General features: G+C 46.8%; 1 protein-coding gene across 1 annotated transcript; it reads left to right on the forward strand.

Annotated features, from left to right (window-relative positions):
- Positions 1-20,086: 20,086 nt before the first annotated feature.
- LACTBL1 (lactamase beta like 1) lies at positions 20,087-43,284 on the forward strand. Its single transcript, XM_084821727.1, has 7 exons — positions 20,087-20,107; positions 28,403-28,544; positions 30,455-30,564; positions 30,999-31,156; positions 35,047-35,294; positions 38,484-38,589; positions 42,306-43,284. Exons 1-7 carry the CDS (start codon positions 20,087-20,089, stop codon positions 43,282-43,284), a joined length of 1,764 nt encoding a protein of 587 aa, XP_084677853.1.
- Positions 43,285-61,876: the final 18,592 nt, after the last annotated feature.

Consider the following 61,876-nt stretch of genomic DNA (forward strand, 5'->3'; position numbering starts at 1 on the left):
ATTAAAACAGTTAAAATATTAAAAGTGATCGAAACATAAACATGTAATGAAATAGCAATAAAAACCATCATAAGCGCTAATAGCAACAACAGCAGTCCTATCAAGAGAAGGCCAAAGTAAAACACTGCACTGAAAGCAACTTGATGCAATCATACGTACTATCATATCATTACTGCTTGCGGGGGGGGGGCATGTTTTATCAGTGCTCTTGTATGTGGTGGTAATGCAGAAGTTGGATAAGACATGGAGGAATGGAAGAACCTGAAAGCATTGGTTCTACTTCAGAAACAAGACCGGGTCGTTCAGAACTCTGGGGAGAAATTTTGAAGAGAATTCCAAAAGCATCTTGACGCTGAAAAAGCATTCTGCTTCACACCCTTGCTACCTTCGGACCCAACTTGATTGATATCACAACTCCTCTGACAAGCTTGCCCTCCTTCCTGTGTCACAATTATTATTTTTTTAGGGTTAGCAGGAAAGGTTGGCCCACGCTGGGGCAGAATTGAATCCGAGCAGTTTGGAAGATCCCAGTCGAAATGGGATGCAACCCTCCTAACCCCCAGACTGCCAAGTGCTCAGAATCTGAACACTCGGAAGAGGAAGCCCTGCTGCCGTACTCAAGGCCATCCCCTCCCAGTTTCCAACACACACCCTCCTTGCCTTCCCCTCCCACAACCCCTGATTCTTAAGAGGAGGGGCACCATTAGTAGCAGTGACAATAAGAGGTCAAAAATGTTTCCCTCGCTCCCTCTGCCTCTCCCTTACCCTCCCTTCCACCATCACCCACCATCAAAACTCTGGGCATGATGGATTGGGAGAGTAGTTCGTTTAAAGCAGGAGTGGGCAAAATATGCACCCTCCTCCACCCCCCACTTAGCTCTTGCTGCCTCCCACTGCCTCCCAATTTTGTAATATATATATATATATATATATATATATACACACACACACACATACATACATATATACACACACACATACATACATACATACATACATACTGTGTGTGTATATGTGTGTATATATATACATACACATACAGAGAGAGAAAGGGGGGGAGGCATCTGTAGCAGTTATGAAGGGCCAATATGGTCAAATAATAATAATAATAATAATAATAATAATAATAATAATAATAATAACAACAACAACAACAACAACATTTATATCCAACCTTTTTCTTCCTTAAGGAACCCAAAGCAGCATACACGACCCTCCTCCTCCTCTCCATTTTATCCTCACAACAACAACCCTGTACAAAGCCCTAAACAACTTGGGACCAGGATACCTGAGAGAGCGTCTCCTTCCTTACCAACCTGCCCGGTCACTGAGGTCATCAGAGGGCATGCTCCTGGTGGTTCCACATGGACCCATGGCCTGCTTGGAGTCCTCCAAGAAAGAGCCTTCAGTGTGGTGGCCCCCTTCCTGTGGAATTCCCTACCTTCAGAGGTCCGGCAGGCGCCAACATTGTGTTCCTTCCAGCGCTTCCTGAAGACGTTGTTCTTTCAAGAGGCCTTCCTTGCATGACCAGCCGTGGTTTGTTAAACTCCACTTTGTTGGAGTCTGTCTTCTTTAAAAAAATGTTTTAACTCTTTTAACCATTGTTTTATTCTTTTATCATGTTGTTCACCACTCCAAAATCTTCTGATGAGGAACAGTATATAAATATTGTAAATATATAAATCAACCAACCAACCAACCAACCCTGTGAGGTAGGTTGGGTTGAGAGTCTGTGACTGGCCCAAAGCTCACTGTGACACCCAGTGAGCTTCCATGACCAAGTGGAGACTAGAATCCGGATCTCCCAACTCCCAGTCCAACGCTCTAGCCAGACTGGTGGCAAGCTAAATTTCACCCCTTGGGTGCACTACAGACCGTGTTTTTAAATGTTTTTAATTTTCTTTTTCTTTTCTTTAACCCAGCTCCTGCGTGTGGGGGGGGGGGCAGCAACTCCGAGAGTGCAGTCCGCTACATCACATTTCTACTCTGGTTGCAAAGACTCCGCTTGGCTTGTGAACCCTTTACGGTTTCCCTATGGGTTTCGGAGAATGGGGGTGGGGGGGACTCAAAAAATGCCCAGGCCACAAGGCAAGGTCGCCGTCCATGCTGGAGCCCTCTCTGGTGCTTTGCTTCCCTGAGCAGGAAGAAGAGGCTCGGAAGGGGTTAATCCGCATTGCAGGCTTCAGTTCTCAAATGGTCTTTGTCAAGCCCGCTGTTTAGCTACAGGTCTGCAGCTACTTGGAATCAAAGGGCAATTTCCTCCTGTTACTTACTTGTGACCCATTTAACATGCGCATAAGAGGGGCTAAGCTTGGCCTGCTCGGTCTGCCATGGGGGAGGGGGACTGTTACAAGACGCTTCGGGGGTATTCTTCCATGGGGATGCATTTCGCCAAGGCTGTTTCAGTGCCCCCTTTGAGGACTAGAGTGAAAATCATCCAGCATTTTTAAGGACGTGCAGTTCCCCCTGCCCTCACCGCCACTCCCCATCCTTCTATAGCGTGTGGGTTAGAGTGCCCCACAAAGGATAAATGGAACGGCTTTGCACAGAAATTGCCTCAGCTGCTCTGGGTTGGTCTTGGCAGTGCCGAAAAAAGGGAGCGACGTTGGGGCAGGCAAGTTTGCGTTGAAGATGCTTTCACGAGCAAAAGGCTGGATGTGCCTGATCTCGTCTGCTCTTGGAAGCTAAGTAGGGTCAGCCCTGGATGGTGCTTGGATGGGAGATGCCTGGGAATCAGGCTTCCTGCATTGAGCAGGGGGTTGGACTCGACGGTCTTGTAGGCCCCTTCCCACCCTATGATTCTATGACGTTGAGCAAAGGGCTGGATGCGCCCGATCTGATCGGATCTCGTAAGCTAAGAAGAGTCAGCCCCGGTTAGTCCTTGGATGGGAGACCGCCTGGGAATCAGGATTCCTGCACTGAGCAGGGGGTTGGACTTGATGGTCTTGTAGGCCCCTTCCCACCCTATGATTCTATGAAGCTTCAGATATTACTCTGTATGCATGTGGGGTGTGCAGGATCACACCCGCTTGTGCCTGTTCAGCCCAGCTGCGCCCCTGACCCCAATTCAGCATAATGTCTGTAAGATCCTGTGTGCATGCACACAGGCCCCCGACGGCACATCCAGAACCTGCGTGCATATCATTTGTAGACAAGTTCTTTGTTAGGGGTTATAAGGCATTTCCTCTGCCCAGCATTGCCGCCACCTATCGGGGGACGGCTCCCTCACTGGGCAGTCCCACCTCTGGGGTTTCTTATTTGTAGCAAATGATTATATTTCTGGGCCTAAGGAATCTTTGCCATAGTTCCCCAAACTGAGCCTTTTCCACAGCCACCAATTTTCTTAGAATCCTTCAGAACCTCCAAATAGCTGGTATAAGAGGCTTGGATGAGAGATGGGCGCCAACACTCAAGACAAGATGAACGATTAAACAAGTCATTGATTAAAGGGATATTTTGTACATAAGGGAATACTAATATTTACTTAGGGGCTTTCACAAGACTGCTTAGTGACAATTCTGAAGGACTCAAGAGTCAATGTTGCTCCTACAAGCCTCTTAATGACTTCTTTTACCACAGGCTAAATTGGGAAGTAGTGATGGCCACCAATTTGGGTGGTTTTAAAAGGGGGTTGGACAAATTCTTGGAGGAAAAGGCTATCAATGGCTACTAGTCCTGATGGCTATGTGCTTCCTCCAGTACCAGAGGCAGTGAGCCTATGTATACCAGTTGCTGGGGAACATGGGTGGGAGGGTGCTGTTGCATTTGTGTCCTGTTTGTGGGTCCTCTAGGCAATGACACTTTAAAAGGGTCACAGTCGTACTGCGAATAGCACCTCTGGGGGAAAACGGGGGGCATGGGTGATTTGGGGCAGGAAACAGCACAGTCCCCAAATCAGATTAGGCACATGGTCCAGATGGGGATTCCACGGCTGCTTTCTCTTCAGTTTAAAAGTGGCCAGTGCAAGCTTGTGTTTGCTGCTGTTTTAGAAAAGCGTGAATAATGGGACATGTAGTTTGGCCTAGAATTGGCCACGCTGCAGAGCTCAGCCAGACTAGAAAGAAAGTTTTGCAAGGAGGGACAACACGAAAACACGCCATGGTGGAGTGGAGCACGGATGGAACCAGAGAGGAGCACATGGCAGCAGTACACACTGGAGTAGCCCGATTTCAATGACACCAGAAATTGTCGGAATGAATCTGCACATGAGCAACTGCACACATTGCAGAAGCAGATGCAGATCCAGGCAGAGCCCTGGGTCTGGACCGGCCTGCCAAAGTTAAGAGGCAAGCACAAGGGAGGAAGCCACAACACATCTGCATGCTGTATGGCAGACGGGGGTGGAATCAACCAACCACATGTTCCCAGGAGAAAGCGGATTTGGGGGAGCCGTGCAAGAGACATCAGTCTGGTATGGAGAATGTGGAGAGGGAGACTTCTTTCTCCCTCTCACATAATACTAGAACCCAATGGGGTCATCCCATGAAGCTGATTGGTGGGAGATTCAGGACAGATCAAAGGAAGGGCTTCTTCACACAGCACAGAGTTAAACTATGGAATTCGCTACCACAAGATGTGGTGATGGCCACCAGTTGAGAGGCTTTAAAAGGGGGTTAGACAAATTCCTGGGTAGGGATGTATGAAAGTCACTTACCTTTCCATGGATTATGTTGATGGTGGGGGGGAGGCGATCCGTTCCTCCCCTCCCGGAATCCTCCATGGCCGGCCGTGCTCCGCGGCAGCTCTGTGGAGCAGCCAGCCAGGCCCAGGCCAGAGCTGTCCGCAGCCGGATTTCCGGCCGTGGAGGGCTCTGGGGGGTGGGGGACCGCATACGCAAATGGTGGCGGCTACGGCCGCCGCCATTTGCGTTCCTTATTTTTGGCCGTCTTAGTCTACGTAAATATTTATGTAGCCTATCATGGCTGGGTTAAAAAAAAACACACACACACGACGTGATAGGCTACATAAAGATTTACGTAGCCTATCATGGCTGCATTTAAAAAAAAAAAACGCGTACGCAAATGGCGGCGGCCATAGCCGCCACCATTTGTGTTCCTTATTTTTGGCCGTCTTAGTCTACATAAATATTCACGTAGACTATGACGGTGAAAATAAAGGGGAACGCAAATAGCGTAGTGGGCACTATTTGCATGCTTTTTTGATTCACCGTTTTAGCCTACGTAAATATTTACGTAGCCTATCACGTTGTGTTTTTGGTTTTTTTTACAAGACTGCAAATGGCGGCGACGGCAGCCAGTCAGAAGAGCAGCCACCGCCATAGCCGCCTCCACCAAAGCCGCTGCCGCAGCCACCGCCACCCGGAAGGTCCGCCCCAGGTAAGTCTCATCCCGGGGGGGATCTGCGGGGGGGCGGGGGGGGCAGGCTGTTCCGCCATGGAGTTTGGGGGGCCGAATGCACTGGCATTCGGCCTCACCGAGATCCGTGGCAGAATTCTCTGCCATCCCTATTCCTGGGGGAGAAGGCTATCAATGGCTACTAGTCGTGATGGCTCTGTGCTACCTCCAGTACCAGAGGCAGTGAGCCTATGTACACCAGTTGCTGGGGAACATGGGTGGGAGGGTGCTGTTGCACTCATGCCCAGCTTGTGGGTTCCCAGTCGACAGCTGGTTGGCCACTGTGTGAACAGAATGCTGGACTAGATGGACCCTTGGTCTGATCCAGCAGGGCTCTTCTTACGTTCTTATGTCAGTGAGATGGTGGATCCGCTCTGTGTTTCAGTCAGAACCAGTCAAAACTCTAAAGGAGCTTCCCAAGGACTACCGCACCTTGGATAGCTCCTTTAGAGTTCTGACTAAAACATGGAGCGGATTCACCACCCCACTGAGATTGGGGCCACCAGATGCCCCTAGCTGAAGCCTGAGGATGCCATGTGGCGAGCCCGAGGCAGGGTTCTGCATCAGAAGCACGTATCTTTCAAAGCATCCTTTTGTTTCCCACAGTGTCCAAAGATTCAGGCATCACTGCAGTTCTCTCAGATGCCCAGAGTTCACCAATAACCTGCAGGTGGCAGCCAAAACTCACAGCTGGCCAGTCCAGACAGCACCAGGCGGGACTGCCAAAGAATGGCTTGGGAATGGGATGTGAAGAAACAGACCTGAGGAGGAAATCGAAGGGATGAGCATTTGCCAAGCGAGGCAGGGAATGGAAGTGCCAGGTCACCACCAGTCTCTGCCACCTGCAAATGGCAAATCTTCATAAACCTGCTTATGTTTAGATGCCACTCTGAAAGTTGTGCTGCCTAGACACACACAGGCACTCATTGGCACACACCTTTTAACGCAAGGGTCTGCACATATGGTGAGCTGCATAAGCAGAACCGTTGTGTCCAGGGCATGAGAATAAATAGGCTTGCTGTATTCTAGACCTGGAAGCAGAAGTGGAGAGGGAAAAACCACCATACATGATGGTGAAGAAGGGGGAGACACGCTCTGCTGCTCAAGAAAACTACTGGATACTTGCAAACACTACTGGATACTCAAGACTACTTGTTAAAAAAAAATACTGCTGACTGGATACTCAAAATACTGGATACTCCAAACTCCTGGATACTCAAGAAAATGACTGGATATCCAAAAAAAAAACACCAACTACTGGAGACTTGCAAACACTACTGGATACTCAAGACTACTAAAAAATAAACACTACTGGATACTCAAGACTACTAAAAAATAAACACTACTGGATACTCAAGATACTGGATAGTATCCTCAAAACTCCTGGATACTCAAAAAAACTACGGGGTATTTGCAAACACTATAGTCAAAGTCTATTGCTCTCACTCTGGCTTTGACTATAGTGTTTGCAAGTATCCAGTAGTAAGAACAGTCATGTATTTCAAAGCAAGACGTCAAACAGCTTGTATAAGCTGCTGGGAAGGAAGCATTCTGAAACATGTCGAGCACAATAAATGTTGTTTTCTCGAGCACCAGAGCTTCTCTCCCCCTTCTTCGCCATGTACTGTAGACCTGTCAGGGGGCATCTAGAGGGCTAGATACCCCTGTCTCTGGGTGCCACATTTAAGAAGGACTTTGGCAGACTTACTGGAGAATGTCCAAAGAAGGGCTGTCAGGATGGTGAGGGGTCTTGAAACCAAGTTCTAAGGGGAACAGATGAAAGAGCTGGGGATGTTTAGCCTGGAACAGAGAAGATTAAGGGGAGACATGATAGTATTTAGAGGTCTGATAGTATTTAGACAGGCTGTAACACAGAAGATGGAGCGGGGTTGTATTCTGTTGCTCCAGAGAGCAGGATTAAAAACAACAACAACAACAAACAGTGGGTGGAAACTGCAGGGAGGCAGATTTTGGCTAATCATTGGGAGACACTTCCTAACGGTACGAGTAGTTTGACTGCCTCTGGAGGTGATGGGCTGTCCTTTGCCAGCAGTATTTAAGCAGAGGGTGAATGGCGATCTTTCAGGAAAGGTGTAGCGCCATCCAACATCACACCTGCATTGCAGCTGAGTACGGGGTTAGACTAGATGCCCTCCGAGGCTCCAAGGTTCTTTCCAACTCTGTGATTCTAGGATGTTTACATGCACAAGCATGACTATGCTGAAAATAAATGTCAAAGGCTAGCACGGAGGTGGAAGTTCTGTGTGCGCTTTTTCAGCAAAAACCAGGGGCTGATTTTTCCTCAGAGGAGGAAAACACCAAAACATTTTCAGGGGGAGGGTGTTACTGGGAAAAGCAGCAGGAGCCCCCCCCCCTTTTTTTTCTTGCCACCACAAGCAGTAACTTAAATCATATTAAGAATGTAAGAAGAGCCCTGCTGCATCAGACCAAGGGTCCATCTAGTCCAGCATTCTGTTCACACAGTGGCAGACCAGCTGTTGACCAGGAACCCACTAGCAGGGCATGAGTGCAACAGCACCCTCCCACCCATGTTCCCCAGCAACTAGTGTAGAGAGTATACCAGTTGCTGGGGAACATGGGCAGGAGGGTGCTCTTGCACTCCCGTCCTGCTGGTGGGTTCCTGGTCAACAGCTGGTTGGCCACTGTGTGAACGGAATACTGGACTAGACGGGTCCTTGGTCTGATCCAGCAGGGCTTTGCTTAGGTTCTTATGTTTTGTTTTGTTTTTAAATGAAATTACTTTGATACATCTGTACAGGGATTTTCCACATCTAAATGTATATACCCAAGTTCTATGAAATTATTAAAGAATTAACATCTGTGAGGGAGCATGCTTTGTTATTCCCATAAGAAATGAAAGACTGCCAGTTTCCATTCCGTCACATTTTTATTAACTTTCTTCAACTCTTTTTAGTGGCAATGTGTTAAAAAATAGTCAGTCTATTTATTTTTCCTCCTCTCTTCCCATCATTTTTCCTTTTGTGTCCTTTTAGACTGTGAGTCTGAGAGCAGGGACTGTCTGTAAGCTGCTCTGGGAGACTTTTCAGCTGAAAGCAGGGTAAAAAAACCTCTATAAATACACAGAATATTTATGCCATTTCTTTCCCCACACTACTTTTATAGGTGTCTCCATCATTCTCCAATATTTAGCACAGAACAGAAGATCCTTGTGGCTAGGGATGTTGGAGAAATCTGCAACAGAATCAAATGAGTTCAGATTTCTATGAATCTGACCCACATATTCTGCAGAGGACCAGCTTTTCCCAAATCTCACAGATTCTGTGGACTTGCTGACCAGTTTCTTTATTTTCTGGAATTTTACACAAATTTATTTGTACAAAAATACCAGCCCCAAATGCACATTTCCCCCATAGGCTAAAGCAAAATGCACATGGGTGGCGGCGGTGGATTGGAACATTGGGGGGGGGGATTTGCACATTCTTGCAAGTCTGAATTTGAGCAAATGCAAATTCTGTCAATGAGTGGACGACAGAACAAAAGGCATCTGATAATCTGTGAAAGACAGATGAAATGGACTGTTATCATATAAACAGTACTTTGTGAAATGTTATTTATGGGTTCCCCATATGTCAATACAAATATTAAAAGTTCACATTCTCCCTTTGACTCGTAATGACATGTATAAATACAGAAAGCACTGATTCACATACAATTAGCATCAAAAGTGAGAGTCCCTGGATGCCAAGCGTAAGTGAATATGCATCCACAGAGCTTCGGCTATTGGGTGGCATAGAAATGAGATAGATAGATAGATAGATAGATAGATAGATAGATAGATAGATAGATAGATAGATAGATAGATCGATCGATCGATAGATAGATAGATAGATAGATAGATAGATAGATAGATAGATAGATAGATAGATCCACTGGAATGGGGCAGACCCCATTGCCTGAAGAACATGCCTCTGGTGCCTCAACCAAGCCAATGCAGAGCCCTGCATTGATCCAAGCCCGTTCTGAGCCATGCCTGGCAGCTCCTGCTGTGCCAGTTGTGAAGCAGCAGTTTGGGCTTTTGCTACTGCTCCCATCCACAATCAAGCCTCGTCTTTCTTTTGATTTGACAAGAACAGCTGACCTTTGCAAAAGGCAGCATGGATGGAATATGCAAGGCAGAACCCGACAGCCTGCCTGGCAGAGCAGATGCCCCATTGCAGGCCTGTCGCATCTGCTCAAATCCCTCTGCCTGCTGGTTAGATAGGATGCCAGATACACAAGCTAGTATGGCCTTTCTCACTAGCACTGGCAGGTGTGCATGGACGGGGGGAAAGGTATATATATATATTTCTATAACGCTGTTGTTTGCCTGGAGCCCTTGCAGGAGAAAAAGCCTGCCTCAGGCCTGAACCAAAGTCTCCAAGAGGCAAAAACACAGAGAATATTGTAGCGGAGTAGCTGAGAAAAAAACAAGACATGAAGAACTGGGTGAGAGGGTAGAACAAATACTCCTGCACACAGATCAAGCAGGCTCCAACTCCTATCTTGGCAATGGGTAGGCAAAAACCCATTCCCTGCTGAGCTAAGGTACTGCCCGGCAAGAGGGATTTGCAGATCATTGTGCCCCAGCTCTGTTAAGGGCTATATTCACAGTTAGGGAGCCCTGATGCATACATGAACACCCCCAGCCCTAATGTGATTGGATATAGATAACATATGTGAGCTTTAATTGGCTAAAGTCTTTCTCTTCGTATTTTTACTATGTGCTTTGTTTTCCTTTAAAAACCCATGTAACCTGTTCCCAAATTGTAGTTCCTGTGTGAGCTACCCATATATACATGTCCAGGGAATAAAGTGTGATTTCAGATACATTGACCACCAGCCTCATCCTTTGGGCGGGGGTGGTCCTCATTCCCTTTTGGTTCCCCACAGTTTCCCCCACACCCGCAGATAGGGTGGGCTATGGGTAGACATGAACATATCCACGAATGATGAGTCCTGTGCAAGGACAGCAGAAGGGCAAATTAGGCAGCTGCTTTGCTAGTTACACCATAGGAGGACCCCGTGCTGACCCCTGCCGTCTCCTGGGCCTGATGCCCTCCCGCCTTGCTCTCCCTGGCTGTTCACCTGCCATCTCCAAATGCAAGATGTGCCAAGGGCAAGGAGTGGCCATCCTCTACTTGAAGGTAATGGTTCTGCAGGTCGGGCACTGAAGGGGAGTGCACACAAATAGTGGCAGTGGCAAAGAGGAAATGGGTCCATACAAAGAAGGCCTTTGCTCAAGGATGCCACCAAATCTGGAGCCAACACGGCTCCTACAACATCTTCAAGACTTTCAAAGGCATCGCGGCATGAGCTTCTGTGGGCTAAACCCCACGTGGAAACGGCTTATGGCGTTAGTCTTTAAGGCACCATGGGATTCAGTTGTTTTTTTGCTGCAACAGAATACCACATCTGCCTCTGACATTCACCGCTGTAGACAGAGGGATAAATAAAATGTTAATCTGTAGGGCTAAAAGCCATAACAAAAATAGCATACATACAAGGATGAAATGTCCAAAATGTCCAAGCAGTGGATCAATACAAAAGGGAAATGAGAAAGTTGAAGGCACAAAGCTCATGGCTTTGCATGTAGGGATGTCGGAGAAATCCACAACAGAACTCAATGAGTTTTGATTTTTATGAATCTGAGCTGTGATTGTGCAGTGAACTGGCTTTTCCCCTGTTGGGTGGATTCCACAGACTTAGAGACCATTTTTCTAACCTTCAGGAATTTTGCTCAAATTTTGTTCTAGAAATATACACAAAATCCCCAGCTGAAAATGCACATTTCTCCCATGTGATAAATTCTCCCATGTGATTTCTCCCGTGTGAAAATGCACATGGGGGGGGGGCGGGAATCTGCACACGTTCAGAGGATTTGTGCATTTTTGCACATACGAATTTGCACAAATGTGGAAACTAAAAAAAAAAATCTGATTCCGTCAATGGGCAGACAATGGAATGGAAGTCACCTGACAACCTGAAAAATGCAGATGGAACGGAGTTTACACAATTGGTACTTCCCTGATCACAGGTAAGAGGTCCTAAGGAAAACTCCTGTCTGAAAACCTGGAGCTCATCTGGTGGGCAACCCACAGCCTGCAGGCTGCATACAACACCCGGAGGCCATCTGTGCTGCCACATCTCCCTCGGGGGCTGGGGGGAGAAAAATGAACTCCAGATCTTGGAAAGGGCTATAGAGATTGGAGATGAATATATCCCATGACAAGTTACAAGAAAGGAAAGAGCGGTACACTAGAGCTGGTTTTCTATTCTTAAATAGTATGTCTGCTCTTTCCCCCCCCCAAAAAATCCAGCTGTTTTGGGCTCAGAGCCTTGCAAGGAAGGTACGCTGTCTGATCTGAAAACCTACTCCACACTCATTTAGGAGGAAATTCCACTCTGCTCTGCTGTGGAAATTCCACATGTTTCAAGGCAATTTTTGTTCATGGTTTGCATATTGCAGAGCTGGTCCCTGGAACAGGAAGTGATTGCCACGAGGCTGCTCCAAATATAGCATGCACAACATTGTGCCGCTTCCATGCACAACATCATGCTGGCACTAGCGCCATGTCAGGCCTGCCTCACCCATTCTCTCCCTTAATTAGCTAAAAGGAAAGATGCTTTAAAATGCTTTACCCGCAGCAGGGGGTGGACTAGATGACGTTCAAGACCCCTTCCAACCCTACAATTCTGTGTGAGTGGTATTGATTGCCAGTTAGGAACTTGCAATGTGGAGTGTTAGCATCCATACCATATGCATATTCTCTGAATAATGTGCCCCTTAACGGCTGTAATTTCCAAGCATCTTGACGCTTGAGTGAACATGGAAAGCCCTTAACAGAACATGTGAAGATGGAAGGTTTTTGTCAATTGAATTAGTATGTGCCTATTTTGTCATGTGTGTGAGTGAAGCGGGGATTGTGATGTGAGCTGAGTCGTGTGTGCGTGCGTGCACATGCGCACGTGCGAGAGAGGGAGAGAGAGAGAGAGAGAGAGAATATAACTACACATATAAGCATGAGCTGTGTGTATACCCAATAACCCACCCTGCAGTGAAGAGGTGTCTGCCAAGTGTCCTTGAGGCTGCTGCACCCTGGTTCACCATTGAGCACTAATAGCCATTAAAGATCTTGTTGCCATGGGGCTGAAATGTCCAGAGGCGATATCCATTATCTGTAAATGGGCTGCAGGCAGGGAGTTAACGATAATGAAGCAACTTGGAGACCGCTGGGCTTCTGCTGCTGTTCTGAGGCATGCCTGAAAAAGATGCAAGAAGAGAACTCCCAGGGATTGGGGAGATGCTGAAGAGAGCATGGGCATATGCGTATGCACACTCACACAGAATCTCTCTCTCTCTCTCTCTCTCTCTCTCTCTCTCTCAATCTTTCTCTCTCTCTCTCTCTCTCTCTCCCTCCGTCTCGGCCTCTCTGTCTGTCTCTGTCTCTCTGTCTCTGTGTCTTTGTCTCTGTCTCTCTCTCTCTCACACACACACATACACACACAGAGAGAGTGCAGAAGGGAAATAGCTCCTGAGATCTCCCCTGAAGGCAATTCAGACAATGTCGGAGGCATCCCTGATTTACATCCAAATAGAGAGCTGCCAGTCAACCAAGGGGAGAAATGGCTTGTGACTTTAACATCCGATTGATCTGCAGATATAAGAAGGTGGACAATTTTAGGATATGGAGACCAGCAAGTCAGACCACCTTGCTTATATCTGACGATCAAGCTGCTGTTCAAGACACAGGACCAGGGGTCAGCAAAACAGTTGGCAATCCAATCACAGGAGGCTTCTGAAATCCCCCTCATGCAATTCTCTCTCTGGATTTTGGAGCTGTGAATGCATTAGACCTGCTTCCAAAGTGGAATCAACACATTAAGAAACCTCCCTTGTTCTTGATTTTTAAATTATTTAAATGTTATTTCTTTCTAAATTGTTGCATGAAATGTGGCACTCACCATTTTCAGTTCTTTCAGTCCATTTGTGACTTCCCCACCCCATATTGTCAATCTGCAACTGTGCACTTGGGCGGGGGGACCTCCACTGAAAAGTAATCTTGAGGCCAGGGCTCTCACTGAAGGCACCAATGCTGAGGTTCTGCCTCTTGGGAGTTTACATTCCCCCTCCCTGCAAAAAACCCAGCTGCTTGTCCAGGGAGCTCTGTGTCTCCCACCAGGGAATGCACACCTCTTTTTAAAAGGGACAGTACTTTCCAGGAATCCCTCAGCCACAGTGGTCTACGAGAAAGGTCTTCAGCCCAAGGAAAGCGATACTACTTGGAGATCCTTCAGCAACGCCTCTGATTCTAAGAACATCAGAAGTGCCCTGCTGGATCATAGCATCATATAATAGTAGGGTGGGAAGGGGTCTACAAGGCCATCGAGTCCAACCCCCTGCTCAGTGCAGGAATCTAAGTCAGAGCATCCCTGACAGGTGGCTGTCCAGCCTCGTCTTGAATGCTTCCAGTGTGGGAGAGCCCACCACCTCCCTAGGTCATGGGTTCCATTGTCGTATTGCTCTAACAGTCAGGAAGTTTTTCCTGATGTTCAGCCGGGATGTGGCTTCCTGTAACTTCAGCCCATTATTCCGTGTCCTGCACGGATTAGACCAAGGGTCCATCTAGTCCAGCATTCTGTTCACACAGTGGCCAACCAGCTGTCAACCAGGAACCCACAAACAGGACACAAATGCAACCGCACCCTCCCACCCATGTTCCCCAGCAACTGGTATACATAGGCTCACTGCCTCTGGTACTGGAGGTAACACAGAGCCATCAGGACTGGTAGCTGTCGATAGCCTTCTCCTCCAGGAATTTGTCTAACCGCCTTTTAAAGCCTCTCAACTGGTGGCCATCACCACATCTTGTGGTAGCGAATTCCATAGTTTAACTCTGCGCTGTGTGAAGAAGCCCTTCCTTTGATCTGTCCTGAATCTCCCACCAATCAGCTTCATGGGATGACCCCGTTGGGTTCTAGTATTATGTGAGAGGGAGAAAGAAGTCTCCCTCTCCACATTCTCCATACCAGGCATAATTTTGTAGACCTCTATCATGTCTCCCCTCACCCTCCTTTTCTCCAAGCCAAACAATCCCAACTGTTGTAACCTTCCCTCATAGGGGAGAGGCTCCAGCCCCTGGATCATTTGAGTTGCCCTTTCCTGCACTTTCCCCAGCTCTACCATATCATTTCTCAGGTGTGGTGACCTGACCAGAACTGTACACAGTAGTCCAAATATTCTCACATCACCGGAGACTGATGTCTCTTGCACGGCTCCCCCAAATCCGCTTTCTCCTGGGAACATGCGGTTGGTTGATTCCACCCACGTCCGCCATACAGCATGCAGATGTGTTGTGGCTTCCTCCCTTGTGCTTGCCTCTTAACTTTGGCAGGCCGGTCCAGACCCAGGGCTCTGCCTGGATCTGCGTCTGCTTCTGCAGTGTGTGCAGTCGCTCATGTGCAGATTCATTCCGACAGTTTCTGGTGTCATTGAAATCGGGCTACTCCAGTGTGTGTTGCTGCCGTGTGCTCCTCTCTGGCCCCAACCGTGCTCCACTCCACCATGGCGTGTTTTCGTGTTGGCCCTCCTTGCAAAACTTTCTTTCTAGTCTGGCTGAGCTCTGCAGCGTGGCCAATTCTAGGCCAAGCTACATATCCCGTTATTCACGCTTTTCTAAAACAGCAACAAACACAAGCTTGCACTGGCCACTTTTAATCTGAAGAAAAAGCAGCCGTGGAATCCCCCATCTGGACCATGTGCCTAATCTGGTTTGGGGACTGTGCTGTTTCCTGCCCCAAATCACCCATGCCCCCCGTTTCCCCCCAGAGGTGCTCTTCGGAGTATGACTGTGACCCTTTTAAAGTGTCATTGTCTAGAGGACGATGCCTCTCCCTGCCTTGACCATTTGCATAAAGTGTGTGTGCGTGGGGGGGATCAGTTCTCAAGCAGGAGATGTCAGAAGCAAATTCCCCTGTACATGATACATGCTTCAGCTTTCTGGGATAGCGGGGTTGCCAACATTTCACCCAGCCCTTGCAGCTGAGTCTTTTGCAGAAGCTTGATCTATAGCAGTGCACCCATCAAGGTGCCCTACCCCTCCCTCTTTTGTTTTTAATTGACACATTTTCTTATCGGCAGCTGGAATTGCTGTGAAATAGGTTTCTGTCGGTGCTGAAAACTGTAGGTTCGAAGGAGTCATTTAGTGTGTTGGGGCTTGGAACCCGCTTCTGCCTTGTACTCAAATCTTTGGGGCAGGTTACTTTGCTGTGCCTCCTATTGCAGCTATTTTGTGGTGGTGCCCAGGGCAGTTTCTCAAACTGTGGGAGGGATTGCAGCTGAACTTTGTGTGCAGGAGCTCCCTGGTTCAATCCCTGGCAGCATGTCCCGGTAGGGCCAAGAAAGAACCTTGCCTGAAGCCCTGGAGAGCTACTGTCCATCACTGCTGTCTGCTGATGACACTGGATGGCAGCTTCCTATGTTCTAAATGTGCCCACAGGCCAAAAAGATTGCTGCTCCTGATTTATAGTGACCAACAGGGGATGGTTATCTCCATGCTGTGAAAGGCTTCACCTGCCCGATGCTGCAGAGAAAACAGGTGTTACAGGCACACCTACAGGGCCTGGTTGAAAAGCTGACAATCCTGTTCTGGGGTTGGGGAGCAAGCTGCACAGTTTAGTTTTTTAGAGCCTTCCCAGGATACAGTTGAGGAGCACAGGTTCTTAGACAGTTCTTGCTTTCCCATGCACAGACACATGGAATTGGTTGGTTTGCTTTTCAGCTTACACATTCTGGCCAGTTTTAAACAGTGCCCAAAGTATTTGGGGAGAGGAGGAGACAAGCAGGGGATGAAAGAACTAGGATGGTTTCAAAGTGGAACAAAGAGGGAAATTGGATAGTTAGGCCCGATTCAATTATGTCTGCCTGAAATTTGTTTTTATTTCATTATTAGTTTTATATACCATCTTTCCTCCAAGGAGCTCAATGTGGTCCCACCCATGTTATCCTCTCAACAACCCTACTAGGCAGCTGAGGCCAGAATTGTGGACCAAAGTCAGTCGGTGGACTTTATGGCCAAGTGGGGCTTTGAACATGGGTCCCATTCTAACTACTAGACCGCACTGGCTCACCTAATACAAGTGGGACGTTGTTTTAGGTCTACTTGAAATGCGGAAAGATGTCAGCCCACCCCACTTTGAGTACTGGTTTGAAATTGACCTGATGGGCTTTTGTGACTGTTCTTTGTTTCACCTAGCTCATTTCATTTAAATGAATTAACGTATGCAAACAGGCAATGGGATGGGAGGAGCAGAAGGAGAGGTTGTCACCTGTGCTGTTCCTAAGCCACAGAAGCACCAGAGGGAGAAGGCGATTCATTCTACTCAGCTGCCCACGTTGAGTTCTGGACCTATTAAGCGCCTGATGTCATTGAATGTAACAGGGCCTTGAGTAGGGACTCTTTGCAAGAGATTATGTGCTGGCCACACAGCCCACCTCCAGCAGCTGGGAAGTGTGAGGACTCTACAGGGGTTGCGGGGGGAGAGAGATTTCCCAGCATGTCCCAAGCACAGGGACAGACAAATTTGTTGATTTTGGTTTATTTCCTTTTCTCATTTTTCTACTCTTAAGTTCGATTCATCTCAAACTTTCAGAATGTCTCTGGCCTTAAGCATGGTTCATCTGGGAGGATTAAAAAACACAACCCGCGCACATTTGTATGAAAATGCATAAGAATTTTTGTGCAGATTTCTCCTAGTACTTGAGTTTTGTCATCCATTTCTGCCTAATATACATATTTTTTGCAAGCAATTTTCCCAATAAAAATGCATTTTAGAACGTTTCCCCCCCCCCTAATATATGCATGTTTGAGCACTTTTTTTGAATTAGAGAAGTTCAGAAAAGTTCAACTTTCAAAAGAAAACAGAGTTACTGTTCACATACTGGCTAGAAAGTGTGTGAAATTAAGTAAGTTTGCATTAAAATTCATTCATTCATTCATTCATTTATTCATTCATTTATTACATTTATATCCCACCTTTTTTCCTCCTTAAAGAACCCAAAGGGGTGTACATAATCCTTCTCCTCCTCCATTTTATCCTCACAACAACAACCCTCTGAGGTGGGCTGGGCTGAGAGTCTGTGACCGGCCCAAAGTCACCCAGTGAGTTTCCATAGCCAAGTGGGGACTAGAACCTGGATCTCCTGACTCCCAGTCCAACATTCTCACCACTACACCACACTGCCTCTCAAACTGAATGAATTTCTCACCATCCCCTTCTCAATCAGCATGATTTTTAAACTTCTGAGCACTGGCCTCCTCCACCTTATATCCCAGCAGAAACTCACAGAACCTCATTGGTGCTTCTATAGATGACTTGCCTTCATGTTTCTGGGTGGAGGCTTTTGGCAAAAGAGTTCCTGTTCGCTCCTGAAAGCTTGACATGAATCAATCTAGCTTCCTTCCAACAATTGTCCCTCCCCAACCAGGAATGTGGCCGCTTCCTTGCCAAAACAGAGTGCAAAAGAGGACCCCGATTTGCATAAAATTTGCATAAAACTTGGATAGGACCCAGATTTGCATTTTAAAAGCTTTGGGAGGGCTTCTCCCCTTAAAGGCAGCCAAGAAATTTATTTATTTATTTATTTATTTATTTATTTATTTTCATGGTAATTAATAGGTCTGCTCCTACAATTTCCACATCAGTCTGAATTTTTTTAAAAAAAATTGCACAAAAAAGTAATTATTTTCATATGCACTTTTTCATAACGTAGTACTTTTGTACACAAGTTCCCCTAATAGGTGCATTTTTGGAACCCAACTTTCCAAAAAAAGGCATTTGTCTGGGGGGGGAAAAAACAAAAAAACGCGTACGCAAATGGTGGCGGCTACAGCCGCCGCCATTTGCGTTCCTTAATTTGGCCGTCTTAATCTATGTAAATATTTACGTAGACTATGATGGCGAAAATAAAGGGGAACGCAAATAGCGTAGCGGGTGCTATTTGCATCCCTTTTTGATTTACCGTTTTAGCCTAAGTAAATCTTTTTGTAGGCTACAATGGCGAATCAAAAAGGGACACAAATAGCGCCCGCTATGCTATTTGCGTTCCCCTTTGTTTTCGCCATCATAGTCTACGTAAATATTTACGTAGACTAAGATGGCCAAAAATAAGGAACGCAAATGGCGGCGGCCATAGCCTCCGCCATTTTTTGAGCCGAGAAGTGCATCACAACATTTGGAGAAGAGCACAGTCTGAAGGATAACTGCATTCTCATCTGCACAGTAGTCCTAGTCAGACCAAACAAAATACCCCCCACCCCCCCATCCTTCATCCCTATTCTGAAGCACCATATTCTTTCATTCTAAAGGTACGTCTTTTGCACCTGGCTCCAGTTGGTGGGTCTTGGGTTTCTAGTAAAACACAATATCTGTCCTGCAAGCTTGAAGTCTGTGCTAAGGTACCAGGCAGAGCACAGTCCCAACATTCCATACACTGCAGACATGGGGCTGTATTTCTGGAACTGCTGAGAACAGCTTGTAGAGCAATTATGTTTTTATGTTTTTCTTCTATACCTTTAACCCAAAGAACAATCACCCTCTTGACTTTTAAATCAGCGGAGTATGGGCTGTCACAAAGTTGATGACAGTGGCAGACAGAACTGAGCCTTCAGCAAAGTGCAATAATGGGGGTTCTTGTTATAGAAACAGGAGCGTCACAAGCACAGCCTCATTTAGATCTTCGAAATGTTGGACTCTATGCAGCCCTGGCAGGAAAGGGTGTCCGACTAGAGCAACTCCACAGCATTCTTCAGTCCTCTTCCTTCCTGCCCCGATGAACTCATTTTTCCTTCGGAAATAGTGTGCCACAGGTGAAAAGCCTGGTCAGATGCCTGGGCGACTCGACCCATGCATATTCTGGAAGGGCTTAAACACTCCTAAATTCCTGCCCTCTGAAGCGCCAGGTTGCGCTTGGGTTTCCTCCATCCCAGAGCAGATGTTCTACATAGAATTATAGAATAGAATAATTGAATCCTGCACATTGCCTCGGCGAGGGGAGTAATCGGTGGCAGGCGGGATTAGCGCTCTGTCCAGTCTTTTAACATCTGCAGCCAGACGCAAGCCCCTAAACTCCCAGCCAGCATTGCCTGAGCACACATAGAAGAAGCAGAAAGACTGGTGAGTCCTCCATGGCATTTCTTGCTGCATTTAGCAGCAAAGCATGGAAGTCCTGAGGAGAGGGGGGGATACAGGGGTGGTGGTGTCTGTGTCTCTCAGGAGGTGGGGGGGGTTGCAGAGGGAGGTCCTCTTTGTCAAATAGTTCCATGTTGTTTGTGAACTATACGCTCCAGCAGGAGAGAGCTGGAGAGTTAGGCAGTGCCCACAGTCATCCCAAGGGTTTCACCACCACCGTTGGGCCCTGTTGCATGCATAGCATTTTTCTTTAATTTTTGAAATACAAAGGACTCTGGAGGGGAGGACCACAGCCTAGCTGTGGTCCTAGCACAGGAAGGGAAGGTGGTGAGAGATGGAGCACCTTGATGAGGGGCTATGGAAGCCGTTTTTGTAATGTCCACCCCAACGCCATATCTCCATCCATTGGATTACCGAAGAACTCCATCACTTCTTCTAACCAGCCATACTCCTCCTGCAGGGACCATTGTCTGGACCTTTTGGAGACAGCTGTGAATGCCATGAGGGGAAAACTGTAGCAAGCTATGGATGGCCTCCAGCTTCGGGTAAGACTCAACAAGCTGTTGGGTGGTGGGGGTGGTGTTGCAGCTGCCTTCTGGATGCCGCAGTTGGAAGCCCCTTGGACAGAGCCCATCAAACAAGGTCAGGCCTGCCCCTTTCCCCATCGTTTCTCATTTGCAACAGTTCATTCATGCAAGTTAACCATTGGCTGGGGTTGAGGCTGACCTGCTGAGAATAAAAATGACAATGCCAGGAGGACCAGTCAGCCTAGGTCAGGGGGTGGGCTGACTTCAGGCTAGTTTGTTCCTAGAACCCTGTGATCCACTGTGACAGAATCGCAGCGCTTGCCAGGTGGAGTCTATATCCGTGTTTATATGTGTTTGCTGTGTTAAACGGAACCCAGGTAAGTTAAGGTTGATTGTTTGGTAGTGAGTGAGCGAGTGAAAAGGAGGAGGGCCTTGTGTGTGTGCAAAAGAGGAGACTGAGTTTATCAAAGGCAGGAGAAGACAGTTATTTGATTAGATAGGACTTGGAGATAGTAACAGAGATAGGGCCTTAAGGTTTGACGAAGCTGCATCTAGATAGTGGAGTTGTGGGAATAGGCGTTAGAAGGAGTAGAGTAGGCACGGTAACACCGAGAACTAATTAATTATGAGATATAACTAGAGCTGTGTACCTCTCAAAATTCTCCAGCCTATTTGTGGGCAGAGAAATGGGGCGGGGGGCGACAATTCCACCAAATTTCTACTAGGGGAGGCGAAATTCTGCAACAGTTTTTCACAGAGAGGGCTCACTATTGGCAGGGATTGTAGCACAGCTTCTTTATTTTTTCCTCGGGGATTTTGGTTTACTGCACTGCTTCTGTAGGTCGCAACAGCCTCAACTGTGTTGAGGCTTCCACTTTTCTGAGGCAGGATTTTGAATTTCATTTGCTTGTAACTTTGAGCTTACCCAATCGCTGCAAGGTGGCCGAGTTGTGCATTTTTTTCTCTCCCTATTACACACCTTTCCACGGCTCTGCAGCCTCCCAGGCCACCTGCACTTCCTGAATTGAAAAAGCCCCCAGGGAGGAATGGCCTCATGATGTCTTCCTCATGATGGCTTTGCCTGAAGTGCGAGAAGCCGAGGAGGCTACACACCGCTACAGAGATTATTGTACAATGACAGACAGGACACTCATGCACGCTCATGAGTAAGGTAAACCCAAGAACCCCAAACTCAACCCATGAGAATGTCTCCAAAATCTCTCCTCGTTTGAATTTCTTTTCAAAAGCAATCTCTTTTCTATCAAATTGAGTGAGAAAGGTGGAAAGAAATGTGGGAGTAATTTTCAGTACCACACTAGACGTAACATCTCTGGTATTAAATCAACTTTAATTTGTTTGTTTTTTAAATTCTAAAATCCCACGTCTTGTTCATCTTCCTGCATGCTACAATAGTGTTCCTGTTTCCTGGGTACTTGTCCTGGTTCGGTAAAGGGAACCAATTCAGCATGTTGGGTGTCTCTTTTACCTGGTGAATGCAGGGCTGAAGCCTGTAGGGCAGTGAAGACCGTTGTCCCAAAGCAGAAGCAGACAGACCTGAAGGAGGGGTACGTAACATCCACCAATGTGGTCCACCAACCTAGAATCCCATTATTCACCTATTCTATCACATACATTCTCAATTTGCCCAGAGGCAAAAACATCTACTAATAGGCCTTAAAAGAGGGGTGCAGAACCAGATCTAGAAAAGCTCAGATAGAAAACTCCCTGGAAAAGACCCTGATGCTGGGAAAGGTTGAAGGCAAAAGGAGAAGGGGACAGCAGAGGATGAGATGGCTAGATAGCATCACCGATGCAATGAATATGAACTTGAGCACGCTCCGGGAGAGAGGGGAGGACAGGAAGGCCTGGCGTGCTGTGGTCCATGGGGTCACGAAGAGTCGGATACGACTTAATGACTGAACAACAACAACAACAACCATTCCGCAGCCTTACTTCAGTTCTCATTTTGCAAACCATGCATTGGGGGGCATAGAAGGGGCTTTCAATTGATGGATCACTGGTCTAATTCTGGTGGATGACTTTGTAGCTGCTCATTATTGGGATTCTTGCAAAGAATGCTGGATGAGGTGGGCCTCAGTCTGATCCTGCACTTCTCCTATTCAGCAGATGCAAGATCACTAGAGCTGAGGTGAAGAGCCTTTCCAGACAAACCTTTTATTGTGAGCTTGTGATTCTTCACTCACAGTAGTTTGCAGGTCCTTTACATGACACTGTCATCCTCCAGGGCCTCTCCTGTGCTTTGCACACATTTGTGTGTGTTTTTTTTCTTCCCCCTAAGGAGGAAAGTTTGGTATTTTTTTTCTGAATAGCATTATAGAAATCTAGTGTAATATAATCACAGAATTCTGCTATACTGCAGTGCCACCTAGGGGTTGTGTAATGGAACATATAGAAAGGAAGAGAGAGAGAACAACACATATTAATCCCGCAAAGAATCCGGAAGCAGAAGCCTCAGTAAAGGTGTGGATTAAAAGTCCCAGGTAGAAAAGCCCAGGATGTATGTCTCAGAAGATATTTTTGGGAGAAATGTTCTTGAGATGATTCTGTTTCTCATGACTGCCCCCCAGCCCCACCCCACCCCACCCCAGCAAAAGAAGGTCTCATCTTTTGCAGCTTTTTTCCTGGATATTCTCTACCACCCAGAACTTTGCCAGACCCAGAGCACTGTGTAGGATGCAAAATAATGACCAGGGTGCAACAACAAAACTGAGGAAAAAAGAAAGAAGCGGTGCTTCGACCACTGCTACTGGTGAGGAGAATTTCTGTTGGAGAATTTCTCCTCTCTCGGAAGAAATTCAGTGAACTGTCACCCCCGCCCCCCTACAAAACACACCCAATTTCTCTGCCCACAAATAGGATGGATCATTTTTGACAGGCTGTTTGCACACAGTTCTACATTAACACATTCCAGTTTTGTCTTAAAAGATCTTGACTATGCTTCTTGGATTGTAAAAATAAAATATGCATGTGGATGGCAGGAATAACACTAATAATAATAAAATATGAATGCTACTAATAATTATAATAATAAGCAAGAGCAAAGCCAGCCCCACAGGAATCTTCTAGCTTTTGTTGCTCAGGGTGGGAGAAAGAGAGAGAGAGAGAGAGAGAAGAAAGAAAGAAAGAAAGAAAGAAAGAAAGAAAGAAAGAAAGAAAGAAAGAAAGAAAGAAGGGTCTGGCCATGGGCTGGGGTAATCCACTCCCAAGCAAATGCTTAGGGGAGATTGAAGGGTTTTATAAATAGCTTGAGGTCAGCCCCACTTTGCCCATGTGGCTGAGAAGCATTAGAGAGAATTAATATTCAATCTCTCAGTGAACAGATCATCCCCCTACCCACTCCCCACTGGCACAACTCCGTTCGCATAGGTTTGATCCCTTCTCAGCAAGAAAGCACTGTTTCTGAGATGCCGGTCTGGCCAAAATGAAGGCAGGGCAGGGGAAGGGAACTAAGGGACCCAGGGCCGGCCCTACCATTAGGTGGGGTGGAAAATGCTCTACTGTCAGCCGTGTTGAAGTAACATTCAACTGCCAGTCTGTTTTAGAGTGGCCACTTGTGCATCGCCAAAGACGAAATGCATTGCCAAAAAAGAGGACAGAGGAGGACATGAATTTGTATCACAATTAGGGATGTCAGAGAATTCCGCCACAGACTGAAATGGGATCGAATGCCCTTCAGTCCGTGCCACGGAATCCTCTGCAGGATGACACCATGAGGTTCTGCGGAGCCAGCAGTCATGCGGCTTTTTTTTTGTCTTCCACGAAGAGTCACGAAATTGTCATAAATAAAAACGCAGTGTTGTATATTCCGATAATACATACGTAGGTTTTTTTAAAAAATTAATTGTGCTCACTGCCTTGTTTGTGGGGGTTCTTTTTAAATTGAAATCCTCCGTCTCTGTTTACTTTCAACCAAAACCAGAATCTCTCAGGAGACATTCTCCTGAGGAACGTCCTGAGGTTTTTCTTGTTCTCACCCTCCCTTGGAAAAAGAAGGCACCTTGGCCAAATTTTCTCCATATATTTCCCACCAATTTGGGGTGTCAGTCACCATTTTCCCCACACAATGCCCTGGAATAATGCTAGCTCAGGGACACTGTGGAGGATGCAAAATGTCAGCCAGGATGCCAGTAAACAACAACAATAACAACAATGAACCTTAGGATAAAAGAAAGAAGCTGTATCACAGCCACTGGTGATGGTGAGTGTGAGATATTGTTGGAGAATGATCCTACCAATTTCTCTGCACACAACTAGGGTGGAGGATTACGAGAGGCGGCTTGTGCATTGCTCTAGTATCCCCCCCCCCCGTGAAAATCCCTCTTGCTCTAAATTCCCTTGCCTTCCCATATGGCAGACCTCTCATTCTATGTTACAACAGATACCTTTCCTGCCTCATAACATTGTTTCGTTACACAAGATGCTTCCATCTTGTGTGTGGGGCGGAGGGGGTTAGATCAGGAGACAGCTATTGCCGTCCTTGTAATCTTCCTAAAAGTATCTGGTTGCCCACTGTGGGAAAACGATAGACGATTCGTCTGATCCAGCAGAGCTCTTCTTATTTCCTGCACTGAGCAGGGGGTTGGACTCGATGGTCTTGTAGGCCCATTCCAACCCTACGATTCCATGATTCCATGTTCTTATTTGCTAGGTGTCACGTCCCTTCGTCCTCCCAATTCCCAGTCAACACACTCCAGGATACCAGGCTTCAGGCTCACTACGTTATTAGTTAATGACCAGCTTCCTTACAAATGCAAATTCTAGGAAACACTCAGACTACAAAGGAAACAGCTACTCCACACAATTACGAATACCAACGGAGGAGCTGAATTGGGACTTAGAGAAGTTGCCGCAAGTTTGAACAAGAACTTCCTGGCCAGACTGCGTGGGGGGGGGGAACGTCCCTCCCTTACAGTTGCTCCCTCCTACGTAGGCTCTTACGTATAGCCAACCGGGTGGAGCGTCTGAGCTCTGCCTCTAACTTTCCCCGCTTCGCTCTGCAACGGACCCTGGCCTCCCTCGAGTCACGCCCCTCGCTCTCCTCCTCCCCCGAGACCTGGGTTCTCATGGAGCAGGGAGAGGGGGGACCCTTCATGTCGAGCCATCTGTGTGCCAAGGTCTCGGGAAGAAGGCCTTGCCATATCTGAGCTCACTAGGAAGGGAGCCTCCCCCTGTTCTGGCTGTTCCCATTCTGAGTCTGAGCTGCTAGACATCTCCACATGCTCAGATTTATTCCTGACACCAGGGATAGTTAGGAAGGGAGTATCCAAACCCAGTTAGGGATGCTTGAGGAATCCAGTCTTTGCAAATTCTGATGCAAACTGACCTAATCCATACTTCCTGGACTAATGTGTGGATCAGAATCCAATTATCCTTTAGATTTTGCACTTGTCATTACCTTGTTGTGGTGCTGGAACCTGAGCACCTCAATGACGCCATGAGCTAAACCGTGAAGGGACACCCAAGATGGGAAGGTCATGGCAGAGAGGTCAGACTAAGTATGATCCCTGGGGAAGGTAACGGCAACCCACCCCAGTATTCTTGCTGTGAAAACTAAATGGATCAGTACAACCAGAGATATGTCTGGGACTCCCAGGTCAGAAGAAGAGGGGCCGACCAAGGGCAAGATGGATGGATGATATTCTGGAGGTGACGGACTCGACCTTGGGGGAGCTGGGGGTAGCGACTGCTGACAGGAAGCTCTGGTGTGGGCTGGTCCATAAAGTCACGAAGAATCGGAAGCGACTGAACGAATAAACAACAACAAAACCAAGTTGTGTGATGCCGTTCTTGGCACAAACAATGTACCAAAATGCATTTTAAAAAGCAAGGTTTGGGATAAAATAAGTTCAAGAATGTGTACTTTGAGATCAAATATGTTTGGAAATGCACCTTTTGTGAGAAAATATGTTCAAAAATCTGTATTTAAATACAAATGTTGTGCATTAAAACAAGAAAAGAAAATAACCGATTAATGTGGAAATGGGATGGAACGTACAATATTCACACATACCAGAAATAGAATGATCCATCCATCCCTAAAAGAAACAGTGTGTGTTTCTTTTAGGGAAAGAAAGAACAGAAAACAACAGTAGGAGAAGGTTATTGCCTTGCGTTTTGCTTTGGGGCTTTCTGTAGGCATCTAGTTGGCCACTGAGAAACAGGATGCTGCATAGGGATGTCAGAGAATTTCGCCACGAATCTCGGGGAGGCCGAATGCCAGCACATTCAGCCCCCCAAAATTGGTGGCTAAATGGTCTGCCCCCCCGCCTCCCCCGGGACGGGACTTACCTTGGGCGAATCCTTCTGGCAGCGGCGGCTCTGGCGGTGGTGTGGTAGTGGCGGCTGGTCTTCCGACCGGCTGCCACCGCCGCCATTTCCAGTAAAAAAACAAACAAACCCCAAAAAACGTGATAGGCTACATAAATCATGGCTAGATTTTACAAAAATACCGTGATAGGCTACGTAAATGTTTACGTAGCCTATCACAGCTGAGTAAAAAAACAACAACAACTGCGCGTACGCAAATGGCGTACCATTTGCGTTCCTTATTTTGGCACATCTAGTCTACATAAACATTTACGTAGACTACGGTGAAAATAAGGGGAACGCAAATAGCGTAGATGCTATGCTATTTGCGTTCCCCTTATTTTCGCCGTAGTCTACGTAAATGTTTATGTAGACTAGCCACATAAATGTTTATGTATGTGCCAAAATAAGGAACGCAAATGGCGGCACCCTTGGGCGCTGCCATTTGCGTACGCGCGGTTGTTGTTGTTTTTTTACTCAGCCGTGATAGGCTACGTAAACATTTACGTAGCCTATCATGGCTGACTGCAGGGACGCAAACGGCGGCGGCTACGGCCGCCACCATTTGCGGCCCGGCCAGCCAGGATTCAGGGGTGGAGGGACGGAGCGCCTCCCCCCCGGCCAGAATTTCGGGGGGGAGGGACGGAACACCTCCCCCCCACCGCGAATCAAATTTTGTTCAAGGTAAGTGACTTTCATACATCCCTATTGCTAGGCACTAGAAAGACCTTTGGTCTGGTCCAGCATGGCTCTTCTCAAATTCTTACATCATATACAAAATAAAAACTTAGCAGGAGATCACCATGTGGTGGAATTGCTTATTTGAATTAACTTTTCGGTTAAAATAATAGTGACATTCGGATCACAGATTATTATGGAAACAGGATGGAACACATGCTGCAAGTACAACCCAGATTATATCAGGTGGCATCCATACTTGGGCCAAGATATTTTGCTGCCTGAGGCAAAGGATGACATGCCCCACTCTGCCTAATGGCCTTGGTGGTGACCCCTTTATGAATCCTACCCCAGTAGTTGAAGATAATGCTCAAGATGGTGACATGGAGATTATTCTCCTCAGTTGACAGGGATAGAGAAAACAGTCTGCTTTAGAAGAAGAAACCATATTTGACATTGCAGTTATAAATGCTAGTGAAAAGACTGTTCCAGAGAGAGTCATTGCAACTGACATTATGCCAACAGCAGTTATGGCATGTCTATCATGTCTCCCATGATAGGCATGCTGTAACTGCTATTATTTATTACTTATTAATATATAATAAATATATTAAGAACTTAAGAAGAGCCATCCTGGATAAGACCAAGAGTCCATCGTCCAGCATTCTGTTCACGCAATGGCCAACCAGGTGCCCATGGGAAACCCACAAGCAGGACATGAGTGCGACAGCACCCTCCTGCCCATGTTCCCCGACAACTGGTACACATAGGTACACTGCCCCTGATGCTGGAGGTAGCATAGAATCATCAGGACTAGTAGCCATTGATAGCCTTCTCCTCCAGGAATTTGTCCAATCCCCTTTTAAAGCCATCGAAATTTATGGCCATCATTACATCTTGTGAAAGTGAATTTCATAGTTTAACTCTGCTCTGCATGAAGGAGTCCTTCCTTTTATCTGTCCTGAATCTCCCACCAATCAGCTCGATGGGATGACCCTATTGGGTTTTAGTATTAGGAGGGAGGGAGAAAAATGCCTCCCTATCCACTACATGACAGCCTCTCAGATGTTTGAAGACTACTGTCATTTCCCCCCATATTACTCTCAGGGCTAAACATCCCCAGCTCTTTCAACTGTTCTTCAAAGGGCTTGGTTTCCAGCACCCTCACCATCCTGGCTGCCCTCCCCTGGACATGCTCTACTTTTTCAATGTTGTTCTTAAAATGCGCAACCCAGAACCAGAGACAGTACTCCAGAGTTTCCTTTGCAATGCAAAAGCCCTGCTAAATAACTTCTCTGTTTCTATCAGGCCTCCAGTGGGCACAGCCTCTTCCGGCTGTCCCCCATGGAAGTGAAGTTGATCCACGTGGCCCTGCTTGTCTTTTTCCTGCTCTCACTTGCCATGACCAGCTGCTTCTTGTGGCAATACAGCCTTCCCAAGGTGGAGACCAGTAAGTACCAAATAAAGTGCCCATCTGGTCAAGCTCATTGTGGTCAAATTATTGCCCTATGTACTTGCCACAAACTATGTGTGCAGGAAGTAATGTGGCCATTTATGCATTGTAAGGATGTCAGAGAATTCCGCCACGGACTCTAGTGAGGCCAGATTCTTTAGAATCCGCCCCCCCAGGTTCCATGGCGGAACGGCCTCCCCCACCCCGCCACCCCATGGAATCCCCCTGGGACGGAACATACCTGGCAGCGGATCCTGCAGCTCCAGCAGTGGCGGATACGGCAGCAGATGCAGCGGCGGCAGCTCCAGCTGGTCTCCCAGCCACTGCCGGGCTGCTGCACCACAAATGGCGGCTGCTACGCCATTTGCATCCTTGCAGTAAGCCGTGATAGCCTACGTAAGTATTTATGTAGCCTAAAGGCAGCCACACAAATGGTGTAGCGGCCGCCATTTGCGTGGCTTACTTTTGCCATGATAGGTTACGTAAATACTTACGTAGCCTATCATGGCTTACTGCAAGGACGCAAATGGCTGCCACTACGACAGCCGCCATTTGCGGCCGCAGCAGCCTGGCAGTGGCCGAAACTCCGGCTGCAGCCGGGGAGGATTCCTGGGGGAGGGACGAAGCGCCTCCCCCCCACTGCGGATTGACTGGCACGGAGCCAGGTAGGGATTTCATACATCCCTAATGCATTGCCAGAGAAGAGGAAAGGCACACCAGAAAAAGGATACAAAAGGAAACAGACATTTCCATAAAATTTTGCATGTGATAGTTTTATATGTACATGGAAATTTGGAAATAATTACTATAACTTAAATAAAAACACAAATCGTCTCACCATGGTTTAATAATCCCAGATGTTGTAACCTTTCCTCATAGGGAAGTTACTCCAGCCCCTTGATCATTTTAGTTGCCCCCTTCTGCACTTTTTCCAGCTCTGCAATATCCTTTTTTAGGTGTGGTGACCAGAACTGTACACAGTATTTTAAGTCTGGTTGCACCATAGATTTGTATAAGGGCAGGATGATATGGGCAGTTTTATTTTCAGTTTCTTTCCTAATTATGCCTAACATATCAGCTGAACACTGGGTCAACATTTTCATTGAGCTGTGCTCCACAGCCCCAGGATATCTTCCTTGGTCAGTCACTGCTAGCTCAGCTTATACATGAAATTGGGTTTTTTTGCCCCAATGTGCATCACTTTACACTTGCTTACATTGAACTGCATTTGCCATTTGGATGCCCATTCTCCCATCCTTTCGAAGCTCCTCACAATTCTTTCTTTGTTTTAACCACCAAAATAATTTGGAGTCATCAGGAAACATGGCTGATTGTCACCATATTGGGTGAAAGCCAGAGTTAATCCTCCTTAGAGAAGAACCACAACTAATCTAAGTCCTGTTGATTTTAGTGGATCTACTCTAAGTAGGACTAAGCCTGGATTTCACTCATGGTTAATTAGAGGCAGAAAAACGGTCTTTGATAGCAATTCTTCATGCCCTTCCCAATGTTGCTGATGTTGTTCAGTGGTGGTAACCAGAAGTATATGGGTTTTAAACTAAAATAAAAAGAAAAGTGTGGAAAATCTTTCTTCCTTTCTTTTTTGAACCTGTGTTCCTTACTTCAAATCAAGTTTCCTAATAGAGGACATGATAGGGATTCAGTCACATTGCTTAGCTGACAAACACCTGTATAAAACTAGAGATGGCTGAATCAATTCATTTCTGGTCCATATCATGTTCACATGCTTTAATAAGCTTGTTCTATTCTGTTCCCACATTAATCTGCAATTTTTTAAAAAAATGCATATGGAAATTCACATTTAAATATGCATTTAGAATTCCTCAAGTGTCACTACTTAAAATTGGGACCTTTGACACCCCCTATCCATCTGGGTTTGTTCCTAGGCCCAACAGTGATGGAGGCCAAGCCAGAAGCTGTGCAGATGTGTCCCCGTTACCCAGATCCTGTGCCTCTGGACCACCCAATCCCAATCCTGAAGGATGCTCTGGAAAAGGTACATTGTTGTTGTTTACTCGCTCAGTTGCTTCCAACTCTTTGTGACTTCATGTACCAGTCCACGCCAGAGCTTCCTGTCTGCCGTTGCCACCCCCAGCTCCCCCAAGGTCGAGTAAAAGGTATGTTGCATGATGAGATTTATGGAGTGTGCAGTCTGGAGTATTCCAGGCAACAGTAAACTATCTACCGATATGCAGCAGGTGTTCCACCCACACTGCCTCTGGTGCTGGCTGGCATGGGGACATTGGGGTGATGGGGGGATTGCAAGTAGTCAGATGAATCTGCCCATTATGTTTCTGTATTATTTAATTGTTGTGAACCACCCAGAGAGCTTTGGCTTTGGGGCAGTATAGAAATGGAATAAATAATATCAAAATAATACATGAAAAAAGCCTTTGATTCATCCCCTTCTCAATCTCAAATCTGCTGCAGGTGGACACGCTTCTTCGCCACAAAATCCACAGCCCTGGCATGCCAGCCCTGTCAGCCATTGTCATCTACAATGACACGATACTGTGGACTGGCAACTTTGGGAAACGAAATGGCTCAGACCCCTTCTCTGGCATTCCCAATGAATACACCATTTATAGGTGAGCCAGCACTTCACTCCAATTTCATTGAGTTTTCTGGAAGCTCAGACAGCTCATAGAATCATAGAATAGTAGGGTTGGAAGGGGCCTACAAGACCATCGAGTCCAACCCCCTGCTCAGTGCAGGAATCCAAGTCAGAGCATCCCTGACAGGTGGCTGCCCAGCCTTGTCTTGAATGCCTCCAGGGTAGGAGAGCCCACCACCTCCCTAGGGAATGGGTTCCATTGTCACATTGCTCTAACTATCAGGAAGTTTTTCCTGATTTTCAGCTGGAATCTGACTTCCTGTCACTTGAGCCCATTATTCCATGTCCTGAACTCTGGGATGATCGAGAAGAGATCCTGGCCTTCTTCTCTGTGACAACCTTTCAAGTACTTGAAGAGTGCTATCCTATCTCCCCTCCGTCTTCTCTTCTCAAGGCTAAACATGCCCAGTTCTTCCAGTCTTTCCTCATAGGGCTTTGCTTCCAGTCCCCCGATCATCCTTGTTACCCTCCTCTGGACCATCTCCAGCTTGTCTGCATCCTTCTTAAAGTGCAGTGCCCAGAACTGGACACAGTACTCCAGATGAGGCCTAACCAGTGCTGAGTAGAGGGGAACTAGTACTTCCTGGGATTTGGAAGCATGCCCTGTCTTTCTCCTGGGGCACTGATCAGTCAGTAGCTATCAGTTATGAAGGCTAAATGGATCCTCCCTGTCCAGAGGCAGTTTGCCACTGGACACCAGCTGCTGAGCTCAGACCATGCAGGAAGGCTATTGCTTTCACATCCTATTTGTGGTTCCCCTGGAGGCATCTGATTGCCCACAGTGGAAAACAGGATGCTGGACTAGATAGATATTTGGTGGTCTGAGCCACAGCAGTGTCCTAGTCTGCTGGGGCTTGACCCGCTTGAGGCTCATCACATCATGTCAAGACAGGTCACTTGAAGCAGTATCAGGACCATGGAAAGCTCCCAGTGGGCAATCCTGGAGGACCTATGGAACAATATTGCCTCAACAGGGATCCGAAGCCATCTGAAGCTTTATAAAGGCAGGCAAGACTTGCCTTGAAGGAGCCAAAGGGCCCTTGCCCAGTCCTGACTCCTTTGGCTACTGTGAGGTCTAGGAGATGGACGGGGCTTTGGTGAGATCCTCTGAGTCTAGGGATGAGGTTATTGCCACATTCCCCGGTGTGGAAGTCAATGGGGAAGATACTGAAGGTTCTGCGCTGGAGAATGGGGCCTGAACCTCATTCTCTTCTTTGTCCTCCCACATTGTGGGACCCCAGGTTCAGGGCTCATGACAAGCATGGTCCTTCTTATCTTCTCTAAGTGTACAGGACTAAATACATATGTGCTGACCAATGAGTTTCTTATAGATTAATTTTAAGAATCATAGGAAGGGGTTTAGTAGGCTATCTAGTCCAATCCCCTGCTCAGCACAGGAAGTCCTGAGCTAAAAATGTGAAATGTGGAGACATGTAGAGTAGGAATGGCTGTCACAGGGAAATCCAGCCCATTTGGGGATCGACGGATTTCCCAGAACCCCCAGCTCGGCTTGCATCTGTGAGCTGAGTTGTGAGCTAGCTTTTTCCTGGAATCTGGGAAATGTCTCTGTCCCCCCCCCCCCCACTGATCTAAAATTGCCATTTACACAGATTTTTGGCATAAATTGCATATTTTGTGCAAACTGCACTCACAATTTGTACAAATGGCAGGTGCAATTTGTGTGAATTAAGCAATTTACAGCTGTGATTTGTGCAAATTACACAATTTATGGCTGAAATTTGCACAAATTATGCAAATTGTGGCTGCACTTTGCATAAATGGCAATTTTAGAAAGAAAGAAAGAAAGAAAGAAAGAAAGAAAGAAAGAAAGAAAATATGTGAGTTGGCCCAATTCATACAGATCAGGTTGGGCCAGCTAGTGGGTTAGTGAGCTGGAGTCTGGGGGCTGAGCTGCTGAAATATCAGCAAACTTCACCCCCCGGATGGCTTCCTCTGACATCCTTAATGCAGAGTCATGATTTTGTGTGTGTGCAGTACCTTCCCTGAGTGCATTCCCCTTTCTCTTTCTGATATTCTCTCCCATTCACATCCACAAGCACATCCACAGTAGGGATGCTTGTAAGTTTGCATTTTTAAGCAAGCCAGCCTGATTCACACTTCCCAGATGAACATTTCAATGGGAACTTAGTTATTCTTACAGTTTTGTTTCTGCAATACAGTTCTCAGCTCCAAAGATATACCAAAATGTATGTAAAAATGAGTAAAAAGGTAAAGGTAAAGGTGTCCCCAGCCAAACGTGTCTGACTCTAGGGTGTGGTGCTCATCTCCATTTCTAAGCCGAAGAGCCAGCGCTGTCTGAAGACGCTTCCATGGTCATGTGGCCGGCATGACTGAACACTGAGGTGCACGGAACGCTGCTACCTTTCCCGCCGAAGCGGTGCCTATTTATCTACTTGCAATTTCTTGCTTTTGAACTGCTAGGTTGGCAGGAGCTGGGACTGAAGACGGGAGCTCACTCTGTCACGCGGCACTCGGGTCTCGAACTGCTGTCCTGCCGACCTTCCGGTCTTGCAATTCAGCGTCTTAACCACTAAGCCACCGCGGCCTTATTTTAGATAAAATTTTAGATGAGTATTTTTAGATAAAAATGTGTGTTTTTAGGGTAACGTGTATAAAAATGAGTTTTGTGAAAAATTACATTCATATTTAAATGCATGTTTTGCTGACTTTTTTTTAATGCAGATTGATGTGGAAATGGGATGAGCTGGAGTTATTTATGAACACATGTGCACCTGACATGAACCAGAAACATACTTATCCCTCCATTCTTAATTTACACAATTCACCCATAATGCTCCCATATGTATTGCTCTCACATGTTCACATACCATTCTCATAAGCAGAACATCAGAAGAGTTTAGATATATAGCAACATACTCTAGTTGTATTTTTATTCTGTAGTTTTAATCAATTATATATTATATTGCATTTTCTGTTGTATTTTTCTGGTTTTAATTTTGAGACCTGCCCAGAAAGCTTCGGCTACTGGGAGATATAAAAATGAAATAAATAAATAAACATTTCAAAATAGTTCAATAACAGCTACAAGACATTACAAATTTTAAGTAGTCATACAAATTTCATTAGGGCGATCCAAATATGAATACATATACACCAAGATTGTGGGGCCACGGTGGCTTAGGGGTTAAGACGCTGAACTGCAGACCAGAAGGTCGGCAGGACAGCAGTTCGAGACCCGAGTGCCGCGTGACGGAGTGAGCTCCCGTCTTCAGTCCCAGCTTCTGCCAACCTAGCAGTTCGAAAGCAAGAAATTGCAAGTAGATAAATAGGTACCGCCTCGGCGGGAAAGGTAACAGCGTTCCATGCACCTCGGTGTTCAGTCATGCCGGCCACATGACCACGGAAGCGTCTTCGGACAGCGCTGGCTCTTCAGCTTAGAAATGGAGATGAGCACCACACCCTAGAGTCGGACACGAGTGGCTGGGGACACCTTTACCTTTTTTTATACACCAAGATTAAACAATCAATCCACTAATAATTCATACTAAGACCTAACAAAGGAAAGACAAAAACATACACCAAATAGCAGCAAAGATACATCTTAGCCAAAGCTAAATGCTGCTCTCCCACCCCCCCAGCAAAAGACTGTAAAGAAAGCCCTACCACAATGGTCTCTCTCTAGGCAGAAGGAGTAGCTATTGTAGCTGGACTGGAGTCAGCCAGGATTCCAGAAAGGATGGGCAGAAAGTATGTTCCTAAAATAGAAGTATGTGCTTTGATTTGTAGAATCCCCCAAAAGTTAATTAAGTGCAGTGAAAAAACTGTTTGAAAACTGCTGCTCCAGCTGTATTGTTTGTGTTTGTGTCTGTGTGCATGACATAGGATCGCCAGCATCTCCAAGATCTTTCCCACCATTATGCTGTACAAGCTGTGGGAGGAAGGGAAGATAACATCGCTGGATGACCCTTTAGAACATTATGCCCAGAGCTTCACGATTAAGAACCCTTTGGGACGGCTCGAAGAGTCTGAGCAGAGGTACTCAGCGGATGGACTTATCTTCCTGGAGAAGGGATCACTCCCCCTCAAGCCATCACCTGTGACACTGCGCAGAATGGCTAGCCAGCTGTCCGGTGAGCAATTGTGTGTGCCTCTGTATGTGTGTGCGTGCGTGCGTGCACGCTCATGTGTCACTGGCAAGCACATTTTCAATTCTGCTGAACGAACCTGCCTTTCTCTAAGCTTGCTGCATTCCAAAGTTGGGCCAGACCTCCCTTTAAAGTGGAGTGAGGCAGCTGCCTCAGGCAGTAGGTTTGGGGTTTCATGAAAGGACAGCAAATTGCTGGTTATTTGATGTGTTGTTGTTGTATCTTTACTGACAGGGAGGGAGGGGTCACTTATGAGATTTTCTGCCTCAGGGGTTAAAACAACTTGACCTTGCCTTGGGTACTATGCGTCTGCATTTGGAGAGGGGGCATTTGCTGTTCTGTCTCAGGCAACAAAATGTATTGGTCTGCACCTGATTCCAAGCCTCTCAGAGGTCAGCCAAGGACCTGGGAGAGTCTCACCCTTCTCTGGGCACGACAGAAGGGTAGGGGATCTCTCTGACCTCAAGTTGAGCATTCTGGCTGCGTGCAACAGGGATCAACCCCCAAACCAAACTCAGACCTGGAGAGAAGGAGGACAGGGGCTTTCCCCTACACTCTGTCAGAGATTCCAAGCCCTCCCATGGAGTAGAATCATAGAACAGTAGGGTTGGAAGGGGCCTACAAGGCCATCGAGTCCAACCCCATGCTCAATGCAAGAATCCAAGTCAGAGCAACCCTGACAGATGGCTGTCCAGCAAAATTGTGAGGCAACAGAGACTGGCTGTGCAATCCACAAACTCTTTTATTCAGTTGATAGCACCTCTTCACACCTGAAGTGACTACAAAGGCTGGGAATTGTCCTTTGGGCCTATTGAGCTAAAATGGAGCTTTTGTTAAGAGAGATACTGAAAGCAGAGAAGTTGCCTTTCAACTAATGGATGAGTTTCCCACTGTGCTCAGAAGGCTTTTTCTGGGCTCCTCCCTTCAGGAAGGATCCTTCCAACCCAACTTCTGATGGGCAGCCAATCTGGAGGGACGCCTCCCACCTTATCTCAGTTCCGCCAGCTGAGAGGAGGTGGGAGGCATCTGTCAATTCTGCTGCTCGCTCTCCCTCTGACAGAGGCCGGGTTCCCAAAGAGAGGGGGGACGATGGTCTCTGTGCCTGGCCCTCCTGCTCGATAGGCCCCTGGGAAGGTTCTTCTCTGGTTCCTGAAGAGTCTTGGGGAATTTCCTCCCTTACTCCCTGTCTTGGCTGGGCTTCTTCTAGCTCCGTCTCCAAACCTAGATCAGAGTCAGAAACCAAAACAGAGAACCTGGGCTGGGGATGTCAGAGAATTCCACCACAGACTCCAGTGAGCCCCCCCCCCGGAGTCCGTGGAGGAACAGCCTTCCCCCCACCACCACCCCGCGGAATCCCCCTGGGACGGACCTACCTGGTGGTGGACGCGGCGGCGGCGGCTCCGGTGGCAGCGGCGGCGGTGGTGGATGAAGCGGCGGCAGTGGCTCTGGCTGCTGCTGGGCTGCTGTGGCTGGAAAAGTCGGCCGTCATAGCGGCCACCATTTGCATCCCTATGCTAGCCCATGATAGGCTACGTATATTTTTATGCAGCCTATCACGGCTAAAGCGGGGACGCAAATGGCGGCCCCTACACATTTGCGTCCCTGCTTTAGCCGTGATAGGCTATGTAAATATTTACATAGCCTATCACAGGCTACCATAGGGACGCAAATGGCGTCTCCTACTCAGGATGCCATTTGGGTCTGCACCAGCCTGGCAGCAGCTGGAGGCCCCGCTGTGGGTTGGCCCGGCCGGCAGCTCTGCGGCCTGGCCACGGAGCGGAGCCGGCCGCGCAAGATTCCAGGGGGGAGGACCGGATCACCTCCCCCCCATCGAGGATTCCGGGGGGAGGAACAGATCGCCTCCCCCCACCTGCGGACCCCAGCGGAGCCAGGTAAGTGTGGTTTCATACACCCCTAGCCCGGGCCCAATCCTGACATAGTCATGCTCAGCCTTGAAGGCACTGAGACTTGGCACCAAACCGCGATAAAGACCCTTGGTTCTCAGGGGAAGATCAAGGGTGAGCAGAAATTTGGGTGAAATACCAAGGCCAGCCAAAATGTGTGGTCCTCTGACCATTGATAATAATTATAGACCTAGTATATGATCAGATGTTGTTGTTGTTGTTGTTTAAAAAAAAAGCATCTCCCAACAACCCTCAGAGGGAGCACTCTGTTAATTCCCCATTTGTAGGCAGAGAGCCAGTGGTGAGAGTGATCCCTGCCTACCAGGGGTGTCCACAACCAAGTTTAGATTTGAAACCATGCCTCATCCATCTAGGGTTGCTAGGTTCCATGCAGGACAAGTTTCTCTGGTTGCACAGATGGGACAATAATTGCCATTTGGGGTGTTATTGCACATTGTGAAATTTCTCCCTTCTACACAGAGCCTTCTCCTATCCTGGATGTGAAAATCCAGCCCAAGGACAAGTCCAAGTATCTGACCACTGGACAAAACCAGAAGATCAGAGGAAACTGCCCAAGCTGCCACCATCATGTCCCAGTGATGGTCTTTGCTAGGGCTGCATAAGAACTTCCCAAGCACCTTTATCTGACCTTTGTCCCCAGCCAATGAAATCTGCCCTCTCCCAATCTTTGGGGCATCCCCACCAAATCCTGAATACAGTAGAAGAATTTTGGTTGTATATGTATCCATTGAGGACAGCCCTGATCTTTGCACTGAGCCCCTCCCAAGAGTGTCAAGTTTCTGGCAATGAATCCCAGCAAAGTCATCTGAAGAGGAGCCTCTGGTCAGCATCCTAGGGGGTTCACTGTGTACTGGAAGTGATGCTAACTTAGGCCTATCAGAGACAATGCATCTTAGAGTGAGGTCTAAACCTAGCTAGCAGGTCATTGTCCTGATCTGGGATTCCTGAGCTATTAATTATCTGCCACTGAAGGCTATGCATGAATAACAATGATGCCAGATGTGGGAAGATCCTGGCCTGATCAGTAAACCCTCTCCGTGTGCATATAATGAAATCTGGCACAAATATCTTCTCCAGGAATCCCCAGAGGGTCCAGCCACTAATCCCCCACAGCAGTGATGGCACCCACCCCGATGAAGCTGCTCTCAGTCATCCAGACGAGAGCCTCTCTCGCCTCTCTCTTCTGTGAGCAGATAACAGGGAATGGGAGAGATGACTTCTCTTTGGTGTCTTGTCCCTGGTGCTGCAGGTTTGCCCAGGCGGCTGCGTTCCACAAGTCTGTTGTGGAAAGGGACCACCCAAGAAGCATTGGCACTGTTGAAGGATGATGTCCTGGTGGCTGATCCAGGAACCAGGTGAGCACACATCCTTTCGGTGAGATCCCCTCCTCAGGGGACAATTATGGCTAAGGATGGATGAATCTTTAAAAAAAAACAATCTCAAGCCCTTCCTCTCCCGAATATGAAGAACTTCTCAGTGTTTGGTAAATTCTCATCAAAATAAACTGCCATTAAATTCTCGTCCATCCGCACAAGCCAAATTCAACAGGTACAACTATTCCCATCATGGAGGACACTGTGCTGTACCTGCCTGCCATATTGCTATTAAAGATGAGGAGCCCGTCAGAAAAAAGAAAAAAGAAAAAAAAGAGGTTGCAACCCTAATTCATGGATAAAAACACCGGGATTCAAACCAGTGGAGGCTGGTGGCTGCAATGTCAATGGGGCTCTGGATGTGCTCTGGGTTTCTGTCAGAACTCTAAAGGAGCTTTCCAAGGTGCTGAACCTGTTTTGGGGGTTGGGGTTTCTGACTGATTCAAACCCAGACTTTTGAGAGCAACACACTCCAAACTCTGGGCCTGGATTGATGACACTGTCGGCAATGGTGGGAGTCAGAGAGGCAGGGGGAGAAAGAGGAGAAGCAAAAGGAAGAAATCACAGGAAACCACATTGTCGGCTATAGAGATCCTAAGGTTAGCTGTCGTCAAGATTCTCATGCACTAACTAACTGGAACACTGCCCCCTTCCAGTAACTTGCAGGCGAGGTTGCAATATTCCCAACACACATGGAGGGGAACTGGAGCAGGGCTTTTGCCTGGAGGAGACAAGTAAGAGGCGATATCATGGGCATCTTCAAATATCTGAAGGGCTATTTGGGTAGAGCCCAACATCCATGGAGTTTTGGGTAGCTCCATGGATGATGGAGCAAATTTGTTTTCTGTTGTTCCATAGAGCAGGACCTGAACCGACAGGTTCCCGTTGCAAAACAGGGATTTCTAAGCTAGGAAGAACTTCCTGAGGGTATGAGCTATTCAGCAGTGCAACAGACCGCCTCAGAAAGTTAGAGGATTTTCTCCTTGGATAGAGGATTTTAAACAGAGGTTGGATGGCCACCTGCGGGGGATTAGGGATGTCAGAGAAATCCACTGCAGATTCAAATGAGGCCGGATTCCAAAGAATCCGGCCTCAGGAATCCACAGCAGATCGGGACCACTTACCTTTGCTCCAGGAGCACTGGAGGTGGAACGGCACTCAGCTGCTTCTTCCAGCCAGAGCTGTTCACCTCCTCCCTGTCCCTGCCAATCGCCTTAAAAAAAAATGTCTTTTTTTTTTTTTTTTAAGGCCATCAGGAGGATGTGCTCATAGACTTATACACAAAATGGAGCGGTGAATCTTGCGTATAAGCCTATGGACACATAGACTTATACACAAGATTCATGACTCTATTTGTGTATAAGTCTATGGGCACATCCTCCCGATTGCCTTTTTTTTAAGACTTTTTTTAAAAGGCAATCGGCAGGGACAGGGAGGAAGCGAATGGCTCTGGCTGGCAGGAGGGAGGAGCGCCCCCAAGCCAGTTCCCACCCCCGGAATCCGAGCGGAGTAGAACTGCTCTGGAGGATTGTGGGGGGGGGGGAGGAACGGATCGCCTCCCCACCCCACGGATTCCCCACCAAAACAGATGGTGGGGAATCTGTACACCCCTATTGGGGATACTGTAGCAGTTGTTGTTGTTCAGTCGTTCAGTCGTGTCCGACTCTTCGTGACCCCATGGACCATAGCTCGCCAGGCCTTCCTGTCCTGCGCTCTCTCCCGGAGTGTGCTCAAGTCCATATTCATTGCATCGGTGATGCTATCTAGCCATCTCATCCTCTGCCCTCCCCTTCTCCTTTTGCCTTCAATCTTTCCCAGCATCAGGGTCTTTTCCAGGGAGTTTTCTCTTCGCATTAGGTGGCCAAAATATTTGAGCTTCAGCTTCAGTATCTGTCCTTCCAATGAGCAGTCAGGGCTGATTTCCTTTGGGATGGACTGATTTGACCTCCTTGCAGTCCAGGGGACTCGTAAGAGTCTTCTCCAGCACCACAGTTCGAAAGCACTGTAGCAGTGGATTCCCTGAATTGGTAGGGGTGGACTACATGACCTTTGAGGTCAGCTTGAACTCTATGATTCTATAAACAAGCCACCATTGGGTAGTTTTACTGTCCCTGGATCCATATAGGCATGGAGCTAAAGTACCCCTCCTTGTTTTTCCTCAGAATGCTCCCTGGTTTACTAGTCCAGTGAAAGACCTGAAATGAATTAGCGCTGTGATCAGGGTTTTGTCAATTCCTGGCTAGGAACAGGAACGGATCTATGATAAACACTCCTGGCAGGTTACACCTAATAGTGATTTAAGTGCTTCTGCTGTGGGAAATCTTCAAAGCAGCTCAGCTGATCCCTTTCTTCTTGTGTCATCTCCTGAGAGATTTAATACCCCCAGATACCGTTTCTCCATCCAGGAAACAGAAGGGTGGGGGAACCACACTACTGGGATTGTGCCCTTGTTGTGTGTGTATGTGTGTGTGTTCTGAATGTCAAATTAAATCCAATCCAGCAGTTGCATTTTAATGTTGAAGAGCTACAGATGAAAACCTATCAAATGTTGTTGGCATAATGTCAGCCGCGCCCATCACAGAAGCAGCTCAGTTTGTGACTGGTGCCAATGACACACGTGAGGTGGGTGGATGTCACTCACAAATTGCTAGTGCCGCAGCAACATTTCTAGGAATGCTTCCAAAACAGTCCTCCATCCAAATTCCCCCATGGATTTCCTGAGTTTCTGAACTTTCCTCTTGTTTCTGAAGTGGAACCCATGTATTAGGAACTTTCCATTGATCTGGGTTGTTTGTTTTTCATTTCTGTGTTGACTTCTTTCTTTGTTTACTTATTTATTGCTGTTGGTTCCTTCAGCTCTGCTTTACCAGGGTACATGTACAGGATGCACGTTGACAAATTTCTGCAAAAAGCAAAGCTGATCTCATCGCTTTCATGACTGCATCAAGGTGTGTGTGTGTGTGTGTGTGTGTGTGTGTGTGTGGTGTTTTTATTAGTGCTGTGCTGAAAATCCTTCCATTTTTGGCATTTTGGGGTGGGGGGGATGAAAACTCTGGAGAAAGAAGCTGGGAGAGGTGAGGATTTCAGAGAAGTTTCTCCTTGGGGACCATGTGACCTCTCCCTCTCCAATAGGCATTCAGGAAGAAGTCCTCCTGGGCTCCTGCAAGTACAGGAGAGGTGTTCTTTAATTAAAAAAAGAAAGAAAGAAGACCCCCTCACAAGAATTGCTTACACTTAAAAAAAAGGTATGTGGAAGCCCTGTCCTCCTCCCCAAGGAGAAAATTCTCCAGAATTCTCCCCCTCCCTGTGAAAGAGGCAGAAAAGACCATTCCTCTTTCACAGGGAGAGAAGAAGTTCCCAAAAATAGGGGGGCAGGAATCAGCACAGCACTAGTTTTTTTTCTTGATCTGCTTGTGCACTTCTGGACATGGATAAAACACTCTAAGAAAGCCATTTTGATGCAATTGTGCATATAGTTTTATTGAGATTCTTTTAGGTGGTGTCTTACGGATGGCACAGGAGAAATGTGGAAGAGAATTTCAGAAGCATTCATAGAGTATGCAGTCTTCTGTGGCAAGAATGCCATTGTTTCTCTGTCTATGGTGCGGGTGGGATGGCAGAGTCAAGTCTTCTAGACTGGCGGTCACCTTGGGGGGGAAAAAATGTTTCTCTCTCGTTCTCCTCCCCTCCTTCTCCAGGTGCCATTACAGCAACTTGGCTTTCTCACTAATGGCATATGTGCTCGCAGAACACACTGCTGAGGGGCAGTACCAGCACTGGATCTCTGAGAATATCCTTGACCGTTTGGGGATGGAGGACACGGGCTTTGACATCACACCTCCCATCCGTTCCCAAATGGCTGTTGGTTTCTACAGTAGTGGACAACCAGCTCCCCTCTATGACCTGGGCTGGTACAGGCCTTCTGGCCAGATGTACTCCACAGCTGCTGACCTAGCCAAGCTAGCCATGGTTTTCCTGGGCACTCACCACCGGCGTCTTCTGGAGCTGGACACTGTGAAGACCATGCTGACACCTCTCTTCAAGTGCTCCAGTGAGTACTTTGCCAACAAGACCGGCACACCCTGGGAAGTCAACGAGCAGCTCGGCTATGACGTCTTCAGGAAGGATGGTGACTTGGACGGCTACTCAGCCACGTTCTCCTTGGTCCCCAAGCTCCGCTTGAGCTTCATCGTGCTGATGTCCGGTCCCCGCCCTCAAGGGGGAGACATTGTAGCACAGACATACAAGTACCTGATCCCTGCCATGGAGTCCGCCTTTCGTGAAGCAGAGAAGAGCCTCAATCCCCCTCCAAGTCCCACCCCTTACACAGGCTACTACACCTACTCCAACTTGACTTTCTATGAGATCAAAGTTGGTGCTGGCGGAGTGCTGGTCATGCAGCAATTTGGACCGCACATTGAGAAGCTGATCCCCGAGAATTATCGGACAATCAAGCTGCACCACCTCGAGGACCGTGTCTTCCAGGTGGTTTTTGATAAGGAGTTCCCATGCACCCTGCACTTAGGCTCAGCCTCAGTTTCCCTGGAGACTCAGGATGGGCAGCTTTTTAATTTCTACCCTTTTGACCGGAAGGGATTGTCTCCTGGCTTTGATGCTCCTGGTCTGAACACATACAACATCTTGCGCATTCATCGCAAGCCGGTGTTCTACAGTTAACTGCTGACTGCAGGAAAGTCATTTCTACTCTGAGAGACCCCACCCCCAGATTCTGTTATCCAGTGAGCTGGCTGCAGAAAAGAAGTGTGTGCATGAAGAGAGAGAGAGAGAAGGTGAGAAAGCCCTGACGTCATCATTTTCCTCTTTCCTCTAAAGTGACTTGCCGGCTCCCAGCAGATAAGACTTCCTCCTAAAGTCCACCACAGCTATCCACCTGAACATCACCATGAGGCATGCAGCAAGCATCTCCTGAGCTACTGAGTCACAAGATCTTTTGGGAAGTTATTCTCCATAACAACACAGAATCTGGGACCATGTTACTGGGACATGCTCTAATTCACGTTCTCAGCATGAACAGGTTCTCATCTAAGGCCAGTCTTGAAACTGAGAAAGAAAGAAAGAAAGAAAGAAAGAGAGAGAGAGAGAGAGAGAGAGAGATTCCCTGCCTATAACCTAACTGAGCACCAGACAGACAGCAGTGTGCAGTTGTGCTGTTAGTTAAGAAGACTGCAGTCATCTCCGTGCCCCAGGGGAGTTTCTGCTTCACGTCTAGAGGCCATGAAGGATCAAATGGCAGCTGAGAAAGATGGGAAGATTGTGAAATTGCTTCATAGGTTTGTGCAGAACTGTTTAAATATAACACATGTACACACACACATACACACACACACACACACACACTGTTTGTATTGTTGGAATGCATGTTGTATGGGTGAATGGCTGTGTGCCTTTGCAGGCATAAGAGCGAGTCCCTTTTTTTGCTGTGGATATTTCTGCACCAGGGTGGCATGAAGGGATGGGTGGACACTGTTTCATGGGAATATATGAGGATCATCTGCATCAGAAAGTATGCCTGTTTATGTTTAGAGAATGGCATTTGCAAGTTTGTGTGCTGTGTGGCAGGGAGCAGGGGTTTGCCCATGGCTGTGTAAGCGCAAAACCACTTGGATAATGTACCCTGCCAATAAAGGACTTCGATATGGATGCATCGTGCAGTGACAGGATGACAATCTTTTTATTTATTTATTTATTTATTTATTGCATTTATACCCCGCCTTTCTCCCTCTCGCAAGGAACCCAAGGCGGCTTACATTCTCCTCCTCCTCACCGTTGTATCCTCACAACAACAACCCTGTGAGGTGGGTCGGGCTGAGAGTCTGTGACTGGCCCAAAGTCACCCAGTGAGCTTCCGTGGCCGAGTGGGGACTAGAACCCGGATCTCCCGGCTCCCAGTCCGTTTTGAGTGCATTCGGAACACAAACCTTGTCCCATGGCTAACTGATGGAAAGCCAGGCTCTCAGAGGTGCAACAAGCCAGAAAGGGTCTCGTATACGAAGATGCTGTCAGGCTGATCCAGGTTGCTCGAGCAAACCGCGGTAAAGTATAGGGACACCCCTGAATTTCGTAATCCCTGGTTTAGAAATACAAATCTCAGAATACCTCACTGTGCTCATCCCAAATACAAAGTGAGCCTTAAGGCCCCAAGAGTTTGGCTCTGATTAAAATATGAGCCAAAGAACGACTCACACTCCCTGCCTGATTCAACCTCCTTTCCCGTCCCCCTTCCCATCTCTTTTCTTTGCTTGCTGCTACTCTAGTGGTGATGGAGGGTCAGGGTGGGAGGGAAGAAGACCCTTTCCCTGCTCTGTCTCTCTTTCTTGCCCCCTTCTGGTGGCTGGCACACTGTCATCGCTGCAAAATGGGTGCCAAGAGTGCCAGGAAATGTGATTTTCCCAGGGCTCCTGGCAACTGCTTGGAGGCTCACTTAGGAGAGGGAGATTGGGGGAGGGAATGGATGGGGGTCTGATTTTGCTCATAATTGGCTCTGGATAAAATAGACTGAGCCATCTCCTAAGTTTGGGGGGATTGTTTAGTTTTCTGAGTGCAGCTACTAGCCTAATAAAGGCGGTTCGGCCCATCACTACCTTTCAGCACCCCTCCATCTGACCTTTCTGCCCACAAATGGGATCAGTTGACCCCAGATATGTGACTAAAACCTGACACCCCCCCAGTCCCCAGCAATGGTTAGCTCCAAAACCAACATCAGCCACTGTAGCTCTCCACCTATCCACTTACATACAGGATATCAGAAATTGTTGGGAATGCTAAGGCAGAGAGGGTTGATATATTTCCCCACCAGCATGCCAATCTTATAAGCGTGGGAGTACTTCCACACAACTGGCTTCCAGCACAATAGGTCTGCTGGGCTATAGCTGCAATTTGTATATTGGAAAAAATGGTTCTATAGCTGCAATTTGTATATTGGAAAAAATGGTTCTTCCCTCTCCTAGCTCAGTCACTGGGGATATTTCAGTGCATCGTACAATGTGTTCAGGCAACGTCTGCAGGCACCTACTGCCTATTACATGTTCAGTCTTTAGAGACAGGGACACAAGATCACTTTAAGCTTTGAGGACCCCAGTTAGACGTATCTGAATGACTCTGAACTCTACTTCGCCCAATGTCTGTATCATGATCTGAATTGTTGTGTACTGCTAGGGATGTATGAACATCTCCTTCCTGATTGCAAATTATCCGAATGTGTCCCGTTCGTTCGCAAACCCAAATGCAAACGCAAGCGGGAGCATAATTTCCAGGAAATGTTTGCAATTTCCCAATCTCGCATTCGCGTTCAGAAGTGTGCATGTGCACGCTTCTGAAAATGTGCCTTGCACATGTGCACACTTCCAAAACTGTCCATTTCCCCTCCAAAACAGCAGTTCCATGCTTTCGGCTCCTGGCGAAAGTGTGGGGTGTGTTCTTGGAAAAGTGCCCATCTTTCATGTTTGAAAATGCACATTTTTCCTGTTTAAAAAAGAAAGAACGAGGCTCACATTCATGAGTGAGAATGTGGCACAACAAGCATTGAGGTAGAAAATGGGGAACTTTGAAAAGCTTGACTATCGCTCCCTCTCCTATCCCTCGTCTGTGCTGCTGCCTGCTGTGCAAGCTCAGAATGAGAGTGTCTCTGGTATCCTGAGTGCCTGTACCCATACTCCCCAAGGGCAGGATTTCTCCATCTGGCATGCTGTGCCCCACTGAACCATCCTCCAGTTTTTTGTGGCGTGCATCACGATCTGGATTTTGAGGGCTGGTTGTGTGGGAGGTGTGGTGTTAGGTCACGAAGAAGGACAGGCGGGTCTTCTGCTCCTCCCAGCCCTCTGATCCCTTTGGAGAGGAGGTTGGTGAGTCTGTTAATTTTATACCCATTTGGCCTAACTTCTAGGGACATAGGAATAGGGGTGCTAGAGAAATTTGAGACCGACTACAATGAGCTCAGCTTTCTAAGAATCTGACCTGCGCTATCCATTGTGGACCAACCTCTTCAGGCCATGTGGAGTCTGTGGACTTCTGGATCTTTTTTTTTTTTAACTTTCCTGAAATTTACGCATATTTATTCATAGGACAATATGCATGCTTCTACTGAGACTGGTAAATATATGTGGGGGAAAGCTGAATGGAACGGGGAATAATATGCTAAACGTTACATACTAAGATCAATTATGTACATTTTTGCAAACGCCCTTATGTAATTATTTGCATATTTTTCCACACAATTTTTTTTTTTTGGGGGGGGGAATTGAATCTGTCTGTGAATGAATGCCAGGACAAAATGTGCCTGACAATCCGTGAAACACAGATGGAATGGGTTTTATGCAAGCCACACATCCCTAGCTGAACCAAGAGGCAGAATCGTGTTTTATAGACAAAAAATCCATACAAGTATCTACGTAGGAAGCTGCCTCGGCCCATATCAGGCTCTTTGCCCATGTAGCTGAATGTTCCTACTCTGACTGGCAGCAGCAACCTTCCAGGTAGAGAAAAAACTTTCCCATCATCTGCAGCTGCTCTCTGATCTTTTTGACTGGAGATGGTTGGAACTGAAATCAGGACCTTGTACATGTAAAGCCACGTTGGCCCCTCTTGTTTGGCCCCATGCCATGAATCCCAGTTTCATCCAGGGTACAGAGGCCCCATTTCTCAGTCCCACTGCCAGCCCTATCCCTGCCTTTGGTCTCCGAGTCCCCAGTGTGGGTCCTTCCCGAAGCCCCCCCACTCCTGACCACTGCCCATGCTGGTCCAGGGTTGATGGGAGTTGCAGGCCAAACCATTTGGAGAGACCTGTGTTGGGTTCTTTACAGGCAATCTGCCAGGGCCTACCCTGGAGAGGAAGGATGTTGGGGAAATCTGCAACGGAATTGAATGAGTTCAGATTCAGACTGCTATGAATCTGAACAGTGCATTCTACAGCAGACCAGCTTTTCCAGAGTCACATGGATTCCACAGACGGGCAAACCAAGTGTTTGTTTGTTTAACTTTCTGGGCTTTTACAGAAATGTAGTCGTAGGAAAATATGTAAAATAAAATTTAAAAACACAGGCTGAAAATGTGCATTTCCCCCATAGGCTAAAGCATAAAAATGCACATTTTTGCCCATTTTATGGGAGATTTGTGCATCTGTGCAGGTGTGAAATTGCACACGTGCAAAATTGTGCACCTGCGAATTTGCACAGGTACAAAATTGAGCAAATTCTGGAAATTGGGGGAAAAAAATCTGATCCTGTCAATGAGCAGAGAAGCGAATGAAAGGTACCCCAACTCAGTGAAATGCAGACAAAATGGATTTTACAACATCTGTACATCCCTACTGGAGAACAGAGGCTGGAGTGAAGCAAACTGGTATGGGCACCTGCTCCCCTTGCAGGGATGATGTTTTGCCCTGGGTGACACAGCAGATGCTTAGCTTGCTCTGGCTTGCACCACCTCAAAACAGCAGTGATGCTACCCACTGCTGCAGTGACCTGAATCTCGATTCTTCATCCTTTGGAGGAACAAATGAAAATCGTAGTCGGAGGCCAAATCCTGCAGTCCAGGCATGTCAGCCTCGGAGCTTTGGGGGAGATTAAGAGCTGAGAGATAATATGATGGGAATGCAATCTCAAATCACAGGATTAAAAATCGGGGGGGCGGGGGAGAGCCATGATTAGGAATCCGCACCCAGCAAGATTACACAGTCATATGTGCAATAACACCCATAAACCTCCTGGGACAGTATCACCCACATTGCAAAACACTCCTGTTGGGGGCCACACATCTTTTTCCGAAAATGACTCAATATAACCTCCTCAGCTAAACATAATGGCAAGATTTTTTTTACTACTTAGCAAATCACCAACTCACTGCTGCTCAATCCACATGAGACCCTCTGGGCTCATCTGAAACTTTCACTGAGCTCAGTTTCACACTGAGCTTTAAATTCAAAACAAAACAAAACACAGACACAGGCATAACTCTCTGCTCGAGAGGAATCAGGTCCCAAGACCTGCAACCCCTGGGGTGGCCACTGATGAATCACATCACCTCCCCAAAAAGAGGACCACAGAGGACAGTGATTTACATAAAATGTGCATATCTTAATTCATATGTGTTGATGCAGATTTAGAAATCATTCTTATAATGTAAAGGGAAATACATGTATTTATTTCTTTGTTTATTTAAAATATTTCTTGGCCGCCTTTCAGGGCACAAGCCCTCCCGAGATGGCTTACAACAATAAAATAAATACATAAAAACAATTAAAATATTAAAAATGATAAAAATATAAAAACAATCAAACAACAATCAAAGCCAACAATCAAACCAACAATGTTACATACATAAGCACATAAGAAGAGTCATGCTTAATCAGACCATGGGTCCATCTAGTCCAGCATTCTGTTCACTCAGTGGCCAAACAGCTGCCCATGGGAAACCCACAAGCAAGACACGAGCACATCAGCAACCCCCAGCCCATGTTCCCCAGCATACTCCCTCTGGAGTATACTGGTGGTAGCATAGAGCCATCAGAACTAGTAGCCATTCATAGCCTTCTCCTCCATGGATTTGTCCAACCCCCATTTAAAGCCATCGAAATCGGTGGCCATCACTACGCCTTGTGGTAACGAATTCGATAGTTTGACTATGTGCTGTGTGAAGAAATCCTAGGGATGTCAGAGAATTCCGCCATGGATTGAAATAGGATCGAATTCCCTTCAGTCCATGCCACAGAATCCTCTGCGGAATGGCACCACAAGGTCCTGCGGAGCCAGCCGTCATGCAGCTTTTTTTTTTTGTCGTCCGCAAAAACTTGCGGAATTTTCATAAATAAAAACGCAGTGTAGTATATTCCGATAATAAATATGTTAAGTTTTTTCAAAAAAATGAATTGTGCTCACCTCACTGCCTTGTTTGTGGGTGTTATTTTTAAATTGAAATCCTCCGTCTCCATTTACTTTCATCCAAAACACATGCTCTTCCGAGGGGCTTCTCCAAAGAAGGCTGTCTTGGGTGTGCCTGAGCGATGAACTCTTTGTTTAAAGCAATGCTGTTTGAAAGAAAGAAAGAAAGAAAGAAAGAAAGAAAGAAAGAAAGAAAGAAAGAAAGAAAGAAACCTTTTAAAAAGACCATGCCAATCCAGGACCAGCATGGTCATTTTAGAAGGTTTTTTCTTTCTTTAAAACAGCGCTGCTTTAAACAAAGAGTTTATCGCTCAGGCACACCTAAGACAGCCTTCTTTGGGGAAGCCCCTGGGAAGAGGAAGTGTTTTGGCTGAAAGTAAACAGAGATGGAGGATTTCAATTTTATTTTATTTTTTTAAAAAAAATGTAAATATTTACGAAAAATAGTGATTCTTACAGAACTTATGCAGACTCTTGGAGACGGCTGGGCACTGGAATTATGGTTTTCGTAATTTTCGGAGCAGAAAAAAAGGAGGAGAATTTCGGGGGCTTGTGAACAGTGGAACGGAGCACTGACCGCAAACTGCAGGAGTCAAGTGGCACTGAAGGTACACAATTCGTACATCCCCAAGAAGTCCTTCCTTTTATCTGTCCTGAATCTCCCACCATTCAGCTTCATGGGATGACCCCTCTGGGTTCTAGTATTATGTGAGAGGGAGAGAAATGTCTCCCTATCCTCTCTCTCCACACCATGCATAATTTTGAACACCTCTAGCCATCTCACCATAGTGTGGAAGACTATAGTGTGTTCCACACTTCCATAGTGTGGAAGACCAGGTGACCTGTGTGCCTGCCTGCTCAATCTACTGCCTGCCAAGGACCTAATGATGGATGGGCGACAGTTCTCATGGTTATTTAAACCAGACAGAATGGATTTTACACAATCCCTAGCTGAACCAAGAGACAGAATAGTTTTTTATAGACAAAAAGAAAACAAGCAAAGTTCATGGACAGCTTTTCGGCTCAGCTCCACCCCAAGACCCCCCACCTAAGGCCCTGAGCTCTGCTCCCTGGTCCTGCTCTGACTTCTGTCCCTTTGGACCAGAGGGCTCCATCCAGGCCCAACCCACATAACAGAATTTCTGTTTGAAGGGTTAGCAGTCCAAAGGCCTGCTGAGGGTCTAGGGAGCTGAGAACCGACCCCTGTCCAGTTTCTCCAGGTAGGGATGGTGGAGAATTCCGCCACGGACCCCAATGAGGCCAGATTCTAAAGAATCCGGCCCCCCAGAGTCCATGGAGGAACGGAGCACTTACCTCCACCTCCCTGCAGAATCGTCTTCAGCCGGATCTTCTGGCTCTGGAGCACCAGCGATACGGCCACCATATGGCTGTATTTAGCTTAAACTAAGACCTTTACGGCCGCAATGGCATACTGGATGCCATTTGCATCCACAGTCAATACCCATTAGACAGCAATATGGCATGGCGGCCATATCGCTGGCACTTCAGAGCCGGCCAGCAGCTCCACGGAATCGCCGTGGAGCAGAGCCAGCTGGCCAGGATTCTGCGGGGAGGAACGGATCACCTCCCTGCCACAGGCGGATTCCCCCAGAGCAGCAGGTAGGGAATTCGCCCATCCGTATCTCCGGGTGCCCATCCAGCCCTGCCCCTGCTCTCTGGTCCCTGGACCACACTCGAGCCCCTCCCACACTCGGTGAGCAGCCTGCATGTACCCCGGCGCCCTCGTCGAGCTCTGCGGTCACCATTTTTTGAAAAATGAAATGGCAAGCGCAAAAATGTGCATATTTGCATATGCGAAAATGCACATTTTGCGAATGCGCATATTTGCATATGCACAACAATGTGCATTTTGTGGAATGTGCATTTTTGTGCTTGCACAAATATGTGCATTTGCAAAATGCACATTTTTGCGTACATAGATATGTGCATTTTTGCAATCACCATTTTATTTTTCAAAAAATGGTGACCGCAGAGCTCCATGAGGCCACTGGGCTGAGAGCAGGCTGCTTACTGAGCACAGGCAGGGGGTGAGTGAGGGCAGAGGCTCAGCAACCGGGGCTCAGGGGTGCAGGCAGGGGGGTTCTGCCGGATTCCTGGATGGAATTGGGCGCTCACGCCATTCCTAGTGGGTCCAAACCTGATTGTGGGATTTTTTTGTGGAGCAGAAACAGCTCTTTGAGACCGTGGGGGCAGGAAGGCTGTCATCATTATGTGATGCAGTACTCATTCACCAGTAAAAAGTGCTCAAGTTATGTTTTGCTGTATTACATTAAGTAATGAAAGAAAACTCTTTTTTTAAAGAACAGCAACAACAACCTTGTCTTGTTTGGGTTTGGACTTTTTTGGAACCCTAGCCAAAAGCAAGCAAGCCTTGCTTTTCGTATTGTCAGAAAAGTGCTGAGCATCATGGAATGAGCTTCGATAAAATGGCACTTTCACTTATCTCTGGGTGGATTATCACTAATGGGGCTTACTCTGTTCTCTCTCCAGCCAAAAGCCCTGTCTAAATGGGAATGGGAATGAAGAGTTAGCTCCAATTCACCGAGAGACAAATATGAAGAGGAAGTGAACAATTCAGGCCTTGTCCCTTGAAATATACACCCAGACATCGAGAGACAGACTACTCATAAGATGAGGACTGAGTCTTGCGGGGAGGGGCACATTTCAGGAATGCTTTCTCTCCCCGTATGAAGTGCCCCCTTTCACCCATTTTTTTTTCCAGTGGGTAGATGTCAATGCTGGTGAAAGAGTTTGCCTCTTCAGCACGAAGACAAGGCTTCCTGCCCTCATCCCAAACTGGCTTTGTGATATCATGTAGCCAACTGTGGCAGCATGGCACTGTAGTGATAAGCTATTCAGAGTGAGGGCAGGGAGTGCCATCCTCACTCTGAATTTCTTTCATGATGTAAATCTCATAGGAAATCCAACTTGCTACATCTCGTGGTGACTGTCCATTCAGGAAGCATTGTCCTCACTCTGAATTGTCCTCATTCTGGGAGGAGCCACAGTTCAGTGTGACAGAGGCCCTGCTTTGTATGCAGAAGCTCCCAGGTTCAAACCCTGGCAGGTAGAGCTAGGAAAGGATCCTGCCTGAAATTCTAAAGAGCCATTGATGCCAGTCAGCATTGACAGTACTGGGCTAGATGGACCAAAGGTCTAAGGCAGTTTCCGATGTTCCTATGTTCCCAATTGACTTTGCGAGATTGTCACATACCCAAATCTGATTTGGCTATAGTAGGGGTCTGGACCAGATACTCTCCAAGGTCCCACCCAACTCTTTGAATCCATGATGAAAGTATGACTTTGTGACATCGTGACCTGAAGTCATCATGCTGGCTACATGAAATCCAATAGGTGGCAATCTTGTCACCAAGAAGAAGAAGAAGAAGAAGAAGAAGAAGAAGAAGAAGAAGAAGAAGAAGATTAAAAAAAAATAGTGCTGAAGGAGGTGCCAATCGGGCTGTGAACAGCTCTCAAATAAAGTTGGAAGAGCTAAGCTATCATCTAACATGGTATGAGGCTATTTCCTATAATCTGAATCCATGAACCCACTGGTAAGAAAGGGGTGCACATACCAACTTCTGGATGGTACAAACTGCCAGCGCTTTGTGGTACAGAATGAACAACACAGAAAGGCCTCCTTGGAGCAAGTCACTTGTTCCCATTTCAGCAACTGGAAATAACCCAGGAGGATTTTATCAGATGCATTAAAAGATTTAGCATTTTAAATGCAGTTTAAGAACAGCTGTTGTTGCCTTCCTTGTGGCATGTGTGGAAGCAAATTAATTCCTGATGATCTGTTAGGGTTGGAGAAGGTCTCCCCTGGTGGCAACCAGCCCAGGATCCTGGCAACCCCACAGCAAAGCCCAGCACCCATATTGCAATGCTCCAAGCTGTCTGTCCCTTGAGCAGTACATGTGTTGTTCAAATGTCAAGGGGGAAATTCTGGGAATTGCTGGTGGTCTCTCCAGTAGCCTTGGGAGGTATATCCAGTGGGAGCCACCATTGAGGTACATTGTCTGGAGGTGTTTTATTTATGTGAAGTCTTTTATCCTGGTTCTCAGCCAAAAAGGTTCCTGGACCAGCTTTCATATAATCAGTAAAACAAAACAGCCCCTACCCAAGGGCTTAGAATCTAAAAACAACCAAACAACCAAAATGCCCACGACACACAAGGAAAAAGGAATGGGGAGGGAAGAGGAAACTTAAGTCTTTCAGCAGGACGCAAGGAATGTCTCTGCTTCCCAACCTCATCTCCCTCACTATAGTCTGCTGGAATGGCTGCTGGGGGTGACAGAGTTGCTTGTGGAGCAGCAGAAAGTGGGCATGTCTAGGCCTGCTGTGGGGGGAGAACTGGGGGTGTACCTCAAAAGAATCTTTGATTCAGGCTGGCAAAAACACACCCAGCCAATGAAGAGCTCCAAAATGGCTTAAGGGGAATGAACTGGCAAATGAGGTATTCCGTTAACAATCCAGCATATTAAACTGTGGCTTCATCCTGGTTTGTTTTAACTAACCTCAGCTAGTTAGAACAAACCATAGTTTCCTGGGTTTAGACATAGCAGGAAACAGTGCTTTACTCAAAAGTGAAAGCGGACTATTGCTTCTTCTCACATATGGAGGAAGAGCAGGGGAAAGCGAGTAAAAGAAACCATGACTTGTGGTTAGGGCTGTACGGACTGTGTAAAATCCATTCCATGTCTGTTTTGTGGATTATCAGACGCCTTTTCCTCTGTCGTCTGGAATCAGATTTGTTTGCTTGCTTGCAAATTTGCACAAATGCACATTTGTGCACATTGGTACGTGCAAAAATGTATGAATTCCTCCCAAATGCTCATTTTAATGCTTTAGCACATTTTTGGCTGCTTTTTTTAAAAATTGCGTATTTTCTACATTGGGAAAGTTAGAAAACTGGTCTGCACATCTGCAGAATCCAACTGACAGGGGGAAAGCTGGTCTGCTGCAGAATTCATGAAAATCCAAACTCTTTAGGTTCTGTTATGGATTTCTCCAACATCCCTACTTGTGGTAGAGGTGAGCTGAAATCTCTCATAAGGCATTTTTCTTTTTCTCATCTCCCTGGAGAAAGAAGGCCACTTAGAATTTCCCCTGCCATTTATTTCCTGTCATTTTTTTTCTGGTGGCAACCATCCCCCAACCGCAGTGAAACCACTGGAGAATTGTGGAATGGGCTGCCCAATTTCTCTGCCTACAATTTTGAATTTTGTAGAATTTTGAGAGGCCATTTGCACATAGCTCTAGTTTGTTGTTATTGACTGGTCTGGGGAATTTTGTTGTTGTTGTTGTTCAGTCATTCAGTCGTGTCCGACTCTTCGTGACCCCATGGACCATAGCACGCCAGGCCTTCCTGTCCTGCGCTCTCTCCCGGAGCGTGCTCAAGTCCATATTCATTGCATCAGTGATGCTATCTAGCCATCTCATCCTCTGCTGTCCCCTTCTCCTTTTGCCCTCAGTCTTTCCCAGCATCAGGGTCTTTTCCAGAGAGTGTTCTCTTCGCATTAGGTGGCCAAAATATTGGAGCTTCAGCTTCAGTATCTGTCCTTCCAATGAGCAGTCAGGGCTGATTTCCTTTAGGATGGACTGATCTGACCTCCTTGCAGTCCAGGGGACTCCTAAGAGTCTTCTCCAGCACCACGTTTGAAAGCATCGATTCTTCGGCACTCAGCCTTCCTTATAGTCCAGCTCTCACAGCCATATGTTGCTACTGGGAAAACCATAGCTTTGATTAGATGGACCTTTGTCAGCAAGGAGATGTCTCTGCTTCTGACTATGCTGTCCAGGTTTGCCATAGCTTTCCTCCCAAGGAGCAAGCATCTTTTAATTTCATGGCTACAGTCACCGTCTGCCAGATCACCATATCTACCACACTCCACCCCTGCAGCGTGGGAACAATAAACCGGCCTAACTATGTTGCCAAGGTGAGATTGCCAAGATGTATTATCCGTTCTTGCACCACTGCCTTTTATTGGCAGAATTAGGCATTCTCCCTCCAAGCAGCTGTTAAGGGCATAGAAACGTCTTTCTGGAAGACACATTAGAATTGCGAGCTTGTCAATCTGCCCCTGCAATAGTGCCTTTAGCGGTAGCTTCTCTTGCAGCAGTTAGCAGGTGACAATGGTTATCTCCATGGAGTGAATTATTTCACCAGCACATTCCTCCATTTCACTAGTAAGTCATTCTTCAAGGCATGGCCACAAGGGCCAGCTGAAAAATTGGCAACCCTACATGTCACATTAGATGTAGCCATGGGACAAAGAGGGGATCTGTAGGGGACAGGCTCCATTGAGAAGATTCCAGGCCCCTTCCTTGAGCTTTCAACTTTCTTTAACAATATGTTTTAATAAAATGCCAGTCATTTTATTTGCTGAAACATTTGACCCAATTGCTCAGGAAGAAGTGAAACTCCCCAGTGTTCTGAGCAGTTGATTTAAAGGCTCAGGGTAAACGGCATGCACAATTAAACACTTTTGTTAATACTTAGTATAATTAAAGAACTTTAAATGTGTTGGGTTGCTGTACTTAGGTTCATGTTGCTTTGCATTCCCCACCCCCACCACACACACACACACACACAAACAGGCCCCATTCTCTGCACCTTTAGGTCACCTTGCAATGACATTTACAAATAGGTCATGCATCGATCTCGTCTGATCTCGGAAGCTGAGCAGGGTCAGCCCTGGTTAGTACTTGGATGGGAGACTGCCTGGGAATCAGGCTTCCTGCACTGAGCAGGGGGTTGGACTTGACGGTCTTCTAGGCCCCTTTCCACCCTATGATTCTATGATCTGTTGCAGCATAGCTGAGTCTCTTTCAAGGTCTCTCTCTTTGCTTTGGCAGCATTGAAAATTCGTGCAAAATTCATTTCTGACAATGCAGTTGACTGCTTTGGAAATGCCTTGTTTTAATGGTCTTTCAGCGGTTTTAATTTTCAAATCATAATTACCTATTTAAGAGAGCCAGTGTGGTGTAGTGGCAAGAGTGTTGGACTAGGAGCTGGGAGATCCGGGTTCTAGTCCCCACTCGGCCATGGAAGCTCATTGGGTGACTTTGGGCCAGTCACAGACTCTCAGCCCAACCCACCTCACAGGGTTGTTGTGAGGATAAAATGGAGAGGAGGAGGATAATGTAAGCCGCTTTGGGTTCCTTGCAAGAGGAAAAAAGGCGGGGTATAAATGCAATAAATAAATAAATAAATGTGGAAGTGGTATATTCTAAATGAATGTAAATGAATTTTGAATAATATAGTGCGAATATATTTTAGTTTTGACCATGTTAGATTTTGACCTCAGGTTATATCTGCCCTAATATGTTTTAGTGGTTTATTTGTTTTGTATTTGTGAATGGCCTATCACCCACTACGAAATGAATGGAGTAGTTTTTGGCTGTTCACAGGTCCTTCTATGGCAACCTGAAAACCCACTTTCCTTTAAGATTTGGAAGAGCTGCTGGCAAGAAAGAGGCGTTCTGGTTGTGTACTGCCGTTTCTTTCTTTGCATTTTTGTGCCATCTGCTGGGGTGAGACTGTCAAGGCATTAATTCTACTTCACTGATGCTTGGGGGAATGTGTTTCACACTGTCTCACTATATTCTGGCCAAAGGAGTAGGTGCAAACATCTCATAAGCGGGAGTTACTTTCTTTTCCCACCACCTCAAGAGGCCAAGGAATTTATTCCAGTTGTTCATCTAGTCCAGCATCCTGTTTCTGACTGTGACCTGCCAGATGCTTCTGAGAAGCCCTACAGTCCTGTCAACAGCTGGCTACCGAGAGTAGTCTGAGGTAAGCCAGGAGCTGTGGGACAAATCAGTCATCAGGACCAAAGAGTAAGCCAGAACTAAAGGACAACCCAGAAGCAGGATCGAAGACCAAAGATGCAGGAATATGCCAGAGCACAGGAAGATCTTGTTGCCCAACGAAGGCTCAGCTGGAATAGGAAGCCCTTTATACTCCTTCCTATGACCAGCCTGGGTGGGCAGATACTAGGGATGACGGAGAAATAAATTCATTCAGTTCACTTTTAAATACAAACTTACCTAATTTTGCACTGTTGAACAGTGATGTGAAGCAAAACTCAGTTATCCTTCAAAATTCACACGTCTCTGAACTTTGCAATGGAGTTCTCCAATCAAAAAAATGCATATACTAGGGGAAATGATGTTCGAAAATGCATATTTTCACTGCACTGGAGAGCCAGTGTGGTGTAGTGGAGAGCCAGTGTGGTGTAGTGGCAAGAGTTGGACTAGGAGCTGGGAGATCCGGGTTCTGGTCCCCACTCGGCCATGGAAGCTCACTGGGTGACTTTGGGCCAGTCACAGACTCTCAGCCCAACCCACCTCACAGGGTTGTTGTTGTGAGGATACAACGGTGAGGAGGAGGATAATGTAAGCCGCCTTGGGTTCCTTGCAAGAGGGGAAAAGGCGGGGTATAAATGCAATAAATAAATAAATAAATAAATAAATATTAGGATAATTGCTTGCAAAAATGTGTATATTAGATAAAAAGGCATATACAATTGCATGTATTAGGAGAAACGTGCACAAAACTGCTTATGAATTTTCAGGCATACTTTAAACAAACAAACAAAAACCGCTCTATGTTCAGGAGAAACCAGAAGTGACAGGCTTGTCCATCTCTAGTGGATATTTCTGAAAAGCTGTCCCTCATGGAGGAGAAGGCTATGAATGATTACTTGTCCTGATGGCTATGTGCTACCTCCAGTACCAGAGGCAGTGAGCCTACGGACACCAGTTGCTGAGGAACATGGGTGGGAGGATGCTGATGCACTCATGCCCTGCTTGTGGGTTTCTAGTTGACAGCTGGTTGACCACTATGTGAACAGAATGCTGGACTAGATGGACCCTTGGTCTGATCCAGCAGGGCTCCTCTTTTCTTATGTTCTTATGGTTACCTCATGGGGTAATACAGATTCAATAGATCCCCACCTGCCATGCTTCTCACTAGGATCTCAGTAGCTCAGCCAATAGCAGCCAAAGGTCAAATCAGAAGAGCCAATGGCTATCCTGTCCTCTCAGGCATTAAGGCAGCTCAGGCCATCACAGTCATTGCCAACTCTATGGTGGAATATCCCTGCTGGATTATTGTACAAATGTCAATGAGGTTTAAGATTCAGTTGACTTACTCACTGCCATTGCAACACACAGACATGCAATACATCTCCACGGATGTGATTGAAAAACCCAACCAATTTGCACATCAGATAGAACAGCACAGAGACCCCTGTTCTGCTATGGAGAAATCTGACCTGCAACTTAACAACCTCAGATGAAAAGCAAGTGTCCAAATTCCATTTTTGTTCATAGGGGTGTGCAGAACACAGCAGAGAGTTTTGGGTTAAAACTGATTTGTAGGAGTCATCAAGAAAACACTGCACAAAATGAGCCTCGGTGACAAAACCATATGACAATTACATTGGCCTGTCTTCCTTCCTTCCTTCCTTCCTTCCTTCCTTCCTTCCTTCCTTCCTTCCTTTCTTTCTTTCTTTCTTTCTTTCTTTCTTTCTTTCTTTCTTTCTACAGTGTTTTATCAATGCACACATACATGGGTACAGGCTGGGAAAGACACAGATGAAGTCTCCAGACTGGGAGAATGGGCATCAAAATGGCAAACGCAGTTCAATGTCAGAGGTTCAAAGTGTAAAGCAATGCCCGTTAGGGCAAAACATCCCAATTTCACATATACATTGATGGGATATGAGCTAGCAATGACTGATCAAGGAAGAGATCTTGGGGTTGTGGAGAACAGCTTGATGAAAATGACCCAGTGTGCAGCTGCTGTGACAGAGGTAAATTCCATGCTGGGCATAGTAAGAAAAGTAATTGAAAAGAAAACTGCCAATATCATATAGCCCTTACACACATTTATGTGGCAAACAACACTTGGAATACTGTATAGAATTCTGGTCACAACACCTAAAAGAAGTATTGCAGAGTTGGAAAAGGTGCAGAAATGGGCAAACAAAATGATAAAGGGGCTGGAGCAACTCCCCTATGCAGAAAGGTTACAATGTCTGGGACTGCGTAGCTTTGAAAAAGAGGCAAGTAAGGGGAGACATGATGACAGAGGTGTACAAAATTGTGCATGGCGCGGAGAAAGTGGATAGGGAGATATTTCTCTCCCTCCTTCTCCCATAATACTAGAATCGGGGGGTCATCCCATGAAGCTGATTGGTGGGAGATTCAGATAAAAGGACGGACTTCTTCACACAGAACACAGTTAAACTATGGGATTTGCTACCACAAGATGTAGTGATGGCCACCAACTTGGATGGCTTTCAAAGGGTGTTGGACAAATTCCTGGAGGAGAAGGCTATCAGTGGCTACTAGTCATAATGGCTATATCCTACCTCCAGTGTCAGAGGCAGTATGCGTCTGTATCTCAGTTGCTGAGGAACGTGAGCAGGAGCAGGATTGAACTCATGTCCTACTTGTAGGTTTCTCACAGACAGCTGGGTGGCCACTGTGTGAACAGAATGCTGGACTAGATGGACCCTTGGCCTGATCCAGCAGGGCTCTTCTTCTCTTCTTAATTGAAGGAATTGATAGCTGCAGCCAGCTGTGTGTGCTCTCTGCAATTCCAGAAGTAATTGTAGAGATGTATTGTGCTAAACTAGAATTCAAGAGGAGCGGGATAGAGGGCAAAGCAAACCAGAGGAATAGTGAAGGCATAGAGGTGGGTGGGTATCTTCTCATCCCCAGTCATGATTTGAGTGTGATCAACTACATCACGGAAATGGTGCCCCAGTCACAGAACTGGGGCAGGAATTTTTTCAGTATACAAATGAACAAAGCAACAATACCCAAATAAACTAAGTGCATCAAGGCACTAGTTCATAACCTATTTTCTAAATGTGAAATTTGGGCCTTCTGGTCTCAGAATTGGGGTTAGACTTTTAAGGCAGATATCCAGCTGTTGTCCACACTGGCTGAACAAGCCCTTTCCCCACTACCCAAGGAAGCTGGAATTCCATATATTTACAGCACTGTAAGGCATGTTTTTAGAACCTCCGCACTGTCCCATCCCTTTCCTGGGAAAGGGGGTGGGAGGGATTCTGGTGTGTAGAAGTGATGTGTCTGCTCATTAGAGCAATAAAAGGGCAACCACCATTTTAGCTAGGTAGATGGCTCCACGCCTCAGTTTTCCAGTCTTGTACAAGCTGGCGAAGAGCAGTTGGTTTCCATGGGAACAAAGGCCAGGCAGCGGGATGGCGAACCATCTGCATTGTTTGTGATAAGGACAGGGGGACATTTCAAAAGATTCCCTCCCCTCCGACACACCCCAGGGCAGCCTTGAATTCAGTTCACTGCTTTTCCCAATGTACGTGTCTTGTTCGCAGCCATTGTGACAGATAACCACGTGCATCCCGAAATGGTTAAGAACAAGAAGATTTCCCTTATGGCATTCTTACATTGTTTCTCCGCTTCACTGTGTCCTACATTCCACTTCAAGTTGAGATGAAATTTCTCAGGAGACATTTTATCTGAGAAAATGTACAAGAGTTTTCTTTTTCTCCCCTCTCCCTTCAATAAAAAGGCCACTTTGCAACATTTTCTCCAAATATTCTGCACTATTTTCATTTTTTTATTATTGGGGGGGGGGTAGCAGGTGAAATTTTTCTCCCACAGTGCCCCAGCATGGTAAATAGATTTTAAAATAAATAAATGCGCAGAAAGAATCTTGATACATGAGATTGTGTTGAGATTCCTTCAACTAAGTGTTTTATTGGCAGCAATCATGCTCTCAACTGCTTCTGAGTACCAGTTTTGTTCTACCCACAAGACTCTCACTCTGCTCTCACTCTGATCTGACTTCATGATGACAACACTTGTGGGCATGCGAAGCCAGCTCAGATTGAGGGCAAAGCTTCTTCCCTGCACTCTGGATTGCTGAGAGGTGAAAAAAAGAGGTGCCCATCAGCCAGTGGAGGCTGATGGCTCCATAGAATCATAGAATAGTAGGGTTGGAAGGGGCCTACAAGGCCATCGAGTCCAACCCCCTGCTCAATGCCGGAATAATGTCATCCGATGTCATCGAGGCTCTAAATCCATGCCGGGTTTCAGCCAGAACTAGTCAGAACCCAAAAGGAGCTATCCAGGGTGCTGAACCCCAACCCCAAAATACGTTCAGCACCTTGGATAGCTCCTTTAGAATCCTGGCTGATTCCGGCTGAAACCCGGAATGGATTCGCTGCTCCAGTGACATTGGAGCCACCAGTCTCTACTGTCATCAGCACCAATGAGTGTGATCACTACCCCATCCTTTGCCCATTGCTAAACTCTGCCTCCCACCTTTACAGCTAGCAAACAGGGTGGCAAAA

This window comes from Heloderma suspectum, chromosome 15 (genome assembly GCF_057233095.1).
Source record: "Heloderma suspectum isolate Gila_16-S chromosome 15, 16-S_ref, whole genome shotgun sequence".
NCBI classification, from domain to species: Eukaryota; Metazoa; Chordata; class Lepidosauria; order Squamata; family Helodermatidae; genus Heloderma; species Heloderma suspectum.

Excerpts from the sequence above, each read along its gene's own strand:
- LACTBL1 (XM_084821727.1), top strand. The coding sequence starts at position 20,087 with ATGGATGGCCTCCAGCTTCGG. Across the intron at positions 31,157-35,046 it reads AATGAATACACCATTTATAG|GATCGCCAGCATCTCCAAGA; the intron begins GTGAGCCAGCAC and ends TGCATGACATAG. Across the intron at positions 35,295-38,483 it reads AATGGCTAGCCAGCTGTCCG|GTTTGCCCAGGCGGCTGCGT; the intron begins GTGAGCAATTGT and ends CTGGTGCTGCAG.